The 72,089-nt window shown below is 37.5% G+C and overlaps 4 protein-coding genes and 1 pseudogene across 4 annotated transcripts; 3 read left to right on the top strand and 2 right to left on the bottom strand.

The window, feature by feature from the left end:
• Positions 1 to 8,579: 8,579 nt before the first annotated feature.
• On the top strand, positions 8,580 to 9,452 carry LOC114536236 (uncharacterized protein K02A2.6-like). Its single transcript, XM_028557564.1, has one exon. It carries the CDS (start codon positions 8,580 to 8,582, stop codon positions 9,450 to 9,452), a length of 873 nt encoding a protein of 290 aa, XP_028413365.1.
• Positions 9,453 to 42,494: 33,042 nt separating this feature from the next.
• LOC114536243 lies at positions 42,495 to 43,844 on the top strand (the record flags this gene model as incomplete). Its single annotated transcript, XM_028557570.1, has 2 exons — positions 42,495 to 42,973; positions 43,175 to 43,844. Coding segments are annotated over exons 1-2 (954 nt in total), but the record flags the coding sequence as incomplete, so codon positions are not given.
• A 2,037-nt stretch (positions 43,845 to 45,881) lies between these two features.
• LOC114536235 (ankyrin repeat domain-containing protein 50-like) lies at positions 45,882 to 48,494 on the top strand. The gene is made up of 3 exons (XM_028557563.1): positions 45,882 to 46,188; positions 47,057 to 47,464; positions 47,682 to 48,494. Exons 1-3 carry the CDS (start codon positions 45,889 to 45,891, stop codon positions 48,492 to 48,494), a joined length of 1,521 nt encoding a protein of 506 aa, XP_028413364.1. The 5' UTR covers positions 45,882 to 45,888.
• Positions 48,495 to 50,454: 1,960 nt separating this feature from the next.
• LOC114536242 lies at positions 50,455 to 64,088 on the bottom strand (annotated as a pseudogene).
• Positions 64,089 to 65,418: 1,330 nt separating this feature from the next.
• Positions 65,419 to 68,791, bottom strand: LOC114536253. The gene is made up of 2 exons (XM_028557579.1): positions 68,694 to 68,791; positions 65,419 to 66,105 (listed from the first exon to the last, which is right to left on the bottom strand). Exon 2 carries the CDS (start codon positions 66,096 to 66,098, stop codon positions 65,550 to 65,552), a length of 549 nt encoding a protein of 182 aa, XP_028413380.1. The 5' UTR covers positions 66,099 to 66,105; positions 68,694 to 68,791; the 3' UTR covers positions 65,419 to 65,549.
• Between the last annotated feature and the right edge of the window lie 3,298 nt (positions 68,792 to 72,089).

Here is a 72,089-nt window from a genome sequence, read left to right as displayed (position 1 = left end):
GCCAAATTACATATTGTTTGAACAAGTACTGCGCGACGAACAGCGACTGTGGCGATTCATCGTTATGTTGCCGCTTTAATAAATGTGTACACGATGGCTGCTTCGGCTGCGCTGTTAACTCGGATTGTGATTTCAATCGTGTGTGCTGTAAGAAAACCCACATTTCGAGTAAAACATTCTGTGCTGCGAATTGCGTTGGCCAATCTTGCATATCCAACGACGACTGTGCAGGAAGCGCGGAGTGTTGTCGATCAGGAAAGTGTGTTGACACAGCAAGCTGCCTCGCTCAATGTAAATCGAACTCTGAATGCAATGTCGGGAATTACTGCTGCAAGAAAAGAAGTGTTTGGTTTTGGCAAGATCGTTGTAGGGAAAATTGTGTTGGCGAGAAGTGTAGCTCAAATGATGATTGTGGACCCGCCGACGAATGTTGTAATGCAGCTGGAATATGTGCTAAGCGATGCCAGAAGCCAAACGGCGCGAAGCAAAACGACAAGGAGCAAAATTACAATGTCAATGAACAAAACAACAAGAAAAGCTTCAAGGTTAAAAATGACAAGGCGCAAAATGGCAAACAGCGAAACCACACGAAACAAAGCGAGAAGTCAAACAAAGCCTGGCTTATCCCTGTTATCGTCGTAGTTGGGTTACTGATAACTGTCGTAATTTTCATAGCAGTATTTCATTATTACAGAAAGAGGCGCGAAATGCAGAACTACACAACTCAAATAAATTGTGATACAATGTGAACAGTAAGGACAATTTACCAATTATTATCCGCCTACAAAGTTAATTATAACTCGTATGTGTCTGTCTTGAACTCCGAATGAACGCTAATGACTTCATACGGATTTTTTAAGGGTCATATTTAAGCCTGATTCACACTAGCTCCTAAGAATCGGGGATCCATTGTATTATTTTCCGATAGACAAAGGTTCTTGCACATCAGTGACCTCAGACAAAGGGAATCCCAGATTCTTATACGACAAGTGTGAACCAGGCTTTAGAAGCTCGTTGAACCAGTCTACATGCACATATAACTCAAATTACGAGAGACTGCGTTGTTTTAAACTTAGGATTAGTAGTAGCAGGGCCGAAACTAGAACGATAATTGTGTATATAATAAAACAGTTATTTTGCTCACTCTCGCCCTATACGATTATTCGTGGGCTATCAGCACATATACGATTCGAGTTAGCAGAATAACAGTAAAAAATTACCCCCAATGGAGCTACCTGTTCTGTTATTATATCTTTATATTTGCATGTATTGTATTTAAACAAGTGTTCTTGCATATTACTGTACAATTTTCACGAGGGGAAGTCAGGGATAATGTATAAGTTCTTACAAAATAGATGTAACATATATTGGGTAGAGATATTAATTTATAGTTTTTAAGGGTCAGTCCAATACTCAATCATTGACCTAGGCAATAAATAAATTGTTTAGAAACATACGTGTTCTGATGACTCTATATTTAAAATGCCCTCTGATTGAAATTCAACCTGCTACTAGTCTAAACTAAAAAGCTTTTGTTTGTTCAGCCATTCGAATATTGTTACGCAAGGCTTTATTACGTTCAAACGTGCATAAAAATGGTTGTAAAATGGGAAATATCATTTAGCAATGACGTGGATAATTAATTAATTTTTGCCACAAAATACATAATTATGAGTAAAAATAATTTTTGGCTATTCGCAATCATTAATTACTTTTCTTTCATGCATGACATTTCATGGGATGGAACAAATAGTAAGGCGAAAACATCAATCACCCTGTCAGAACGTGCGCAGGTGGATCAACAGTCGTATGTCATTGCCAAGTTTAACTGTCACATTTAAAAATATGCATGCTTTAGGCAGCTGCAAAGCTCTTATGTCAATCAATTGTGTTTTATATTCCGCGCAGTCGAGCACTTTAAGAAATACGTCAGAGAAAGCTTAATTCGATTAAAGTAGTAGAGTAAGTGGTTAAGTTGTAAAATAAGGTTCACAGAAGCAATGTTTGAAAATTTTAATAGTGGTTGATGATAAATATTTTAAGTTGTGAACATTTTTAGGTATTGATAGATTGAGATAAAGATCAACGCGACTAGTGCGTCAACGCCTTAAATAAACAAGATATGAGAGCTGGAGCGAGCTTCTAACGCTAACTCACACTTTACACTCACAACGCTGATTGGCTGGAAAAGAATCAGCCCACTCTGGTTGATGACGTGAGCAAGTTTCCCTCAACCTTTACCGTAAAAGAGCGTGCACAACACCCGAACCTTCAGTGGAGCAACGTATTGGACCAACGGAGTAAACCAGAATCGTCAGTGAATCAAGAAGTTCGGTGGACTAACGGAGTAAAAAACATGCATGTGGAACGTTAAGAAGCTCTACAGTACAGAACATACAAAGAAGACACGAATAAAACGACGAATATCCAAAAGAAGAGAAAAAGAGCATCCAGATGCAAACATATATTAAGATCATTAGTTAATAGCTTCATAGTAAAGATCTCCTACCTCGCGTATATAGAAATAAAAACCTACTTAACAATATCATTAATCGAAATGACTCGTCTTGGTCTTCGAAATATTGATATAGTGATCTTTACACTTAGCTTGCTGTAAGATCGATTTCGCGATGTTGATCCAGATCGTTCTTGCGGCAACAGAACTCTTTTCGCCAGCGTTCGCACTACAATTAAACAAACTTTGCGAAAATTACATTTTTCACTCAGTTGGTTCTGTGCATTCGTCAAGCACACTCGCACTTAAAATTCATGTCGTAAAGTACTAAAAAAAGGTGCTCGTTTATAAGTATTTCGTAGTCGCACCAATAGTGCATGGATATCGTGGTCTGCGCGTCGCCTCGACAAGCGGGACTGTTATGTAGCTAAGTTGATTTTTACAATTGTTTTAGTTTGTGTATACCTTCTTTGTTAACGTATAGTTTAGCAATTTTAATTACTAAAGTCGAACGATCGCCTAGTTTACAACGTCCATCTCTATAAATATTTAGCACTAGGAGTTCTTATCAGAAGGAAAAATTGCTGCTGGAAATCTTAAGCAAAGATCTTCACTTCTGCACATCTTTAATTCATTCATTTAAATAAGGATATAAACAGTTTAACTCGCATATTACTTCAATTTATATTTTATATGGAAGCAGCTGGGACATTCGAAAACGTGTCTTGCATAGATGAAATGCAGAAATATATCAATGGTATGAAAAAACTAAACTCGTGCATTACGAAAGAATAAAACAATCCACTTACTGCTGCTTGCTGACGCAACATGAAGTTTTTCACATTTACTCGTGCGCAGTCTCTTTGGCCGAGAAGTGTAAAGTCAACTGAAATCTCGACTTGCAAAAATTTTTTGTCTGTCGGCATTCTAGGAAACATACTGCATTTCCGGGGATCAGATTATTCTTAAAGCGGGGGGTTGTGCAAGAGAATGGTAGACATTTAATGGGAAATTGGAAATATTTATACTTGTATTTCGTCATTTCCAAGATGAGTACAACACAAGCAAGTATATTTGGTTTTTAATGCGGTAACTCAATGGCAAATTGGCAATATCTTATTGTTATTTAGTTTACGACAACTATAATCGACAACGTCTAATGATCCTCGAGTAAGCAGTGTTACTTGGTCAAGACAATTAATTTGTTGCCTGTAAAATATATAATTTTGTCTCTGCGTTTTGCATTTTGTTTCTTCGAACTTTACAACGCGTCGTGACGTAAGCAAAATCGTCATCGTTTTCAAATGTACATAGAACTTGCGCTGCGGCCGTTACACTGGCCTCAGGGAATTTACCATTCAAATAATTGGCAGGATGAAAAAAGTTCAAGTCGCTAGCGAGCAAGTAAAACAATTAAATGGCGAAACATACCAAACGCGAGTGAATGAGGCGGTGTTCGAATTACCGTTGCTTTAATTCGGTGTTCGAATTAGCGTTGCTTTAATTAGCGTTGCTTTAATTAGCGTTGCTTCAATTAGAGTTGCTTTAATTAGCGTTGCTTTAATTAGCGTTGCTTTAATTAGAGTTGCTTTAATTAGCGTCGCTTTAATTAGCATTGGTTTAATTAGCGTACAACCATGAGACACATGGTGTATATGCATGCCATGTCGATCATATATCAACATGGCATGATTGATTTATATTAAGTTTATATGCATGATGGTTGTATGATTATGTATCGTACAACCATCAGACACATGGTGTATATGCATGCCATGTATATACATATATACATGGTGTATATATGTATTTTCTCCTAGACATACCATTTTGTATGCCATGGTGTCAGCAATAGGACAGCTGGTCCTTCTGGTCTTGATGCACTTGGCTGGCGGCATATTTTAGTGTCTCGCAATTATGGGGACGCTGGAAGAGATCTGCGATCCGCGATTGCGTTAATGGCGAGAACACTTGCAACACGGAAGGTTGATATTGAACCAGATCAGACCACAAGTTTGGAGGCGTTTTTGGCGTGTCGCTTAATACCACTGGATAAGAACCCAGGTGTTCGTCCCATCGGAATTGGTGAGGTGCTTCGTAGGATCATCGGGAAGTCAATTATCTTTGCAATCAAGCCTCAAATCATGGAAAGTGCAGGTGATGTTCAGCTTTGTGCTGGACAACCAGCTGGCTGTGAGGCGGCAGTTCATGCCATGTCAGAAATCTTTGCAGAAGATGAAACGGATGCTGTGTTATTGGTGGATGCCACAAACGCATTCAACTCAATTAACCGGAGAATCATGTTGCACAACATTCAGTACATTTGTCCTGCCATGGCAATTTACACCTTCAACTGTTATGTCACAGCATCAAGATTGTTTTTCCAAGGAGGGAAAGAAATTACTTCTGCAGAAGGTACCACACAGGGTGATCCATTAGCCATGCCGCTGTATGCTGTTGCCATTACACCCTTGCTGCAGTTGATTAAATCTGATGAAGCTAGCGATGTTCGACATGTTGCCTTTGCTGATGACCTTAGTGGTGCTGGTACACTTGCTCATTTGCGTTCCTGGTGGAAGAACATTGATATTTCTGGTCCCCGTCTTGGTTACTATCCGCGTGCTGACAAATCCTGGTTGATTGTGAAGCCGCACCTGGAGCAGACCGCCAAAGAGATGTTCGCAGGAACTGGTGTTCGTATAACAACTGAAGGACATAAGTACCTTGGAGGATATCTTGGCTCTGAAGATGGGAAAGATAAGTACATCTCGTCTTTAGTTAGTAAATGGTGTCAGCAAATCTACATTTTAAGTGAAATTGCTAAATTTGAGCCCCAAGCTGCATATGCTGCATTTGTATCAGGGTTTCGGCACAGATTTATACTTACCATATACGCACTGTTCCAGGTATCAAGACTGCGATGCGAGTGGTAGATGATTCCATCAGCCTGAAGCTCCTGCCAGCGCTCCTAGACAACCGTAGTGTTTCCATCCATGAGAGGAAGTTACTGTCACTGCCGACGAGAATGGGGGGTCTTGGAATACCTATCTTCTCCGACCTGTGCGATGAAGAAAATGAGAACTCAAAGACCATCTGTCAAAATCTCTCAAGCAAGATCGTCCATCAGAATGATGACGCTCCAGCAAATGAAAATGGAGCATCCATCTACGATTTGCGCCGTGAGATAATTAATCATCGACATGCCCAAAACAAGCTGGTCTTGCAGAACTTGAGATCAAGTATGAGTGAAGAGCAAATTCGAGCAAATGATCTAGCCCAGTTGAAGGGATCCTCAGCTTGGTTGACAGCACTGCCACTTGCTAATGAAGGGTATGTCTTCACGAAACCAGAGTTCTTTGACGCAATCTATATGCGTTATCGGTGGCCATTGAAGCGCCTTCCATCCTTCTGCGCTTGTGGAAAATCTTTCACCGTGGACCATGCCTTGTCGTGCCTGAAAGGAGGTTTTATTCATCGACGACATGACGAAATCCGTGACCTTCTCGCTTCTGCCATAGACGACGTGGCCTATGACGTTTCTACTGAACCTGCTCTTGCTCCTTTAACTGGCGAAGTACTTCCATCCAGTGCTAATTCTGCCGATGATGCTAGAGTGGACATAGCTGCGAGAGGTTTCTGGCAGAGATGTGAAAAAGCATTTTTTGATGACAGGGTGTTTAATCCTTACGCTTCGACACATCGCCGCCAGACTCTTACCAGCTCGTTTAACGCCAACGAACGTGAGAAGAAACGTCATTATAATCAAAGAATTGTTGAAGTTGAACATGGCTCCTTCACCCCAGTCGTTTTTAGTGCCTATGGTGGATGTGGAAGGGAGACTTCTCACTTCCTCTCGTTCCTAGCAGGCAAACTGGCTGAGAAAAAGAACTTTAGTTCCTCCATAGTTCTCAACTGGTTACGTAAGAAGATAGCTTTCGCTCTTCTTCGCGCTAGGGTTGTGTGTGTTCGTGGTAGTCGTTCCTGGAGAACTTTAAACATTCCTTCATTAATGCAGAAGGGATGCCCAGGGACGGTGCTCTACAAAGAAGTGAGGTTATCTTAACTGCGTATGGGGGATATGAGATTACCCAATTTGGAAAAGTACTAATACCATGTCAGCACAAAAGGGGAAAATTTAATTGTGTTTTTTATGTAACTGATGCAGTAGGTCCAGCTATATTGGGAATAAAAGCGTGTAGAGCCCTTGGACTGGTTTCACTCCATTGTGCGCTGGAAACAAAAGTGGTACAAGGAAGAAACATCCCTCAAGGTGTTGCCCAGGGGCCTAGTGAAGAGAAAGTTAAGTCCACTAAGAGTATTAGATTTGCGGATCAAGCAAAGATAGTAAATCAGCAACAAAGTCGGTCTAGAAGTTATATTAAACCCTCTGTGCCAATCACAGACCGTCCTCGTATAAAGGATAAAGAGAATCTGATCGAGATGTATCCAGAATGTTTTGATGGGTCAGTTGGATGTTTTGAAGATTACACATACCATATAACCCTAGATCCTAAAGTTAAACCAGTTATTCATGCGCCTCGTAAAGTACCATTAGAGCTGGTAGATAAACTAAATTTCGAACTTGACGAGATGGAAAAGAGGGGTGTAATAGAAAAGGTAACAAAACCAACCGAGTGGGTAAATTCTATAGTTATAAGGGAGAAGCCTAATGGAAGGCTTCGGATATGTTTGGATCCCAAAGACCTGAACGAAGCAATTATGCGGGACCACTATCCAACACCCACCTTAGAGGAAATCACCCCAAAGTTAGCTGGAGCTAAGATATTCAGCAAATTAGACGCTCGTAATGGATACTGGAATGTTAAGTTAGATGATGAATCATCATATCTAACCACATTTAATACACCAAATGGTCGATATAGATTCCTAAGAATGCCGTTTGGTCTTCGAATGAGCCAGGATGTCTTCCAATTCAAGATTGATGAAGTCTATCGGAACTGTCTTGGTGCTGGGATTGCGGACGACATCACAGTCCATGGCCAAGATGAGTCAAATCACGATCTATATCTTCATGATGCAATGGAACGTACAAGAATGGCTGGCATCAAACTCAACCGAGAGAAATGCATCATCAAGACCGCTGAATGCAGTTTTTTTGGTATGGTATATACCGCGAATGGAGTCAAACCTGATCCAGAGAAGGTCATAGCCATACAGAACATGGAACCACCCAAAGATAAGAAAGAACTTCACACGTTCCTTGGAATGGTCAACTATTTAGCGCCATTTATGCCCAACTTGGCGAGTCACACGGCACCTTTGAGAGAGTTAATCCGGGATAACGTTGATTACCAATGGTCTCCGTCACATACAAGAGCTTTTAACATACTCAAGTGTCAAATAAGCACAGAAACTACACTTTCCTACTACGATAGAAGCAAGTCAGTTGTGCTACAAGTAGACGCATCAAGTAAAGGCTTGGGAGCCGTTCTATTACAAGAGAACAAGCCCATTGCGTTTGCATCGAAAGCCTTAACCCCTGCTGAGAGTAGGTACGCCAACATCGAGCGTGAGTTATTGGCAGTGATATATGGATGTGAGAAATTCCACACTTACTTATATGGGAGGCAATTCGTTGTGGAAAGTGATCATCGTCCTTTGGAACAGATCCAGAAGAAAAATCTCGACATGGCACCTCCTCGACTTCAAAGAATGCTTCTACGATTGCAACCATACGGTTGTATCATCAAATACAAGCCAGGCAGATACCCTATCGAGACTGTCACCAAGGAAGGGAGACGAAATCCCAGGAATGCGTGTGAAAATTCATCATCTAGTAGAATTTCCACCTGTCGAGCTCCAACAGATAAAAGAAGAAACTGCTAGAGATGGAACTCTTCAAATACTCAGCGAGCAAGTTATACAAGGGTGGCCTGATAGCATAAAGAAAATACAGCAAGCAGTAAAGCCTTACTGGAATAACCGAGATGACATTTCTATCCAAGAAGGACTTCTATTCTTAGGCAGTAGAATAATTTTTCCAGAATCACTCCGGCAGAAGATAATGCGAGAAATCCATAGTGGTCATCAAGGGATGGAGAAGTGCAAACTCCGTTCAAAATCCTGCGTTTATTGGCCCGGTATATATAAAGAGATTGAGAGTATGGTGGTGTCCTGTTGTGCCTGCAAGAAATTCCAGAATTCACAGCAAAAGGAACCCATGATTCCAAGCGAAGTACCGCCAAGACCATGGCATACTGTGAGCGCAGACCTGTTTAAGGTAAATAATTTCTGGTACATTGTTATTGCTGACTATTACTCGAAATTTCCATTTGTGAAGAAATTAAATAATTTAACAGCAACCACTGTAGTTAATGTGGTTAGATCGATATTTTCTGAGCAAGGCATACCAGAAACGCTCATTTGTGATAATGGATCTCAATTCACTTCTGCCCAATTTCAAGACCTAGCGAAGAGATATGGTTTTAAAGTAGTCACTTCGTCACCTCATTACCCAAAGGGGCATGGTTTCATTGAGAGACAGGTCCAAACTGTGAAGAAGATCCTGTTGAAATGCAAGGAATCAGGAGCTGATCCTAGTCTTGCATTACTGTCGTTGCGTTCTACCCCGTTAAGTACAACACTCAAATCTCCAGCAGAGCTACTAAATGGAAGAATGTTCAAGTCAACATTACCAGTAAAGATTCATCCACCAAGCGATCGGTACGAAACCAGAGACTTGTTATTAACACAACAAAAGAAACAAGTAAATCTATATAACAGGGATTCGAAGGAGAAGCCAAATCTCTTTCAAAATCAAGCGGTACAAGTTCAAGACCCTGTTAACAAAACGTGGAGTCCAGCGAGAGTAGTTGGTTTTGGACCAACTCCTCGTTCTTATATTACAGAGGATGGATCCGGAGTTCAGTTACGGAGGAATAGACAGTTAATCAAGCCTGATATACAGAAGACACCTGAACTGATAAATCGTGCAGCCTGTGGAGGCAACCAGGGTGATGTGAGACAGGTCGCATAGTAAAGAAGCCGGACAGAATAATATACAAGTAGATAATATCATTAAATAGAATTAAAATAAATTAGATAAAGTAGAACAATTGATAAAGACAATTTCAGCATAAGTATTTTAGATCATAAGTTTTTTAAAATTTAGGAAAAGAAAAAAAAAATATATATATATATATATATATATATCTTTTAAGAAAGGAGGATGTTGTATATCTCGCATCCGGCTAGTTACTTCCGGGTTTGTATGTATTATAAATAGCCTAGCTTCTCTTTGTAATATCAGAACTTATAGTAAAGATATACTTTGCAATCCGAATGAATCTAAGATTTAGATCAAGACAAGAAAACACAACACAAAGTGAGGATAAAACAGTTGAAAACGAAAAGGAAATTATGAGTCTCATTGAAACGAAAAACTGTCCATTTATAGTGAGCTATCGTTATTTTCACTCTGGCAATGAGTTCATGTATCTTATTGTTGATCTTTGCGAGGAAAACTTGAGGGAACTTGTTCATGCATGCAGTATTGAACATCTACAAGAGCATGGTCCACGAATGACTAGAGAAATTCTATCAGGACTTGAATTTCTTCATGGTGAAGGAATATTGCACAGAGATTTAAAACCTTCAAACGTCCTGGTTGATATCGAAGGTCACATGAAATTGGCAGACTTTGGAATAAGCCGTATTTTGAATGACGATGAAACAACAGTTGTAACATTCGCCAAAGGTACTCCTGGATGGATGCCATCGGAAGTAGCTCAAGCAATTGAGAAAGATGAAAAAAGTCGTTTCAAAACGAAATCAGATGTCCAGGTCGCGGGTATGATTGCTTTCTACGTCTTAACTAAAGGTGAACACCCTTTTGGTTCCAGGTTTGATCGAATGAGAAATATATCAAAAGGGAACTCTGTTAATTTGAAGAAACTTGGTGATCGCAAAGCTCAAAATTTTGTGTCGAGGCTGATCAATCACAAAATTCATGAGACCTTATGCTCACGAGGCGTTGAGGGATCCTTTCGTTGATGAACATTGACACAGTCGAACTTTTCTACGGAGATAAAACAACTATATCGAAATTAATTAGAAAGACGAGATTCGTGGAAAAATAAATCTTATCTGGACTTGAACATAGCATATTGTCAAAATCACAACATTGTTTTCCTTTGTTGTTGAACTTGGGGAATTGAAATGGTTTCATTTACTTTTTTTACATCATCAGACGCATCCAGTTTCACACAAAATGGTTCACGATGTTGAGATAATGAGATTAATTATTACATGCATTACCAGAAATTTGCGACATGATAATTTGCATTTATACTAATTTGCATTTAACTTTCAGCATAATGGCCTTCAACTTTTACTATTAAATACATATAGTAAATATACAAAACCCTAAAATGTCGTTGCCCTAGACCTTGCCCACTGTTTGCCGACCTCTGGGTCAATAGAACAGCCGTTTCCCAACGTTTTAATGATCGAATTACTTACCTTAGGTATTTCTACGTTCGGCCAACTGATTGTGAACAAATGTGTATATAGCCTTCGTATTGTTCAAGTTCCTGATAAGACTGATAATATTTTTTAAAGTGATTGCAGTGAAAATCCGAGCCGTACAGAAAAGTTTATACACAAATACGAAAGACAATATCTTTAACAACTTTTTTGGTATATTAAACGTCAATTCATCAACTACCTGAATCGAAATATTCGAATCAATGTGAGCGATTTTATAAGTTCGTTGACAGAACACGGACAAAACTTTGAGCAAATATTTTTAAATTTGGCAGATTACAGAAATGCCCAAGCAAAAAAATTCGGCCACCAAAACGTTTCTAAACAGCTGCTCGACCGATCTAGAGGTCGGCAAACAGTAGGCAAGGTCTAGGTCAACGGCATTTTTAAGTTTTGTATATTTACTATACATATTTTATAGTAAATGTTGAAGGCCATTATGCTGAAAGTTAAATGCAAATTAGTATACATGCAAATTATCATGTCACAAATTTCTGGTAATGGACAAAACAAAATGGCAGAAAGTTATATGCAAACAAACTAAATATCTCTAGGCATAGAGAATCTAAGAAAGGCAGAAAGCCAAAACTATAAAAATAATGGATAAAAGTCAGGAAGTCAAGCAAGGCTGTATTTTGACAAACGGTTGCATTAAAATGGAAATTTAGAGCTTTTCAAACTATTAGCAATTGGGATATTAAAGTACACTGTTTTTATGTTGTTGAAGCTTCCACTTCATTATATTCATTTTCCTTAATGTAGTGACGTAGCTACGATTTTAAGTCTGACCTGAATCAGTTCTGCTGGGTGAGATTGAAGTGAATCTAAGTGAATCTTTCACCTTACTTTTAAAATTAGTTGCATTTCACCTGAATATAAACCCTTCTTAAATTTTGATCTTATTCAGCACTTTGCAATCCAATTTGCATTCAAATAATGAAAGTAATTGGAGATCTACATTGTTTACATAGATGTTGTCTTCGTATGAATTTTTTTGCGGCGAGCCGGCGACTGATTTTTGCAGACCAATCGCTTCGTCGCGCGAATAAACTAGCCTTGTGCAGAAAAATCAATCATTTTTATCGACCTAGGAATTTAAAATTCAAATTAGGGCAATACAATTGTACCAACTACCAAGCTTTGCTCTTCATTCAGCCCATGTATAACATGAATAATATATGATATTAATAAATCAGTAAAATCGAAAGTAATCTCACTTTGGGGTTTCTCAGGTATCCACCAGTTGACGAGAAGCACAAAGAAACACAAGGGTATTATTGATCCCAAATGTCGTCCAGAAGTGCGTAGTAAACTGCCACTGCCATGTATGTATATGAAAGTTTAATGTGTAGCAAAGATCAGAAGGCCAGCGAAAGTTAATAAAAGGACAAGAATTTTATGTAGTAGATTGATCGCTTCTATGAATTGTTATTATTAGAGCTGTTGTCTTCATGTGTTATCCCTTGTAAATATTAGTGCGAATAAGCCTATAGACTGAGTATAGTGTTGTAGTATAGAGACCTCTGACCTTTGTGACAAGTTATGGCAACACTACCGGTAACATTATACTTGAGTAATAAGTAGCTAGATGTAGATATATATGGTATTGCTAAAGGCCGGCGCACACTAGAGCTATGTGCTTAGCAAAAAGTCATTCCTGGCATTAGCGTAAGCCAGTTGCTCTGTGTGGGGCGACTTTTCCAGTGACTTCGTCATTCGTAAAAATCGCCGGAAAGTCGCCCGCACACGAGAGCAACTGGCTTACGCCGATGGCCACGAATGACTTTTTGCTAAGCACATAGCTCTAGTGTGCGCCGGCCTTAAGACGTGTTTTGTCTTGGTTCGTAGTAAACGTGTGAAAATATGAAAAGGCTTTATAAATTGTTAGTGTTTTCATTGATATTATAGTATATTTACCAGCATTTTGTAAGAAAAATGCAGTTCAAACGTTGCCCTTCAGACGTCGTCCACGCTTCGTTTAAAACTAGGTATATGCATGTTCCAACATAACCAGGGAGCAGCGTGGCAGCGTCTTTAAACAACTTAGCATCAAATGTGGTATAACAACTGCCTAAATAGACAAAACCCTTCTCGACGTTTCGACCTGAGGACCTTCGTCAGGAGAGTTACTCTCGGTCGAAACGTCGTCCTCAGGTCGAAACGTCGAGAAGTGTTTTGTGTAATTTAGGCAGTTGTTATACCACATTTGATGCTAAGTTATATGCATGTTAGTATAAGCGTAGGTTCGATTCCTACCGGAGGATAGCCTACGTCGTGATGGATGGGTCTACGTAGGCTAACCGGAGAACCGATAGTTGACTAATTTTTCTCAACTGTTCCTGGCTTGAATTGAGTTGTGTATGATTTCACTTGAAATTAAGACACTTTAAAAACCTTTTGAATTTACCTACATCGAGTGAAATGCCACAAAATCGTAATTGATTTACCTATTTTCCCGGATGTGCGCGCTATTTCAATATTTCTATATTCGTAAACAACATTCCACGAGACTGTTTTGATGTGAAATATGACTTTGATCTATCACATGTGAATCTGCAGTGTTTGTTTAGTATTGTTTGTATAACAGCAAATATAAAAGAACCAGCGGTCTGCAATACGCTCACTGTAATGCATGCATGATCAAAGACAATGGTATATAGATCATGCAATATCTGTTGATGCAAAGTGTTATTAAGCTATTACTATATACAGTATTATTATAGTAGAATATTGCAAACAATGAACGGCTCAATTTCTATTTTGCAGCAGCATGGAAGGAGGAAAAGGAAAAAATGAAAATCAGCAAACGCATCTGGTTCAAACCACTCAATATCGGAAAATTCAAAGGAACCCCGAGAACACGTTGACGAAACTGGTATAGTGCAACGAAAATATTATCTACTGTACTTTTAACTAACTACCAAAGAATCTATTTTAGTCTGAAGCTGCAATGCTTCGAGTCAAGATAGACCTATGAGACAATTATCGCCGTGCAACATTAGCATACTCTGCCCTATTTAAAGGGGCTCTTTTGAATTCCAGTATACAGACAAGTATTTTCGAGTCTTCAGAAATTCCGGTTTCAAGTGTAAATAAAGTTATTTTATATCTGCCTGCCATGGAAAATGCAGTTTCACCGCTTTATTTTTGAACAAAAATACCCCATTTCTACTCAAAATTTGACCGCTTTTGGTCGCGTAAAGTGAAGGAATCTAAGGAATCTAAGGAATCACTGCGGTTATCAGTTGACTGACTCCATTTCAATCACTAAAGTACGGATTACCCCGCAAAAATTTGTATAATATTCCGATATTATATATATATTTTGCCTCACGTCACAAAACCACACTTTGTCGGTAGTATGTCTAAAAGCTAGATTGAAACACCTCATTTTCTCCTTTACTGCATTGTGCATGAAGTGTGGCGTTTGCACCAAGCTTTATTTTCTGATTGTAGCGCCAGCTGCAAACCTCTCTGGTAAAGAATGTCCTCCTGGTTCAAAAACAGGCAGGGATCAACCAGGCATCCAATCTAGAGATACCTTAACAACACCTGCTGAATCTGAGGCCACAAAAACACACGATACATGCTCAACCTCTAGCATTGCGCCTACTGAATCTGAGGCCACAAAAACACACGATACATGCTCAACCTCTAGCATTGCGCCTACTGAATCTGAAGCTACAAAAACACACGATACATGCTCAACCTCTAGCATTGCGCTTACTGAATCTGAGACCACAAAAACACACGATACATCCTCAACCTCTAGCATTGCGCCTACTGAATCTGAGACCACAAAAACACACGATACATCCTCAACCTCTAGCATTGCGCCTACTGAATCTGAGACCACAAAAACACACGATACATCCTCAACCTCTAGCATTGTGCCTACTGAATCTGAGGCTACAAAAACACACGATACATGCTCAACCTCTAGCATTGCGCCTACTGAATCTGAAACCACAAAAGCACACGATACATGCTCAACCTCTAGCTCTGCACTTTCAAAACTCCGGGCTGATCTTAATTTAAAACCTAAATATTCTTTAAAACAAGCACGAACAATCGATAACCGTACACTTACCGATGATCAATTAACCTGTTTAGATCAATATATTTTTAATAAACTTATGATAGCTGATCACAATGTTCTTGAATTACCTTTAAATAAATGTAAAACCAACAATAATTACGACTCTGATGACAGCGAGGATGAATTTGTTGATGCCGATGAAATTGTAGTCCATCCGATGGATGCATTGATTAGTATTTTTTATTGTTCCGATATTTCTTTACGACGTTATCTTGCTGTAAAATTGTCTGAATGTCAACTTAGTGTTCCATTTCTTCTGCCCGATCTTGAGGGGACATCGGAAAAAGTCACAATTTTGCTCTCAGCTCTAGAGAATATCACAAAGTCTTGGAGTAGTGGTTTAGATGACAACAAGAACGTACGACATGTATTTGCGACAGAACATCAATTTCCTGTGGTTTCTTTCATCCGTATTGACCAAACTACCATGTCAAAATCCTCCTTGATTAACAAAATAATGAGCGATGGAAGCACAGACCATAGATTTTTCTTCCACAAAGATATGAAAGGTGGCAATATCGAAAGAAAAGTTGTCGATGGTTTGGTCGAATTGAGCTGGTATCTCCCTGGTGAGAATCGTGAACAGATACTACAACAAGAAATTTGTTTTGCAAATCTTCGGGAGACGCTGGAAATTTCAAGATCCAGCTTAATGTAATATTGAAGATTTCGTCTGTTGTATGTGTAGTGCTACCCTCGGAGTGTCCTGTTGAAAATTTGACAGATATTATTGAAAAGGCTACCCTTAGTGGAGCAAAACTCGTTGTCATCTTTTGTGAGAAGGCGCATGCAAATGAAAAATCACAGATGCACATAAATGCAGAAGCACATAAAAAATACCTCAAAGAATTAAAAAATAAATACGGTAAAATGGTTTCCTTCATAACGAAAGCCAAAAAACCCAATGAATATGATTTTCTTCAAACTATTCGAAATAGCATTCAAAAGAATATAAAAAATGTGACGGCGAAGCCTCTGGTCGATCTTGCATCTTGGACAAGCGAATCTGGGATTCAACATGATGACAATCAAACAAACACACTATTTGCAAAACTTTCAGACAACTGGTTGAAAATGAAGATCGAAGATGCTAAAAACCTTCTTCGTTTGCAAAAGAACGTACCTGAATTCGCAAAATTGGAACGTGAGTTACATCGTCAAAAAACCGTGATGGCAAATCTGTTGAAGAATATCAAAACGAAATACAAGAAAGAATCGGGGAAAACGAGTTAGCTCGAAAAGAATCTTTCAGACATCTAGATAAAAAGATTATTAATTGTTTCAAATCTTTGGTAAATATGAATGAAACGGAGCGAAATCAAGCCTTGAATAAAGTAAAGCATCAGTTGGATAAGACGTCTTTGGAGGTCATTACAAAATTGCACCAAGAATATTGCGCTCTCTCACTTGATCTTCAACGACAGAAGACACGAAGAGACACAGGATTGGAAACAGTAAACAGACAAGCACCTGAAGAGAAACGTTTAAAAGAATTGGAGGAATCGATCTCAAAACACTCGTTTGGTTTAGAACACATCATCAGAGAACTTGCTCAGCTTTACGAGATTAAAGAAAGCAAAGACGACTATGCAGGTGTTGCAGCGGACATTTTGCTTTCAGGACAACCTCTCGAAATACTCGATGGAGATTCATTTTACATTCCACCGCGATGGCTCGATGCTGTGTTTAATAAGCTGGAGGATAAAACGAAAAATGCCAAAATATTTATCATTTCTGTCGTAGGAATCCAAAGTTCAGGTAAGTCAACGATGTTAAACACAATGTTTGGTTTAGAATTTCCAGTCAGTGCTGGAAGATGCACTCGTGACGTTTTTGCCAGTCTTATTCCTGTCAGTGATTCGTTGAAGACTGTGTCAGAGTTTGATTACGTTTTGGTCATTGATACTGAAGGTCTAAGGGGATCAGCAGATCCTCAGTTGCGAGTTCATGATAATGAGTTGGCAGCCTTTGCAATTGGCGTTGCAGATTTAACTATTGTGAATATATTTGGTGAGAATCACAATACAATGAAAGATTTCTTGGAAATTGCTGTGCATGCGTTTTTGAAAATGAAGCTTGTGGAGGAAAAAAAGAAAAAGTCTTGCAAATTTGTCCACCAAAATGTCACAGCCACTAATGCAACAGAGAAATTGGTTGGCAACCGTTTTAATCTCAGACAAGGTCTGGATGAAATGACGAAACTTGCTGCAACTCAAGAAAAATGTGATGACAAATACAACAAATTTAATGATATCATTTCATTCAATGAAAACGAAGACGTGTTCTATTTACCCTTCCTTCTGAAAGGAAATCCGCCAATGGCTCCAGTGAACCCTAAATACGGAGAAGCGGTTCAAAAAATAAAGAAAGAGGTGATTGCCGTGATGTGTTCAAAACGAAGCGCTTATCATAGTGTATTTCAATTTCGAAGGAGGGTCATCAACCTTTGGAAAGCGATTCTGAAGGAAGATTTCATATTTAGTCTCCGTAATACGATCGAAGTTAGAGCTCGCATGTCTTTAGACCGAAAATATTTCGAGAAATCCGTGGCTATTATGGTAGCAGGAATGGCCGAGCTTGAAAAAAGAATTATGGTAGCTCTAGAAAGATGTTCAGCGGCAGATGAGCGTGAAAAGCGATGGGCAGACAGTAGAACGAAAATAGATGAAGAAGCTGAAGATCTTGCAGGGAAAATGGCGCAAGAAATGAACGAGTTCTTCGAAACGGATGAAGATAAGACAACTGTTGAACAGTGGAAAGAACACATATTGACTAAAATTAAAGAAGAGAAAGAAATACACATCTTAGAAGTAAAGAAGAAATGCTTGTCAACTTTTAATCACTTGCAGAGAGTACAAGACATCAAAGATAAGGGACGCACCTATGAAGAAGAGCTTCTAGAAAATGCTAAGTCGTTCATTACTTCAGCCTATGATATTGAAGATGCGGAAAAAATGAATGAAGATTTCGAAGAACAATGGCAGAAGTGGATTGAGAAAGTTCCACCTTGTCAAGAAATAAAAATTGATATAAACAAAGAAATTGTAGATTATCTTTCCACGAAAGTCCCTGTCCTAAGTCAAGAAATCAGAGAAAAAATAAATAAACAAGGTCATTATATCAAAATATCTGGACAGCAAAGGCGATATTTTTGTTGATGACCTTACTTTTGAGATTAATTGGAAGGGATTTTTTAAAATGGCTCCATCAGTAGTGCAAAATGCAGAAAAATCAAGACATCTCCCTGACGCTAAACGCATAAGGAAATCTTCGATAGCGAAAGCACTTCATTTAGCGAGAAGTGCTTCTTCAGAATCGGGGAATAGGTTTAATTGCAATTACATCATACAAATGACCCAGATTGTGATTACCACCTTAGAGGAAGCAACCAAGGAATTCCCCTTCAAATTCAAGAATTCTTTACAATGTAATACTTTGCTTCACACTTTTGCCAAGGCTTACCCAATCTTTCACGAGATGGAAGAACGCTTTTGTCAAGAACGAGACATTAGGAGTCAGATGGAGAAGGACCTGCGTCCAAGATTGAAACAATACTTCCTTAATGTTTGCACAAAAATGGGAAAGGAAATGCTAGCAGCTACTTCGTTTTGCGACGTTCTTGAAAACCAAATTGAATCCGCGTTGGATTCGTCTATGGGCCCTCTTGTGACAAGAGAAATATCGAAGGAGAATAAGTTCCAGAATAAAAGTCAATTTCATGCCCGAGTCCTCATTCAGCTTGGAGAGGATGGTAAGTTTGAACCATACATTCCTTATCTTGAAAATCAGCTTGGATTTCTCAGAACAAAATTGAAGGAATCAATTGAAAAATTCTGTTTGGAAACAATTCCCGCCTCTATCGACTCACTTCTCAAGAACAAAGTCAAAAAGTTTGAAAACGAAGTTTTGTCTGCTATTTCAAAGGCCAGTGACGAAACAGAAAAGATGAATACACAAGCAACTGGGAGCAAAAAACTTGACTTTTGGATTCAACGCTTTGTGGAAGAGTGCTCTTCCTTGGCTATAAAGAAAGAAATGTTTAGTGTGGCTACAATGGAAAATCTGGAAAATATTGATCTGTTTAGGAATGAAGTTAATGAAAAAGTATCTAGTCATTTCGAATCTTTAAACAAGCTTGTGGTTGATCTCGAAATGTTTCGACAATGGAATCCTTCTCCAGTGGATTGTTTGTCAAACACCATGTTTTCTTGCCTATGTTCTTGCCCATTTTGCGAGACTTTATGTGATCATGCCACCCCAAATCACGATGTTCACTCTGCACTCTGTCATCGTCCACTGGGGATAATTGGTTACAAAGACGAAAACACACGAAAATTGGCTACTGATGATTGCACAAAGCGCGTTGCTGGAAAGGATAAATTTCGAAATCCAGATACAGTTTGGAAATGGCATCTTTACAAGGAGTATCGATCCGTGAATGATTACTATAAATCTTGGAATATTTGTAAAAAATCAAAGAATAAACAACGAATGTATTGGCAGTGGTTCATGGGAGAGTTTTCAAATGAATTGGCTCAATTTTACGAAGGCGAGGCGAACTTCCAAACGTCTTGGAAGCGTATTAAATTCGACAAGGTAAAACGACATCTTCAAGAGGATTATCTTCTGTAAATAATCTTTGGTATCATACGATGTTGTCATATATATTAAGATGAACAAAAAACATGTATTTTTTCTGTTGTTATAAAATAATGCACTTAATATGTCACTAATAAAGAAATGTCTTAATTTTTTCAACGGTTGCGTTAAGGAGCCGGCTTTAGGTCACAAATAATATACAAACAATAATATTGATACGTACTCCAAGTTTGATTTCCTGATCAAGAATCTCGAACTGAATTATATAATAATTTATGCTAAGCGCATTTAACTTTTAAAAATAATTTTAAAACATCAATTCAACATGATTCAGTTGTAGTCTAAATAATCCTGTATTGAATAATCCTGTAGCGTATATCCTATACGGTTAAGAAATACACTCAAAATTACCTAAGTTAATCACAGTACAGCCCGGTATAGTTCATACACTGCAGAAATTAGTGAGCAATGCATGCACAAATACTACAGTAATTTTCACATATACAAGCAGAAAAACAAGCGTAAACGTTTTTACTTTTCCAGCAAAAATTGCCAGGTCAAACGAGATTTATCAAACAGCATGCGCGAAATTGCATTTTATTTTATCAGTTCTATCACAACATTCTACGAAACACTTAACGTGGTCAATATTTTCGCTTTCACCCAAGTGTAATGCAGAAGTCTCAATCGCAGAAGAAACTATATATGTTCGTTAGAGCATCGTGAATACAGTGTTTACAGTGAAGTTAAAACGTAAATTTAAACAGTTATGGCTGTCGTGAAGAATATCGTCAACTTGTACCTCAAAACGTTTACAAAATCATCGAGTTATTTCATTGAAAAGAGTACGTACTGCAAGGTGTAGTTCTTATGAAGACCGTTGAGGAATGAAGAATCATTAACAGTAACGTTGGAATATATCGTGGTAGCTATCTCAAGAATTACGAATGAGTCATCAGATGCATTACATTAACTCATATAATGTGATTCACTCGTATAAACCGAAATATGATTTCTTTAACCGCCAAAGAAGAACGCCTAATGCTGTCAATGGAAAAAGCATACTTCAAAGTTCAATGGAACCAAGACAGATTGAAAACAAACTTCATTTTGCATACTATTCTATTAATGGGTCGAAAATCAATTCAGTCGAAATCGAAAAAAGCAAACTCCATATATTTCGAGCAGCAATGGATATATATGTTGAAGACGGTGTTTAACTGATGTACATGGCAATGAGGCCGAACAACAAACTTATGATCAAACGTGTGCCAAGGACTGATCTCATCCATACAAATGGAAGAGATAAAGTGAAAATGAAAAAGAACGAAAATGTTGACCAAAACAGTGATAATTTATGGATGTTGTGGTAGCCGACTTCACAAATTCGTATTCTTTTTTTGTCTGTTTTTCTATTTCATTCAACGCCTGGTAGTTTGTGCAGGAAGAGTTTCCAAAATTGTTGTTTAGTCTGCAAATTACCCCTCATTTATTAATATGAAATTTTGAAAAAGTCGTAGCGTTAAATAATTATTTTCGATACAAAAAATTCCGTTCAATGTATTATATTTAACATACCATAAATACCGCTTCCTTTTGGATTGAATATTATAGGGTAATATTAAATAGTATTTGTCAGTATAATCTTATTAGTTATGATAGATAAATATCAATTGCATGCAATATAGTCGTAGATGAGTTTTCGTGTATCAGTCGATAAAAAGTAATATTAAAAACATGATTAGTTCTATTGGTGTCTTCTTTTTAAACTCTCTTAAAAGTGTCAGTCATGATCACAAAGAACACGGTTAAATGTCCGATAAATGTCCGATCCTCGACTCTTCCCGAAGTGACACTCGACGTTATACCCACGACACTCGAGAGATGACACTGATCTGAATATTGCAACTGATTGTTGTCTGAAGATGCCCGAAAATTTACAGTTCAACCTGTGTCTTGCTTGATTCATATTTTGATTCTCAAGATGTCTTGTTTATTAGGAATTTGTTTTTTACTCTACTTTTTTAAATTGTCGGCTGGTCATGGTTTTTGATTGTTGAATGTTTTCTAACATTTACTCCAGTTACTCCAGCTACGTACAAAGATCATACTGCGTGAAAATATTGAACGCACATCGAACCATTTCAAAATGTTACTTTTTTGTCAAATTAAAGCCCCATTTTCCCGCCATATTCGTGTGTTTTTCCCGCGTGCGTGATCCTTAAAAAATTTGTGTTATTGACGGTGTACATCAAAAATCTGCAATCCGCGAAAAATACGTGCCGAAACCTAGGCACGAATGCTAAAGGATCTCGACGAGGCACTCCAAATATTTTTTCGGTTTTATCATGCTAATATGCATGCGTTTTGCTCGTAAATATGCCAAATCCGACTCACCCGGTATCGTTAGGCTAATCCCGAATTGTATTCGCCATCGCATGAGTAATTAAAGTAACACTTATTCACCGTCGACAGAAGGAAAAATTATGTTTGGGGAACCTGAGATCGGTCGATATTTCACGAGGCGAAGCCGAGGCCCTCACTTAGCTGCATGGTTTTCCACCAGCGTTATTTTTCGAGCGAAGCGACTTTATTCTTTTGTATTTGGGCAATTTGTTCCAGATGATTGCAGTTGAGAACTCTGAAACAAAAGTAGAATGTCGCTTCGCGCAAAATATATCGCTAGTGGGAAACCGGCTTTAGAGGGAGAGGCGACGTTCGCCATTTTGATTTTGCAATAAAGATATTTAAGACTTTATGTAAGCCTAAATACACAGCACAAGTAAGTATACAACCAAATAAAAAATCGACAATAATGTACTTATTAAATCTGTTTATCTTGTTGTTTTTTCTCTTGTTAACTGGTCTCTCGTTAACTGGTCTATGTGTGAGGAGTTATAAGAGATAACTATTTGTAACTATACGTGTATGGCCAGCGTTGTATGAATGCCACAGATGGAATGCTTATGTGTTCGGGGCCTGGCGGTTGTCAGTCATGCACGCCATTAATAAAATATATATTTGTACATATTGTGATATGGATGTTGTGATGTCACCATCACCCAGAAATTCAGTAAAATAACGAATTGCGCAAGCGAGCGGAAAGCCCTTATAAATAATACACAGACGCGTGCATTTCATTTATATTTAATCATTTCTGTAGGAATTAAGGCATAACAGATTTCAGGAAACTAAACAAATCTTATCAAAGATATTTTTTCATAAGTTCATAACCCTAAATGTCAACTTAATTTATACTGAATACACTTAACGAAGGGCAGTCGGATCAACATGGCTTTACCTGGGTATAATATATTCACAATTAGGAATTCAAGCACTGTTAGTGTTGATATGACAACCATATTCTATTGCATTTTTTTCCCAAATTTGGAAATTAAGCGACAATGTACATATTTGTTCACGTACATTGACAATCAGTGAAATTTTCTCATATCTATTATGGAAGCATAACGATTTCGAGATATTCATAAAGGACCCTTATCGCGTACCATAATGCAGAATTTCGTGAAAGTTCAATGACATTTATTCCTTGCTATGCGGAGTAAATGTTTAAAGTTTCAAATTCAAAAGAGAAGAAAGACGCGCGAGAAAAACAGGTCTAACAGTTTAAAGGCAAATTTGCAAACTGCTGACGTGACACAAGAAATAATTCCACTCGTGGATCACGGGGATGACTTAGGGGCTGTTTACATGAGCCCGGTTACCCGATATTCAACGAAGCATGAGAGGCCTTTTAGGTATTGAAATAAGTCTTTAAGACACCAAACAAGCAGATGCTATTGTTGTGGTGATTATATGACTGCCAGGATCATATTATCTCCTCATTTCAATACCTCAAAATCATCTCACGCTTCGTTGAGTCTCGGGTAACCGGGTGCATGTAAACAGCCCCTTAGGGAGTCTAACTGTAGGGAGTCACCTTAACCCATATGCTTACCTTCTTAATCTCCATGACATTGAGGAATTTCCTTAGCTGTTTTTGGTCCTCATCACCTGACTTGACATAGTTTAGCCTTATGACTCTTCCATGCATGGGTTCTGCGAAACTATTTACTTATATAATATATCTGTTTACCTCTAACTGGATTACTTTAAAAAGTTTTGAATTACAACTTGAAATAAATTACGAAATAAGAGATTACCGTGGCAATTCAGGGGAGTTGGATGAAACAAGGTTCTGTTCCTCTTGTTACGCTCATTCCTTCCTTGTTGGACCTGGCCATTAGCCGTCCCTGCGCCTGAAGGAGAAACTCGCAGAAAGACTTGGTGATTTCATCAGGATCGTCAATTATCACCACTCCTGTAGGTTTGGACATACTCTCGTGGATTTTTTTCCATTTTAACAACAAATGATTGAGAAGCCCTGTTGAAGAGGTAGAAAATAAGGCAATGAACGCCTTATAAGTCCAGGCATTATACTTTTTATAGTTTTAAATTTGATAATTATAGAAAACTGGCTCATCCAAGTGTAATAATCGAATATGCCCTTTGGTAAATAATCTTTTGCAAAAACTTCAAAATCACTAACACAGACAGCGTCGTGTTTCAACTTTACGTTGTTCATTATTCTTTGGTCATTAATATATAGAAATGTTTGGTGAATTTAAGGCTGAATTCAAACACACTGGCAATGCCCCAATTGACTGCCTCGGAAGCTGATTTAATGAGCAATATTCATATACTTCAAAACAGAGTGCACGTGGTCAGTTCAAAACCTATCCCTTTTATTTCGACGAATTAACTCGGTAGACTCAAGCCAGTTCGACCAATTCATTGACCAAAATGTTAATTTCTAACCTTACAAAACATGTTTTTTGTGGCAGCGGACTGAACACATAACACGGGGAGATGATAACTACCGCTCATTGAATCGCCTCGGTCGGGTAAACAATAGAATTAAGTAATTATAATAACTTGTAGGTACACCACGTAAGTATTAAATACTGCAAAGCTTTCGGTCCGTTAACCCGGACCTTCATCAGTGCAATTACTTGAATACACGTTTGCGCGTCACTTAAATATCATGTTAGTCGTGATTAGTTTGCTCGCGCTATTAATTAAACGCATTAGTTAGAACTTAATTAAATGAAACCGTTTAATTAATAGCGCGAGCAAACTAATCACGACTAACATGATATTTAAGTGACGCGCAAACGTGTATTCAAGTAATTGCACTGATGAAGGTCCGGGTTAACGGACCGAAAGCTTTGCAGTATTTAATACTTACGTGGTGTACCTACAAGTTATTATAATTACTAAAGTCGCCATGCAATCATACAAGAAAATTAATAGAATTAAGTGTTAAACGGTCGCATAAAGATGACAAACAGAAGTATCATTCCCAACTGCAAACGGCAAACTGAATCAGCGACTGAACAAAAACAAAGAAATAGCAGTACTTGTAAGGATATTTACGTTCATGAAATTGAGAAAGTGACAACGGGCAGTGCCATTAAACCGAACGCTTTGTAGGTTCACAAAATCGGGCAACTCAGTTTTTCTGTAACAGATATAGCACCATAGCAAATAGCCAATAAACTGATGTACAATGGCTTCTCCACCAAAGTATAGGGCCATCACGTTAATGCTCGTGAATTACACGCACTGAGCTATATAATAATTCCTGGAGGACCGGCTCGTCACCAAAAAGCGTAACAAAAAAGATGGCGGATTTTCAGCTTTGCTGACGCCACATGGTCCCCTTTGCCCATGGTAATTACCACTGACATACCGCGATACAAAGTAAAAAACGTGTCCATCACCCTCCCGATTTTTATGAAAATATTTTCGATTTTCGGTATTGTTTTTGGCATATATTTTCTCCGCATTTCATCTAAAAAGACCCTTTTTCCCTGTTCAACAAGTTAAATGGAGAAGTGATTTCTTGCTCTACATATTATGATGCTGTGAATGGCTTAATTCACCTATCGGGATATTAATTTTTACCTCAGGTAAGCCGGTTTTCATATTTTCGTTTTTCGCCTTTGGTATAGACAACTACCAAAGCGTCTGTTGCAGTTATTTCTTTTAAAATTAATGTTAAAAACGGCAAATATGCTGCAGAGTGCAGCCTTTTTGATCAATGGTATATGACTTAGTTACGCTATGAAAAACTATATTTTATGAAAAAGGATCAATAACTGATCTTTTGAGTTTTGGCTATGTTTTGGCTTTTGAATAGAACTCTTATGGGATTTGCACTGGAGCTTTCACTCATATTTAATGCTAATTCATGAGTATTTTCAGTTAAACAATTAATTCATGAGAATTTTCAGTTAATTTCGGACGTTAGAGTCCGACTTTTTTAAAATTCCAATAGCTCTGCGAATGCGCGAGCAAAAAACACATAGATACCGCCAAAATATAGCTCGAGAAAAATACTATAACCCAATCGCTTCTGTTTTAATCCGGAAATTAATAAATATTTCTGTTAACCTGACACCGCAGTACAGCTGTCAAAATCATATCAAATTACAAGGTGATGACAACCGGAAATATAACTCGCCTTTGGAATTTCGTTATTTTCTTCGTTATTTTTCATCCTTTTGTATTTTAACCGTTATATATAAACTAGAAATGCTTTAGTTATCTTTTCTAATAGTTTTTGAGTCAGGATGGGCAGAAAAACTCGAAAAATATCGATTTTTCTGATTTGTTATTGTTTGTAGCGAGACCCGTTAATTAGCGCACGCACATGCGGTTGTCGCGTGAGGTTAGAGGTGTCAAAAACTCAACGTTGCCTACCCCCTAGGGGTAAAATAAGCCCGGAAATCGATTCCTGGGGTAAAAATGTCCCTAGAAGTCATATATTCGGCCTTTTTGGAGCGAAAATTTTCCGATTTTTTGTCAAATTTTCGCCAATATGGTGATAACTATATGCAAATTTTCGGATTTTCCGTTTGTAAACACGTTTGTTGGAAATATCACTACAAATCGCCAAAACGACTGTATTTCAAGCAAAATAGATGGAAATATTTATCACAATGTAAGCTACAAACATTTGGAGGTTTTTAGGCGAGATTTCTGGAAGGCTTTGCGTATTTTCGCTTCTCTAAAATTCAATTTCAAAAGTACAAGATCGGCAATAAATATCTTGGCTTATAGGAAAGCTCTTGAAATGAACTAAACTTACACAAATAGATAAATGTTTTAGCTTTAAGATAATACAATTTCTAGTTGATTTGGTAAAATACTTGCAGATAAAATCGAAATTTTTTGCGTGCGTCGTTTACGACCGGACGGCAATGAGTTAAGATGAATCAATATTCAATCATCCCAGTGAATCTACTAGTCTCTCTATTGATCCTTTCTAGTCTATTTTAGATGAATTTAAAACATTAAACATGATGACTGTGTGATTGCTGATACAAAATATTTTACGTAATTACTGTCAGATTTCAACAGTGGTTGTTAAAAGTCTAGTATGTTATCTTGTTTGCCTTGTCAAATGCAAAGTCAATAATCATGGCTTAATAGACTTCTTGGCATCTTGCACCTTGTTGATCAAGCTACAAGCTTGATTCAAGCTACAAGCTTGATTGTTAATTTGCAATGGTTTTTACTCCCCTCTGGCTCTGTCCTCTGGGTGGACTCTATTGAGTACAGTTAAACTTGGCCTGATCTCTCTTTTTTAGGATGAAGATGCTATTGAATTTGGGGATGGCTTTTTTGCAAATTACTGGAACATTAAACTGTTAATTTTACCATGTTGACTTTGTTAGTTATAATTACAATAGTTATTTAAATGGTAAATAAATTTATACAGACATGCATTGACTGAGCAGTTTGTTTTCAATTTGCAGCAACTTTTATAATTTTCTGGACAGTTTTACCCTCCCCACCATTCAAAGGAATGTTATCATGGGGCTAATCAGGAATTGAAGGTTAATAGATTATAGACTAATGGAGGAATGAATAGGCTCAGTTGCATTTTCATTAATTCATAAGACATTTGTTGATAGCACAACTAGTACCATAATCTTCTTGGTACCATATATATAATCAAATTTTTGTTATTTACCATAGCCTTTCCTTGCATTATCTGGAATATGATTCCATATCAAATCCTTGAGTCAAGCGGGGAACCATTTGAAAGTGCATTACTTGGGATACAGTAAGATAGGGGTAACTTATAGCTATAATGACCTAAATTAAAATATATTCCTACGGCGAATATGACTTGAACTACTATTACTAATCAGCCGCCCAGCATCTTGCATGAGGTTTGGCCTTTGTTTCCTTGAGTTATGCATGGGCTGAGCATGCATGCATAAGCATGACGTTCTAAGGAAAACATCACATAACCACATATTTTCTGCCGGTAACCTTTAGTCGGCGATTGATATCCGAAAGATAATCCAAATTTCCGACAAGACTCGAAAAATATTCAAGTATTTTCAAAAAATTTTATACAGAAATGTATGAAGAATGAAAATAAATATAAAATAAATAAAATAACCTGTCAGCTAATCGTATAAAAATCCTTCGTCCACATTTTTTTTTACGTTTTAATATTTATTATTTCTGGCATTGGCAAAACAGCGTCAACGACTTGTATATAACTGAAATAAACGCCTTATTGCAAGCCTTTGTAGCAGAAAAATAAATTGAAAAATACAAAACAACAAGGTTTCACGGCAAAAACAAAAGTATTCATACAAAACCAGGGGGGAAATACTTGTTGTTTAAATAAACCAGGGGGGAGCAATTCTTGTAGCGGGCTCAGATTTGAGCCTGGTCAGTGGTAATTACCCTGGGCAAAAGGGGACCATATGGCGTCAGCAAAACTTCTGCGCAGTGCGCAGAAGGCAAAATCCGCCATGTTTTTTTGTGCAAAAAAATGGCGGCGAAGTTACCAAAAAATGACGAGCCGGTCCTCCAGGAATTATTATATAGTTCAGTGATTACACGGCCTTATAATACTTTCCATTTCCTATAGACCAATTGCGAAACTTAGTAACCGTGCCTTTCCGCAACATGGAAACGAGGCTTATTATGCAAAAAAGAATATTTGTATTTTTTGCAGTACAAAGCTATTCGCCGGGTTATATCCTGGTTTTCGCCTTGGGTTTATATATTTCTCAATAACTTTTAGCTTGGTTTCATCGTTAGTCTCATAGTTTTTCAGGTGAGGGAGTTTTGCTTTTCAATTGAGGCGTTTTTGTGGTGTTTTCATTAATCTTTTCGGCTGCTTTCGTCGGGGAAATATGGAAAAGGCCGACACAAACTCAGGTAAAAATTTAGTTTGAAAATGCATTTCATTTTTCTTCCTCCTATTTGTGCAAAATTTGGCGATGCATATTTGGCTCAAAATCTATGTTTTTGTGACAAAAATTATTGAAAAGTGACAGTCAGATTATATAACTTTCACACCTGATGACTGAAATGGTCTAATTTATTCAAATTTATTCACAAATATCACTGTATTTTTTTATCTTTATACCACAGTAATACTGTAAAAATGGTCAAAAGTAACTGACTGAGATATTTTTGTTTATTTTTGTTTTAATAAAGTGCAGACCATGCATAGCTTGCATGCCGACCTGAGGGCCGAATTTAATTTAAAAGTCGAATTCGAATGCATCTGAGTTCTGCATTTGTGTCAGTACAAAACACTATTGTTTCTATCTACTACCATGCAATATATGTTTAATAAGGGTTAACCAGGAATACTTAACCAGGAAAAAGGAAAGGATTCCGTTCACCATCGTAAACGAAAAAATACTTGCGAACTTCGATCCGCTTTAAATCTTTTTCGCCTTCGGCTTTGCCATCATGTAAAGGTATATCTTAAAAAACGCTGCAGCTCGCATCGAGGCTACCTTTATAGTATAATATCGCGGGAAAAGAAATATTTAAATGGCAATTCAAAATAGACAATGATATTATGTCTTGGTTATAAGTATTTTACTATCCATGTCATGCATGTGTTTCAAGTTAAAGAGTTGTTTTGCTTTTCAGTCGGCATCACATCACATGTGCTGTAGTCTATATACACTGGAAAAATAAACCAAAAAACTCCGTTGCTTATTTTATCTTTTATAGTTTTCAACAGATTTCTGCTAATTTTTTTGCTGAGCTGTAAAATTGGTATAAAATTACAGCTTATCGCTCGATAAAATTGGTATAAAAAAATTTTTAATGAGAAATGTGAGCATGGTGGTTTGTTCGACCGTCACTTTTCCATAATTTTTGTCACAAAAACATAGATTTTGAGCCAAATATATATCGCCAAATTTTGCACAAATAAGAGGAAGAAAAATGAAATACATTTTCAAAACTTTTGACGAAATAGTTGGGAGAAAACTAAATTTTTACCTGAGGTTGTCTCGGCCTTTTCCATATTTCCCCGACGAAAGCAGCCGAAAAGATTAATGAAAGAACCACAAAAACGCCTCAATTGAAGGGCAAAACTCCCTCACCTGAAAGCTAATGAGAACAACGATGAAACCAAGCTTAAAGGCATCGAAAAATATGTAAAACAAAAACGAAAACCGGGATATAACTCGGCGAATAGCTTTGTGCTGCAAAAAAATACACAAAAATTCTTTTTTGCATAATAAGCCTCGTTTCCATGTTGCGCAAAGGCGCGGTTACTAAGTTTCGCAATTGGTCTATATCAAACACAAGCTAACAATAATGAATAGCAATTCCCTCATGCATAGCTAATGTATGCATGCGTCGACAAAACAGCGTTATTTCATTTGTCGGAATATCTCACGTGACAGCCGTTCACCCTGCTTTGTCCTTAGTGATCAGTTTTGTTGTTCCTTCTTTCTGATTTCGAGATGGCCAGCCGTCATATTATTTTCATTGCCTTTTGGGTTTCAGTTAGGATTGAAGTACCTCTGGCTGAAGCTGCCCAGACGTGCCAGACCGATGCAAACTGTGCTAACAACTATATTTACAAGCATTGCTGTGGTAATAATCCAAAAAGCTTCGACCGAACGAAACGAACTTGCCAAATTACATATTGTTTGAACAAGTACTGCGCGACGAACAGCGACTGTGGCGATTCATCGTTATGTTGCCGCTTTAATAAATGTGTACACGATGGCTGCTTCGGCTGCGCTGTTAACTCGGATTGTGATTTCAATCGTGTGTGCTGTAAGAAAACCCACATTTCGAGTAAAACATTCTGTGCTGCGAATTGCGTTGGCCAATCTTGCATATCCAACGACGACTGTGCAGGAAGCGGGGAATGTTGTCGATCAGGAAAGTGTGTTGACACAGCAAGCTGTCTCGCTCAATGTAAATCGAACTCTGAATGCAATGTCGGGAATTACTGCTGCAAGAAAAGAAGTGTTTGGTTTTGGCAAGATCGTTGTAGGGAAACCTGTGTTGGCGAGAAGTGTAGCTCAAATGATGATTGTGGGCCCGCCGATGAATGTTGTAATGCAGCTGGAATATGTGCTAAGCGATGCCAGAAGCAAAACGGCGCGAAGCAAAACGACAAGGAGCAAAATTACAATGTCAATGAACAAAACAACAAGAAAAGTTTCAAGGTGAAAAATGACAAGGGGCAAAATGGCAAACAGCGAAACCACACGAAACAAAGCGAGAAGTCAAACAAAGCCTGGCTTATCCCTGTTATCGTCGTAGTTGGGTTACTGATAACTGTCGTAATTTTCATAGCGGTATTTCGCTATTACAGAAAGAGGCGCGAAATGCAGAACTACACAACTCAAATAAATTGTGATACAATGTGAACAGTAAGGACGATTTACCAATTATTATCCGCCTACAAAGTTAATTATAACTCGTATGTGTCTGTCTTGAACTCCGAATGAACGCTAATGACTTCATACGGATTTTTTAAGGGTCATATTTAGAAGCTCGTTGAACCAGTCTACACATATAACTCAAATTACGAGAGACTGCGTTGTTTTAAACTTAGGATTAGTAGTAGCAGGGCCGAAACTAGAACGATAATTGTGTGTATAATAAAACAGTTATTTTGCTCACTCTCGCCCTATACGACTATTCGTGGGCTATCAGCACATATACGATTCGAGTTTGCAGAATAACAGTAAAAAATTACCCCCAACGGAGCTACCAGCTGAGTTCTGTTATTATATCTTTATATTTGCATGTATTGTATTTAAACAAGTGTTCTTGCATATTACCGTACAATTTTCAGGAGAGGCAGTCAGAGAAACTGTATAAGTTCTTACAAAATAGATGTAACATATATTGGGTAGAGATATTAATTTATAGTTTTTAAGGGTCAGTCCAATACTCAATCATTGACCTAGGCAATAAATAAATTATAATAACTTGTAGGTACACCACGTAAGTATTAAATACTGCAAAGCTTTCGGTCCGTTAACCCGGACCTTCATCAGTGCAATTACTTGAATACACGTTTGCGCGTCACTTAAATATCATGTTAGTCGTGATTAGTTTGCTCGCGCTATTAATTAAACGGTTTCATTTAATTAAGTTCTAACTAATGCGCGCGCCCTAGACAAGTATTTGACTAAGAGACACCGAAAAGAGCACGCGGTGCTCTTAGTCAAATACTTGTCTAGGGCGCGCGCATTAGTTAGAACTTAATTAAATGAAACCGTTTAATTAATAGCGCGAGCAAACTAATCACGACTAACATGATATTTAAGTGACGCGCAAACGTGTATTCAAGTAATTGCACTGATGAAGGTCCGGGTTAACGGACCGAAAGCTTTGCAGTATTTAATACTTACGTGGTGTACCTACAAGTTATTATAATTACTAAAGTCGCCATGCAATCATACAAGAAAATTAATAAATAAATTGTTTAGAAACATACGTGTTCTGATGACTCTATATTTAAAATACCCTCTGATTGAAATTCAACCTGCTACTAGTCTAAACTAATAAAAGCTTTTGTTTGTTCAGCCATTCGAATATTGTTGCAAGGCTTTATTACGTTCAGACGTGCATAAAAATGGTTGTGAAATAAGAAATATCATTTAGCAATGACGTGGATAAATAATACACACACACAAAATACATAATTTTGAGTAAAAATAATCTTCGGCTATAATCATTAATTACTTTTCCTTTCATGCATGACATTTCATGGGATCGAACAAATAGTAAGGCGAAAACATCAATCACCCTGTCAAAACGTGCGCAGGTGGATCAACGGTCGTATGTCATTGCCAAGTTTAACTGTCACATTTAAAAAATTAATATGCATGCTTTAGGCAGCTGCAAAGCTCTTATGTCAATCAATTCTGTTTTATATTCCGCGCGGTCGAGCATTTTAAGCATTACGTCAGAGAAAGCTTAATTCGGCTAAAATAGTGGAGTAAGTAGTTAACTTGTAAAATAAGGTTCACAGAAGCAATGTTTAAAAATTTTAATAGCTGTTGATGATAAATATTTTAAGTTGTTAACTTTTTTAAGTATTGATCGATTGGATAAAGCCCAACTCGACTAGTGCGTCAACGCCTTAAACAAACAAGATAGGGGAGCTGGAGCGAGCTTCTAACACCAACCCACAGTTCACATGCACTCTCAACGCTGATTGGCTGGAAAAGGATCAGCCCACTCTGGTTGATGACGTGTGCATGTTTCCCCAAACCTTTACCATAAAAGGGCGTGTACAAAACCCGAATCTTCAATGGAGCAACGTATTGGACCGGGCCAGAATCGTCAGTGAACCAAGAAACTCAGTGGACTAACGGAGTAAAAAGCATGTGAAACGTTAAGAAACTCAACAATACAGAACGTACAAAGAAGACACAATAAAACGACTAATATCCAAAAGAAGAGAAAAAGAGCACCCATTAGCAAACATTAAGATCATTAGTTAATACATAGTAAAGATATCATTAATCGAAATGACTCGTCTTGGTCCTCGAAATATTGATATAGTGACTTTCAACACTTAGCTTGATGTAAGATCAATATCGCGAGGTTGATCGAGATCGATCTTGTGGCAGACAGAATTCTTTTTGCCAGCGTTCGCACTACAATTAAGCAAATTGCAAAAGGATTTAGGTTTCCAGACAATAGACATAGGCCGCCCCAATGGCGAATGGTTTTATTTGATGTAAAATGCACACTTTGCTGAACTTCACATGCACAATATTTCATTTATTTACATGCTAATTGTATACTTAAATCCTCTTTCTTACAACGGGCGACTTGCCATATAATAAAGTACCTAAGTTAGCCAAATAATAAAGTGGGCTATAATATATATCCTGAGGTATAGAACTTCGATCACAATAAAATTATCGACATGTAAACATTCAAATATTTAAAAAATACGTCAAATATCCCAGCAATTCAGCTAAAAATAATAACAACAGAAATAAAATCAACGATAATTTTACTATATACTAACTAGTTAGTACTATACTAACTAACTTTTTTTTCTGTCGGCATTCCAGGGGGTCTTGGGGGTGTCTCATCTAAGAAACGTACTGCATTTCCGGGGATCAGATTATTCTTAGAGTGAGGGGGTTGTACAAGAGAATGGTAGACATTTAATGGGAAACTGGAAATATTTATATTTGTATTTCGTCATTTCCAAGATGAGTACTACACAAGCAAGTATATTTGGTTTTTAATGCGGTAATTCAATGGCAAATTGGCAATATCTTATTGTTATTTAGTTTACGACAACTATAATCGACAACTCTAGTGATCCTCGAGTAAGCAGTGTTACTTGGTCAAGACAATTAATTTGTTCCCTGTAAAATATATAATTTTGTTTCTGCGTTTTGCATTTTGTTTCTTCGAACTTTACAACGCGTCGTGACGTTTCAAATATACATAGAGCTTGCGTTGCGGCCGTTACAATGGCCTCAGGGTATTTACCATCCTAATAATTGGCAGGATGAAAAAAGTTCAAGTCGCGAGCAAGCAAGTAAAACAATTAAACGGCGAAACATACCAAACGCGAGCGAATGAGGCGGTGTTCGAATTACCGTTGCTTTAATTCGGTGTTTTAATTAGCGTTGCTTTAATTAGCGTTGCTTTAATTAGCGTTGCTTTAATTGAGAGTTGCTTTAATTAGCGTTGCTTTAATCGGCGTTGCTTTAATTAGCGTTGCTTTAATTAGCGTTGCTTTAATTAGCGTTGCTTTAATTAGCGTTGCTTTAATTAGCGTTGCTTTAATTAGCGTTGCAGTGTTCGAGCATTTCATCTTCGAAAAATCAGTAAATTTACATGTTTCGCAATACATCGACGCCATTTTGATTCAGGAAATGTCGAGGATATTTACGACGTATATATAGCAGATTCAGCAGTTTTATTTGTAAACATGGCGTCTTCCGACTCATGTTTAATTCAATTTGACGGGAAAAAAGGCCCACTAGCAACTTTTAGTGACGTGTCTTCTCCAAAATTTTTGGATTGTCGTAGCATTTAGCTAACGCTAGATGGAGAACATCGTGATATTGCACGGAGAAGTTTAGATCTTGTCAGCGAAAACGTGTTAAAACTGACGGTATCGAATATGCAAATTTCTCGTATCACAGAGCTTGTTATTTGGCATTGACAAATAATGTTCATATCAAACGAGCTCAAGTGCGGTGTCAGGAAAAAGAATAACGTGAAGCAGTTCAACTTTCGTCTTCTTTTGGTGAAATTGACAAAACAGAACCAGAAGAAGTTCAACCTGCGAAAACGATGCTGCGAAAAATATTACCTGAATTTCCTGAGTTAGTTGAGTGCTTTTAAATGCTTGGAAGAAACTTCTCTCCTTCAAAAGATCTTGTCAATGAGCTGTACAAATTTACGTGTTTATTGTATTCAGACAAAGCGTCAACAAGTGTGGATGACTCTAGATATGCCCTTTTTAAGACAGGAAAATGTTCCGATGACGTCTTGTCTCCAACTTACGATAACCCTGTCCAACATATATATAGAGCAAATTTTTAAGCAGCATCATGGTATCAGTGTTTAAGTGCAAAAATCTATCTCCCATCACCGGCTGGCAATGGCTGGACGCTTGGCAATAAAGAGCTGGAGAGTGGAGATAACTTTGATGACACGCCCACCCGCTCCGCGATCTTTAATTGTGTTGAGTGCAAGTGCAAGACTGGATGCTCGACCATGCGTTCGTTGTTCCTGCAAAAGGCTGCCTTAATTAAAGTGTACCGACCTATATTCGTGTGGTGATTGCCAGAATGCAGTAGTTGAAGATGGTAATGACGATGATAGCAGTTATTCCCTGGCTCCATCTGATGACGAATGAACTTGAAGGATCTAATCTGGATTTCAGAGATGACGACGATGATGAGTTGTGGTACTCTAAGAGATGTAATCCGATTATCTTTTTAGTGGGTTGACGATAAGATAAAGGCGTTGGTAATTAAATTTGTCAAAAAACTGAGATGTTGTAAATGGTTTTGTTGAGTAAACGTGTGTATTATACTTGTAGTTAGTATAAAACAAAGGTTATGTGGAAAAGGATTGTGTAGCAAATATTTTGTATAAATTGACTAGAAGCAAAACACTCGTGGATGATTTTGTTGCGTGTAAAAAAAATTTGTTCTAATTTATTTGTAAATTCCAAGAGCAGAATGCTATAAAAAATCACAAATTGTCGGAAGTCTTCTCTGACTAATTTAGTTTTAAAAAATCTATGAAAATTTTCGAAAAACCTCGTAAAACTCCTCGCAAAGCTTCCTTGTTGAAGCCTGCTTGCACAGCAAAAATGTTGGAAACTTCATTTAAATACCGGTGTAAAACTTCTGAATCAGCCATATATTTCGTATATTATACACCAAGTATCTTGAACATTTCCTGAATCAAAATGGCGTTGCGAAACATGTAAATTCACTGATTTTTTGAAGCTGAAATGCTCGAAAACTGCAGGTTTGTGAAGGTGAAAACACGCGAATTTAGACTTTCTATAATTTATCCTAATTTTCTATCGTGTTTTCAAGTAGTGCCCGAAGGGGGGCTTCGAAACTGAACGACAATCGGCCACAGAATACGGCCTAATTATCATACGAGGGGGCCCGAATCCGCGAGAAGAATATAATCCAAATCTCCGGGCGAAATTGTACCCCCGTAGGTTTATATCCGCTAGCGGATCTCCGGGTTCAAATATGGATTTGGACCGGGGGGTCCATTTTCAGCCAGGTCCAAATCCGCTGTGACAACTGTACACAGGGCCCTAGCAAAAAGTGTAATTAGGGGGTGCCAGTTTATATCAATATATTGTTTGTGTATTGTACCTTTGATATGTAAAAATGATTATATGATGCAAGATACAAGATGACTGCCGGTTAGCGTTCTCAACGTTAACTATCATATCCAATAGAAGAGGACACTTTTGGCCTGCAAGAAGCAGTGTGTGTTCAAGTAAAATAACTGGTGGCATTTTACCAAAATAAAAAAATTTGTTCAATTTGACTGCTCTCAGTTCCAAAGAAAATATGCAAATATTTCGCTGGCAAATAAATCTCTCTGCAGGAGAAAACCCATTAGGTCAGGGTTTCCACAACTTGGCTGTCCTCATAGGGGGTAGCAACAATGAAAAAAAGAGAGACAAAGAATTTTTGAAAAGAAGGCATAATATATCCTATTAACACAGATCCCTCTTACCCTTGTGGTTTTCAAAGGAAATTTCCTTGCATTGTGGAAACCCTTATTGTAGCTAATTCCTATAATTGCAAGATAATATTCAAAGAATTCTTTCCTTTATAGTTAAATAATGTTGCGAAATTTCATAATAAATAAGGTTTTTTCCTCGTTTTAAATGAGCATCACAGCAGCACGCTAGAACGCTAATGACGAATATACACCACTGACGGCAGCGGAGATAGTCAGCGATGAAGGTAGGTTTGCTGGAATGTAGACTACAAAGATCTTTATTTAACATATCTTTAATGTTGTTGGGTATAAACCATTGAAGCCAGGAAATTGATAAATAACCTTGGGTAATAATATAACAATAATTTGTTTCAGTATTACCGTACTCAGAATCCATCAGAAATTTTGTGAAATGCAGTGCATTTGCGCAAGGATTGTGGTCTAATGGTCTAATTACTTAAAAATCAAAACAGACTTTATCGATTGCCACGTTAGACGAATTTTACTCATGAGTGACTTAGGCTATGTTCACGCTAAACTCAGAGACCACGATCTATCTCACCTAGAATCAACCGGCAAAGCGGTTATCCTGAGGTAGGGGCCCTAAATTTAGGGTTTCATATTCGCAAATTCGTAGCCGTGTGACTGCCGGATGTCATTCGAAAGCGAATGTTGTGACGGTGATTGGAAATTCTTGAATATACGACCGCAATTAAGGCTGGTTTCCATTTAATCATCTCCATTCAATGTGTCGTGAACAGTAATTTAAACCCGTGACAAATAGTTCAAATATAAATTGATCTTCATTATTTCAGAATTTAAATCGGCAATTGTTGACTGCACAGACATAGAAATTTTCTATCACATCAGCCAAGGAATCAAGGAACGGGGAACGAGGAACGAGGAACGGGGAACCGGAAATGAGAATCTCCGGAATCTTTAAAACCCGGAACGAGAATCTCCAGAATCTTTAAAACCCGGAACGAGAATCTCCGGAATCTTTAACTGAACCCGGAATGAGAATCTCTGGAATCTTTAAAACCCAGAGTGAGAATTACCGGAATCTTTAAAACCCGGAACGAGAAACATGTAAACAGAAGGCGCAATACGATAAATCCCGTCCTAAACAACTTGTGTCATTCGATATCAACTTTTTTTTCCATAAAAACAGTTAATTCATGATAAAATGAGCCTGTCTCTTGAATTCTTTCGTTGGAATTTTCCAGATTTGGCCTAAAACGTGAAAGAATTATATTTGAATAGCCATGCTACTTCGCACACAATTTGTTAAATCAATGTCAAGTCTAAAATATCGTGAAAATCAAGCGTTATCGGAATGCTGCTTATCCAGGCGAAATATTGGACCATCACCGAAGCCCTATTTTCTCTAACAAATGCCTTTTCGCAACGGTCCTCCCCAAGCACCCCTGCGCGATCGCACATCTTAGGCTCTTAGCCACAGATCTCTATATTACGCTGAATGCAGCCTTTATGTTTTCCAATAAAGCGCCAGGGAACGAGGCTGTCTCATTGGTTAGACAGCGAGGACAAGGACGACGATGAGGCGAAGGAAAAGGCATTTGTTAGAGGAAATACGGCTTCGGTGATGGTCCAATATTTCGCCTGGATAAGCAGCATTCTGATAACGCTTGATTTTCACGATATTTTAGACTTGACATTGATTTAACAAATTGTGTGCGAAGTAGCATGGCTATTCAAATATAATTATTTCACGTTTTTGGCCGAATCTGGAAAATTCCAACGAAAGAATTCAAGAGACAGGCTCATTTTTTCATAAATCGACTGTTTTTATGGAAAAAAAGTTGACATCGAATGACACAACTTGTTCAGAACGGAATTTATCTTATTGCTCCTTCTGTTTACATGTTTCTCGTTCCGGGTTTTAAAGATTGCGGAAATTCTCATTCCGGGTTTTAAAGATTCCGGAGTTTCTCATTCTGGCTTTTAAAGATTCCGGCGTTTCTCATTCCGGCTTTTAAAGATTCCGGAGATTCTCCTTCCGGCTTTTCAAGATTCCGGAGATTCTCAATCCGGGTTTTAAAGATTCCGGTGATTCTCACCCCCCGTCCCCCCTTCCTGGTTCCTCGTTCCTGGTTTTAAAGATGGCCGCCACCATGACATGCTCGCCACACTTTTTAAATGGCAACCAGGTATCAAATTCATATTGCCTGTAGTTTCTGCCCTGCGGTGTTGTAGCTAAACTATTCTTCAAAGACAGTTTCGATGCTGTCTCGTTACTTTTATTTTAGAATATTGTATGGTATGATTTTTTTAAAGGCAGTTAATGGGTCAATCTCGTTCGGTGCGCTCACTCGTGAGAAATTGTTTTTGACAAGAGAACATAAATTCCATATCCTCGAGCGAACCGTGTAATGTTTTCATTGTTTTGTTTATTATATGGATTAGATCATGAGTGATTATACAGAAATAAATAAATAAGCCTAAACATTAAAGTAGAATAAATTTTACGTATTTAAAGATGTCTTTCAATTGTTTTTGTTTGTATATATCCAACGTTAATTCCGTTTTATATGACGAGCCAAAGACCATTTGTATTTTCACAACAACAGCAATGGATACAAGAAATTTTACAATTTCTAGCGCACATTGTGTAATTTATAGTGGCGAGTTCTACGAGTGTTTTAGTTCTAATTTATATAAATTATTTAATACCCCCATCCATATAATAAAAGAGGATAATTTCCTCTTCAGAGCCCAGCTTAAGTTAATTTCATTTAATGTAGTAATTGTTGTGAACATGTCAAGATGGTTGATCTGTTAAAATATTGCTGTGTGTTTGCAGTTAACAATGACAATATACATAAGGACTAAATTGCTTGGCAAAGCTTAATGCTGTGGGAAAACGGGCGATGTTTACTTCACTTTTATGACTGTATTGGTTTCTGCAAAATAGAAACATTTATGAGCTTTCGACTCATTCGAGTCATTTCATAAATCATTAGCTTTGCTTGAGTTCTGGCTTAGGAAATATTTCTCTTCGTTTGAAATAACGAGGGGTTGTTTCATGTATGTATTTCTAGTAAAATTCTATTATGGGTTTTAAAAATTAAATAATATAGAAGTTTGCTTTTTAGATAAAGATGCACATGCAACGTGCCATTTTCATATGAAGTCTGAATTGTTTTAGGCATAGCCGTTATGCTCAAAGATGAGAATAACTGAATCCACGGAAAATGATAATGTTATCATATCCCGGCGTGAGGAGAGTGACATAACTTTAACTTTGACAAAAAAGAATCGTACAGCAACTTCAGGAAATTAGATTATATATCTGCGTTGGGAAATAAACAATCCAAGCTTGTTGTTAATGAACAAAAGGTAGAACCTCGTGGAGAGAGCATTGAAAACGAAAAATGTCATAATGGTATGAAATTTTATATAATGGAGAGATTTATAATTAGTTTGACTTTTGTCCTCAACCGCTAACAACAAATCGTGGCTTGAGGTTGAAATTTTGCCGTTTCACGTTTGCGGTTCACGTTTTAAACCGCTGGACATGTATTTTCACGTAGTTTATTTAATAACACGACTGGCAATATATGGCGGTTTACCATGCATGATATCGTTGTTCCGCCTTTAGTCGATAGTCAGTTATTAAAATGGAGTTTCTTCTCAACTTTTCCAGGTGTAAACGACTTTTGATTTTAAAAAAATTGAGGCATTAGAAATAGCTAGCTGCAATTTAACTGCGAAACTGTCTACCGCATGCTAATTTTGAATCGTTGTAACATAAGGTGTAGGTAAATGACTGCTAACTAAATGTCAAATTTGCAACAACGGCAACGTGAAACCGCTAACGTGAAACCACGTTTGCGGCTTGCCGTAAACGTCTAACTAAAACTCTCTAATAAGGAAACGCGCAATTTCATTGGTTACACTAGGCGTACAAGATGAGCCAATCCTGCACGAAAAGTTTTATCGTAGTTATTTTATAAAGGAAATACTAAATGCTTCCTCGACTTTCGAAAAGCGTAACGGCTCGGACTTTTTCACGCTTTCCAAAAGTCTCGCAATATCCTGCGTGGAGTATCACGCTATCCTGCACGGAGACCATTTATAGCACTCCTTTATTATAGAACATTTATCTAAGAACCGACCTGGTTTGAATTAATTGACTACACAAGGAAAAATAAACAAAACCGCGACGTTTCAAGCAAAGAATTCGAAGCAAGGTGAAAAACTTCCCTTGCTCGAAACGTGGAAGTTATCTCTGCATTCTTCAAATATTCGGCTTATCGTCTTAATATTAACATGACAAAATTTCTGGACGTTAATTGGTCAAGATGAGTACAGTAATTTCACCAATTACAGTACTGTGCAAAAGTTTTAGGCCCCCAGTCAAATTGTCACTTGTTAGTAAAATTTATGGTATTGCAAGACATGCTTGGTAGAAAGACTTGTAGTGGTCTTGCACTCGGTACAGCCACCATGAGAGACCATTATTGCGGCACAGTGCCCACTCATTGACCTAACAAGCTTGTTTGTTACATCTGGATCAACAGCCTCACGTGATGCGAAAATGGTCTCTTTCATTCTGGATGGAAAGCCCTTGTAGATTTCGTAACTAGAGGTGAGGCAATTTTAGACAATGTACTTACAAATCGATCGGATCTGTTCGGTAAATGCGTCCCATATAACATGTCAATAAAGACTGATCATACGGCTGTCATCCTGCCTGCAGGAACTAAACTGAAACCGGTTCGAAAAAACGTCCGTATTCGTGATTGCAGAAAACATAGGAAAAATGATTTTTATCAAGCGCTGGCTCGAGAAAATTGGGATAACATCCTAAATGCATCTAATGTTCAATTGGCAGTGAAGGAGTTAGAAAGAACGATTCACATGCATATGGATAAGAGTATGCCATTTAAAACGGTTCGCATGTCATCGCGCGACCCAGTATGGATGACACCCTTAATAAAATCATTAATGAGAATAAAATCGAGAGTATCCTCCAAGAATGTAGATCGAATAAGTGAAATCAACCAGAGAATATCGGAAATTATTAGCCGAAACAGAAGAACACTTTTGTGTGATCCCATCGGATCAGGCGAATGGTGGAAAAATGTGGATTACATCTCACAGCGTCGACGAACATCAGTTAATGTAAATCTCGATAGACACTCGCTTATGGAATTGAATGATTATTTTGCTAATCTGTGTCAAGACACAGCATATGTGGAGCCGGCTCCAATGGTGATTTGTGAGGAGGAGAATGTTCCAGAGATCTCGGAAATAGAAGTGTGGAATAATTTAAGGCATTTGAAGAAAACTGCTACTGGTCCAGACCTAATACCATACTGGGTGTGGAAGGAACATGCGGAAATAATAACACCTATTATTCATAAAATCTGGAATTTATCCTTGAAATCTAGTACGTGGCCTTCTTCGTGGAAAAGGGCAAACATTAATCCGTTACCCAAAGTTGATATGCCTAAAGACAAGACTGAATATCGAGGAATTAACATTACATCAGTTATTGCGCGTGCTTTCGAGAAATCTGTGTATAACATACATACTCGTGATATTGTTGAACAGTCTTTAAGTTCTACCCAGTTTGCTTATCGGAAAGGAGGAAGTTGTGAAGATGCATTGTTGAGTATGCAACATGAGATTTACAGTTATCTGGATAGTCCAAATTGCAAAGCTGTTAGATTTTTCACGATGGATTTTAGCAAAGCATTCGACAGTGTAAGACATGAACTCCTGGTCCTGTAACTCAAACGCTTACCGTTAAATCCATATATCATTAATTGGTATTTAAGTTTCTTAAAAGACCGACAACAACGAGTTGTTTACAATAACTTCAACGGAGAATGGAAACTTGTTAACAAGGGCACAACCCAGGGAAGTGTCAGCGGACCGTATCTTTACAATGTCTTTATGAATGATCTGGAATTAGATTTGGATGGCAGACCCGCTCTCTTCAAATATGCGGACGATTCCAACACAATTGTTCCAGTGTGGAAAAATAAAGAATGTCGAACTGATTTGGTGGGGAAATTTTTAACTTGGTCTCGAGATAATGACATGAACTGTAATCTAGAAAAATGTAAAGAACTGATATTTCGAAAGAAGGGATTCAATCAAGTTATTTCATCGGTTTACAACATTCCACAATGTTCAGATATTTCCGTTTTAGGAATGACACTTCAAGAAAATTGTAAATATAGTTTACATATAAAAGCTAAACTACTCAAAGCAAATAGATGCTTGTATGTTATAAGATCTTTGCGTAAAGAAGGTGCATGTCAGGAAGAAGTAGATAAGATTTTTAACAGCTTGGTATTACCCATTTTCACCTATTGTCTTTCAGTATATGGTGCGTCTGATTCGGACTTGACTGTTGTACAAAAGTTTTTAGATAGATGTTTCAAAAGACGCTATGTCTCCCATTGTATCAATTTACGCGAACTTTTGGAAGCTAATGATAAAAAACTTTACAATAAATATACTTCAATGATTGAACATCCTTTAAGTAAGATTTTACCTAAGAAAAAGAAAACGAATTATCACCTTAGAAAACAGAGCATTATTCATCCCAAGATTAATACAAATAGATTTAAAAACACTTTTGTAAATAGACTCATTTTAAATTATAATTATAGTAAAGGAATTATTGTAACTTAAGATATGTACCTTTTATCTTAAGACCATTAAAAGATTGATTGATTGATTGATTGATTGATTGATTCTTTCAGATGTCGAGATGGGCTTCTATCTGACCTCTTTTTGACTTATTCCCAAAAATGTTCAATGAGGTCTACGTCAGCAATCTCTTATAACCCTGGGCTGGTCAATATCACTCTCTTTCAGGCTCTTTTCTAAATGACATGGTGCCCCCATCTTACTGGAAGATATAATCTCCACCACAAAGCCATCTCATCTATTAGGAAAGTTCTAGATACAAGCCAAACATACCATTTTCCGTATCTAGTCGAAAATTTACGATCTTGGGACTTTCTAAAAGGTGGAGAGAGCTTTGCGGTTGAGACTTTATCTTTGAACAAGATAGGGCACTATGGGACAGAGAAAAAAGCCCCACCGAAAGAAATATCAATCAGTTCAGGGCAACGACAGAATTCTGACCTAAACCTGTTCGAATATCTCTGGAAATAAGTGAAGAAGAGGTCAGATAGAAGACCATCTCGACATCTGGAAGAATGAAAGAGACCATTTTCACAACACGTGAGGCTGTTCATCCAGATGTAACAAACAAGCTTGTTAGGTCAATGACTGGGCATTGTGCCGTAATAATGGTCCCTCATGGTGGCTGTACCAAGTGCAAGACCACTACAAGTCTTTCTATCTAGCATGTCTTGCAATACCATGAATTTTACTAACAAGTGACAATTTGACTGGGGGCCTAAAACGTTTGCACAGTACTGTATATATCTTTTGTAATGTTTGGAAAATGCCGCAAGTTTATTGGCAACCCTTTCAAGTTGTAATTGCACTTTGGCTCATAGCCAATAAAAATCACTCTAGTATATACAACTGGGCAATCAGCATTCAGGAAACATGCAAAAATAATATGAATTTGTACCAAATTGTACCATTTACCAAGCATTGTTCTGATAAATAGGCAAGTGGGGAGACAGGGCTGCATTCTGCAGTTATTGAAGGTACGCTAGAAATGGTAAAAGATCTTGTTGAAAATGGTGCTCATGTAAATGGAAAGGACACTAACGGGTGGACAGTGCTGCACTATGCTGTTACTAAAGATAAACTAGAAATCATAAAATATCTTGTTGAAAATGGCGCTGATGTAAATGGCAAGTCTACTATTGGTGGATGGACAGTCTTACACTATGCTGTTAGTAAAGGTACACTAGAAATTGTAAAATATCTTGCTGAAAAGGGCGCTGATGTGAAAGGCAAAAACACTGAAGGTAGGACGGTTCTACAGACTGCTGTTACTGAAGGTACACTGGAAATGGTAAAATACCTAGTTGAAAAAGGTGCTGATGTAAATGGCAGAAATACTAGCGGGCGGACTGTGCTGCACAGTAGTGTTACTAAAGGTACGCTAGATATAGTGAAATACCTTGTTGAAAATGGAGCAGAAGTAAATATCAGGGATACGTACGGGTGGACAGTACTGCACAGTGCTGTCACTAAAAACACGCTGGATATAGTAAAATACCTTGTGGAAAAAAACGCTCATGTAAGTGGCAAAAACATTGATGGGTGGACAGTCCTGCACAGTGCTGTTACCAATGGTAAGCTAGAAATAGTAAAATACCTTGTTGAAAACGGCGCTGATGTTAATTGCGAGGATAGTGATGGAAGGACAGTGCTCTACTTTGCTGTTACTGAAGGTGCGCTGGAAATGGTAAAATATCTTGTTGACAGCGGCGCTGATGTAAACGGAAAGAATACTAACGGGAGGACAATGCTGCACAGTGCTATTGAAAAAGGTACGCTAGAAATAATAAAATACCTTACCGTAAACGGAGCTAATGTAAATGGCAAGGATGATGACGGATGGACTGTGCTGCACAATGCTGTTACTAAATGTCCGCTAGAAATTGTAAAATTTCTTGTTGAAAACGGCGCTGATGTAAATGGCAAGTATACTGACGGATGGACAGTATTGCACTATGCTGTTAACAGGGGAACGCTAGAAATGGCAAAATATCTTTTGAAAAAGGGTGCTAATGTAAATGGTGAGAATACTAACGGGAGGGCTGTCTTGCACAGTGCTGTCGCTAAAGGTGCGCTAGATATAGTGAAATACCTTGTTGAAAACGGCGCTGATGTAAATAGCACGGATATTGACGGGAGGTCAGTTCTACACAGTGCTGTTACTGAACGTAAGCTAGACATGATAAAATACCTTGTTGAACATGGGGCTAATGTAAATGGCAAGGATTCTGATGGGGAGACAGTGCTGCATTTTGCAGTTAGTGAAGGTACGCTAGAAATGGTAAAATATCGTTGGCGCTGATGTAAATGGAATAGATACTAACGGATGGACAGTGTTGCACAATGCTGTTACTGAAGGTAAGCTAGAAATCATAAAATATCTTGTTGAAAATGGCGCCAATGTAAATGGCGAGTATACTGATGGATGGACAGTATTGCACTATGCTGTTTCCAATGGTACACTAGAAATGGTAAAATATCTTGTTGAAAAGGGAGCTGATGTAAAAGGTAAAAATACTGACGGGTTGACAGTCCTGCACAGTGCCGTTACTAATGGTGCGCTAGATATAGTGAAATATCTTGCTGAAAAGGGCGCTGAAGTAAATATCAGAGATATTTATGGGTGGACAGTGCTGCACAGTGCTGTTAATGAAGGTGTGCTAGAAGTAGTAAAATACCTCGTTGCAAAGGGCGCTGAAGTAAATATCAGGGATATTTATGGGTGGACAGTGCTGCACAGCGCTGTTACTAAAGGTATGCAAGATATAGTAAAATACCTCGTTAAAAACGGCGCTGATGTGAATGGCGAGAATACTAACGGGTGGACAGTCCTGCACAGTGCTATTACTAATGGTTGGCCAGAAATGGTAAAATATCTTGTTGAAAATGGTGCTAATGTAAATGGCAAGAAGGCTAATGGGTGGACAGTGCTGCACAGCGCGGTTACTAAAGGTGAGCTAGAAATGATAAAATATCTTGTTGAACATGGTGCTGATGTAAATGGCAGGGATACTGACGGGTGGACAGTGCTGTACACTGCTGTTACGGCTGGTGCCTTAGACCTCGAATGTTCAGTTGAACAGGTTGCGAAGGATACTGCTGAGTGGAGGGATCTGCATCGTGTTTTCCATTTTTGTAAATTAGAAATTGTGAAATATATACTTGAACATGGCGCTGACATAAATTGCAAGGATGCTGATGGATGGACCGCCCTCCACGCTTCTGTCGATACAGGTGCATTAGAAATTGTCGAGTATTTAGTTGAGCAGGGTGCTGATATAGCACTTGAAAGTAAAATCAGCGCTCATACTCTTGGCACTGACATCATGAGAATGGCTGTTGTAAACAATTCAGTTGCTTTGGTCAATCTCCTGTTGCAAAGAAAAATCGTTGTGTGGAGAGCTGGAAAATTGCTTGTCGAAGGAAGGCAAATGAATCTTCTTGAATGGAGTATTTTCCTTGGGCATGATGAAATTCCGACTATTCTCAAAAGGTCCGTAAAACATCGTGAAAAAATTCAGGTGTTGAAAACAACGAACTGCAACCAGTTAGAAAAGGTAATTTCTCAATCACATATGAAGTTGTTATAATGAGTTTTGCATCATAAAGTTTAAAAGAAAGTTTACAGTCGGCAGCACCTTTTATATTCGTTTGCACAGTATAACTTAATAATTGTAACCAGATTCCGACTACGCAATTAGATTTTGTCGCCTAGGCCCCATTTCCTAATAGGTTTAGGTTATTCCATCTAATAACCATCTTCTACTCCAATAGATGGAAATACCGATGCAGGCTTTTCTCGCAAAGAGTCAATTCAAAATTGGCGACGGTTGTGGTGGTTCACGTGTCTATGTTGGTCTCATGAAGGATGGAAGTGAAGTTGCTGTTAAGAGAATCTTGGTGCAAAGTGAGGACAAAACAGTTGAAAACGAAAAGGAAATCATGAGTCTCATTGAGACGGAAAACTGTCCATTTATAGTGAGCTATCGTTATTTTCATTCTGACGATGACTTCATGTATCTTATTGTTGATCTTTGCGAGGAAAACTTGAGGGAACTTGTTCATGCATGCAGTATTAAGCATCTACAAGAGCATGGTCCACGAATGATTAGGGAAATTCTATCAGGACTTGAATTTCTTCATGGTAAAGGAGTATTGCACCGAGATTTAAAACCTTCAAACGTCCTGGTTGATATCGAAGGTCGCATGAAGTTGGCAGACTTTGGAATAAGCCGTGTCCTAGAAGACGATCAAACGACAGTTCAAACATTCGTGAGAGGCACTCCTGGATGGATGCCATCGGAAGTAACTCAAGCCATTGAGAAAAATGAGAAATGTCGTTTCAAAAGGAAATCAGATGTCCAGGTCGCGGGCATGATTGCTTTCTACGTCTTAACTAAAGGTGAACACCCTTTTGGTTCTTCCTTTGATCGAATGAGAAATATTTCGGAAGGGAACTCTGTCAGTTTGAAGAAACTTGGTGATCGCAAAGCTCAAAATTTTGTGTCGTGGCTGATCAATCATAAAATTGATGAGAGACCTTATGCTCACGAGGCGTTGAGGGATCCTTTCGTTGATGAACATTGACACAGTCGAAATACAGAACTTTTCTACGGAGATGAGACAATTATCGTCGAAATTAATTACGAAGGAGTTTCGTGGACTTGAACATATGATATTTGTCAAGAACATTGTATTCTGTTTTTAAACTTTGAAAAAATGAACGATTAAGGTTCAGGAGCCGGGGGGTGACACTTTTCACACAAAGAAAAAAAATCTGAATGCAAAAACAAAGGCCTATAATAACTGTAATTAAACAAAGACTGGAAACGAATTTAATAATGAAGTTATATCTTGAAATAAACTGTTAAATACCGGATAGTGCCAGAGCAATCATTGTTGTGCGACGATATTCACCCCCCTGTCAGAGCCCTGTCCCGTTACTCGCGCGAAATCTTTACGGATTGTTTTGAAAGACGCGTGTGCAAATTTTACAATTTGGTAAAATGCTGTATTTCTCATATTTTATCATCAACTTTACCATGTTGACCGCTGTGGTCAACTTACACTAAAACAGTTTACCTGTCCTAGTGTCCTAAATGAAATGCATACAAACTCATATACATGCAGGTCCTTGACTTATCAGGCGCATCAGCTTCAGTTGAGTGATATAAAAGGATCTCAAAATTGTTCAAATCGCTGGGATTATGAGATTAATTATTAACATGATAAATATACTGGATGCTGATTGGTCATGAGCAGTACAGTTATTATAAACAAAATGGCTGGATGTTATTTTGCAAACAAACTGAACAGCCCTAGAGGAAGAAAGGACAGAAAGCAAAAAGTAAAAAATAATGGATGAAAGTCAGGATGTCAAGCAGGCCTGTATTTTGACAAACGCTTGCATTAAAAACAAGGAGCCATTGACATTTAGAGCTTTTTAAACTATTAACAATAGGGATTTTAAAGTACACATTTTTGCTGTCGTTGAAGCTTTTACTTGAATATATTCATACATACTCAATATCTTGACGTAGTTAGATCCGCGAAAAAAACGTGCCGAAACCTAGAGTTGCTGGTCACCGGTGCCCCAGCGACTAATTACGTATACTAAAGGATCTCGACGGGGCGTTTCAAATGATATTTTATGTTAATAATAAGCAAATATGCATGCGGGATTATTAGGGATGTTTGAAAATTTTGCCAAATCCGACCCGCCCCGGCTTCGCCAGGCAAAGAATACGTATTACTAGAGATTATTTTTGTCCTCAAATTCTCCCAAAATGTACACGTCATGCATACGCCACCATACTTGCTGGAAACATGGCTGCCTGTGATTTCTTACTATTTCTGCCGTTTTAGCAGTAATTTGTTGGTTTTTAATTGATATAACTTAGTAAATTTATTTTCAAATTAATTTTTACCTCGCGAATGCCAAAACATTAGTGAAATAGGTCGCACGGCAGATAGCATAAAAGAAATGACGTAATGACAAATGACGAATATCACGCAATAAACATTCGCCAGCAAGTTACCACTGAGACGGACAATGTCCACCTTATTCATCTATGGCCTGGCTGATCCCGAAATGTACTCGCCATCGCATGATTGATTATCGTTAACAATTTTTATTGGCCAAAAGAAACTTCTAGGACGAACATGCGTTAAGTTGAAGTTAATTTACAAATCAATACAGAGTTAAAAAGTAAATTATATCGTCTGTAGTCTAAACGAAAAGTCTGAAAATGATGTAACTGCAGCAATTGTGTTGACATCGGAAATCTGTGTCCAACAATATACATATTTTCTTTCAATTTCAAACTAAAAATTTTAGGAACACAACATTCTCTGGCTCGTATGACCAAAAAAACCCGAAACCAGCCTACATAATAATTATAGGTATTAGAAATGGTTGTTATATGTGGTTAATTTTGCTTTCACTTACACCGTTACAGTACAAAATATATGAAATCCCAGAGACACAGAAATGTCAAGTTTATTAAACTTGCCTCAATATTCAATCTGATTACAGTAAATAATATTTCCAACGATATACACAGCTACTATTAACGCGGGTTCCTTTTTTTAAGGGAATCCTTGTAGATCTTTGATTAATGCGGCACTGATCTTGGCCGAACTTACAGAAGAGGAAATTGCACCACGCGGGGATGTTAAATTTTTATGGGGATTTTATTTGACTTGTCTGTATAAAAACACAGTTTATCACAAACTTTTGTACAGAGGATGTCTAAAGAATTCAAACTATAGTATACCTACATATACCAAAAAAATTCTTAAAGACGCGCTAGAAGACATATACCACGTGTGGATTTTTTTTACATCATGTATAGAAGAATGAAACAAAGAAACGAGATGCGTGAGCGTCACAGACGGCTCTTTCTACAAGGATAAAATGCTAAAAAATTAATATAAAAAAGACTATCAAGCAACTAATTCTGGCTTCCTATGATTCATGGCATAACATTTTCTCTTTTATTATATTCATTTTGAACTCTATGGTGTTTCTTGCAATCTGATTATTGACTTTTGATTTCACACCAAATTGCACTCCACTCAGTGCAATTACCATTATTTATTTTCTTTAATCGTCTTCACTATTAAATTCAGCTTTCCGTACAACCTTTCTCATTATTTCCCTAAAAAGGTACAATAACTGACTTGGAAATAAATCCGGGTAACACTACGAAAAAGCTCTACGAAACGACTATTTATCCATAATTATGAGAGGTTAAGATGCGGGGAGTTAATACTGAGTTGTTCACAGGTTTGCACAGACAAAATGTTATTTAATAATTTATAAACTGCTTTCCACTGTCACGTTTTTTATACGCATACGTATCTAATAAATTTATACGTACCTAATAAATTGAAAGAACTTAGTTTTGCGCATATTTTAGTATGCATTAATTTCTTGTCCCAATTTGTGAAATAATAACAATTTGGAAGCATTTAAAATTTTCCGCACGACAGTCAAAAGCAGCCCTAAGTCACGAGTTTGCTACAATTCGACAATTATGTAAAACGGTCTCACTCACCTAACCGAGATGAGCGTTTTTTCCTCGCTGTATTCCAACATCTCTGCAATGTAATGAACACAAACAATTAAACTAATAGAAAAGCTTTTAAGGTGGTTCGTAAATATAACGCGGCTCCCCACATTTTGCCCAAAAAATTTCCATGCACGAAACTCACTCCTGAGTGATATGAGGAGGAAATTTTCGTCAAATATGCGTGATATACTGTTATTATATTGTGGCTGGACAAACATGGTGGATTTCGTTTTAAAATAATACTTCTTGTAAAATGGTGAATAATGCGTCGCTTTACTGGAAGAAGTCAAAATTTTGGCATTCTTTTTGTTACCGAAAATGTAAACAAACTCGCTGATTGGTCTAAAACGAAATTTGCCCGGTTGGCTGGACAGAGTACACAAGTGGCACTGAAAATCTTTACTTATAGAACTTCTGACATTCATTGGGCGAATAGTAAAAATCGATCGAGAATGATTTTCAACTCGAATTAACTTTTACATCTTAGATGCTAGCGGAGAGAATCAATTTAAAAAAGTTCAATGACACAAATAATGAAAGGTAACTCAGTTAATTACGTCAGTGTTTTTTTACAATCTGTAAAAAGTACCAAGTACTAAATATACTAACTATACTAACATCTAAGCTCTTCATTTGCCCAAACCAAACACTGATTTTAGTCACAGTCACATTTTGTAATCAATTAATCCCGAGTCGGTACGTAGCGCCGTGCGAGGGTACTAATTCCGGTGGGCGATATAGTACACCAGGGTCCAGGGTATTTCGACAGACCATAGTCGACGGTGACGGTCAACGACGGAAAAACACGTAAAATTAATATCTAAGTATTCTACGAAATTCTGAGCGCGCAATGCGTGACGGTAGTTGATTAATAAGCAACTTTGAGTTGCGATATCGCTCTGCTTAGAAACGATTTTGTTTGTAAGAAAACATTGCCGATTCTTTTTACTTCTTTATTAAACTAAATCGCTCCTGAACATGGCGAAATCACAACTAAAATTGGCCTTGATAATCCACACTACGGTCACGCATTGCGCGCTTGAAAGCTATAAGGGTAAAGGTCTATTAGGTTGGAATTCCATTGGAGACAGTACTTAGCTATGTGAAATGTTTATGTTATACTAACCCTCGATAAGTTCAACCTCGCTCACTTGTTGCTCGCCCTCATGGAAATATCTCATTCGAAAGTTCTAAAGAGATGAGATGAGTATATGAGCTGAAGAACCAGCGAGAACGAATGATATAATTGTCTCACAATATCTATTGAGTTTTTTGAGATATATATTGTCGGATTTCACGAAGTACGTTATCAACAGTTCGGTTTTAAATTGTTTATCTTTGACAAGATCGGAGACAAAAGACTGGAGTATCCGTTGTCGTTCTTTCAAAATACTTTTTTCCCACACGTACCTATTTCAGTGAGCACGGATGGCAAAATTGCTATCTTAGATCCAGAAAGCGGAACTTTATATACTGGAGACAGATATGCCGAGTTTAACAACTCTAGTTTCAATACGAGTTTTCAAATAAAGAAGCTGTCAAATTTTTCGTCAAGCAAGACAACAGTCAGACTGGTGCGCGCACGGTACTTAAACAATAAGATCATCCTCGCAAGTGCTTCCAGAACTCTTTACATCTGCGCGGAAGATGGACGAGTGGATCACAAGTTTAAGATACCAGAACGCAACGCGGTCATTGATTCGATCGCAATCAATTACGTCACGGAACGCATTCTTGTTAAAGTGTCTAACAAAGAACAAGTTTACCGTTTCTCGGAAACTGGACAGTTCATAGACAGTTTATGTTTGGGAAGCAACGAGTGGATTCATGATGCTGTTTTGGCTTCACATCCAAATGGCGCGGTTGCCTTAATTGGTAAAACAGAAGCAACCTTTCATCATTAGTTGCATATAAAAATTTTTGATAAACATATAGCTATCTCTTTTCCCAATTGCGAAAAAATCTTGCGGGCATTTATTTTTCAGTCTCGTTATTTACCCTAAAGGAGTAATGAAAAGAAAAATAGCCCACATATATTGAAACGCTGCAAAAAAGGTTAACATACAGGGGGTGATTGTATAATGAAGGCTGGGTAGCGCTATCCACCTGATAGTGCTATTTTCAACCGTTCTAGAAAATACATGAAAAGCAAAAAAATTAGCTTTGCAACGAAAATAAAGAATCCTCAATTTAGTAATACTAAATAACGGGCAAGTGAAAAAACACTATTCGGTGCATGGACAGCGCTATCCACTGAACGTTTGTACAATCGGCCCCAGGAAACGTCGTTGATACATTACTTAGTCGTTAAGTTGAATTATTGTGTTGATATATTGCGTATTTTTTAGTTTAATTTTATTCCTTATTGCAAACAACGAAACAATTAATATATTTTTTCTTGGTTATTATATCTTGATCTTGGTAATCATAGCGGTCTCTCAGGCTGCCTTTAATCGGTCATAATGGTCGAAACGGTCGTGTTTTAAATTGAAATAAGAAAAAAATCGGCAAAACCGCCTTTCACGTGCTAGGCAGATGCATATGTCAATACTTGAATGCTAATTTAGGAAAAATTCTAAAATACCATGTAATCTGTCTGCACTGAAATATAACACGACCAGTCTGGCCGTTTTACCTTATAAAGGATAGCGCACAAAGAAACACAGAACTCATTATTTCCCGAGGAGAAATACATTCTACATCATCTTATACATGTACATGGATTGATGGACACTTACAAATGGCCATGGCCACTGTTCAAGACGAGCGATGATCGACATTCTATCGACGGAATATTGGAACTTTGCATTATTCTTAGCCTCACTGTACGTGTCACTCAACTGCGCTATCAGCACATTGAGCAAAACCACGACTACCAGACCCGTGTAGACGAGAAGGAGAATGATGGTCAACCAGCTAGAAATGGAGAAACACAAACATAATCTTAATTAGTAAACAGAGTTAACTAGCAGAACACGAAATCCCTACTAGTAAATTTCCATACAATCATTTTATATAGGCTTTCTAGCTGTGGCGTACCTGGTTGTTATCCTTGACAGAAATCGCTGACTAATTTCCAGCAGAATTTGCCACTGGGAACGGACTACATGAACCTCGCAAGCCAAGTAAGAAAAGCCTGACTTGCGAGGTTGCGGATTACGTGAACATTGTGTAATTACCTGAATATTGTGTAGTCTTCTTCAACTACTTGTTGTTGCTCTGTGAGAACTCGTACAGCAGCCAACATTAATTTACCGTAATTACTAAAACATAAGGCAGGGAAATAAGCGACAGCATATCAAAAGAACTTATGTGGCGTCTAGAAGTTAGAATGTCACATCTTGTAACGACTTGTTTTATTGTGACTTTTTAATTGTGTTTTCAAGATTCGCACTATTTATTTCTAACTAGTGACAAGTTTTGATCACGTCGTTTTTAACTGGTATCAACGGGGCGATTGTTCAAAAGCCCCGTACCTTAATCCTGGGTTGCCGCAAATCTTTAGGTCAATTTTTTAATCGCTTCTTTATAAAAAGTTTAATACGTTTTCCAACAAATATTTTAGGCACCAACAGAAAGGTTATTTTGGAAAGTTTACAGGAAACGGATGAAAACGTAACCCAGGTTTAGCACGGCCCCTCGCGGACGAGCAGTTGTGTTTCACCCCTTCCACCCTTGCACTTTAGTTAAGGGTTGCTATGTGTATAGGTATTACCTGAAAGTATCTTGTTTTCCTGTGGCTGTCAACGCCATAAAGAGAGCACCGCAGAAACCAACGCAAACAACAACAAACAAGACTAAGAACCGACTTATGTCCCGATAAATGATTTTCGCCAAAGTCTTCGTGTACAGTCCAGTCGTCCTAAAGAGAAAATAATACATTGTTCAGTGTATTAGCAAAATTAATTTATTCGAAAATTTCCAGTTTTCAAAATCCATGTTTTTGAAATAGTATGGCCGATACTTAAAATAGTATGGAAGTTTACAATATCCATGCTAATTGCCGTTTCCATAGTATGGCTGTATATAGTAGGGAAAAAATTATACAATATCCATACTAATTGCCATTCCATAGTATGGCTATATATAGTATGGAAAAAATTATACAATATCCAGACTAATTGCCATTCCATAGTATGGCTATATATAGTATGGAAAAAATTATACAATATCCAGACTAATTGCCATTCCATAGTATGGCTATAAATAGTATGGAAAAAATTATACAATATCCATACTAATTGCCATTCCATAGTATGCCTATATATAGTATGGAAAAAATTATACAATATCCAGACTAATTGCTATTCCATAGTATGGCTATATATAGTATGGAAAAAATTATACAATATCCATACTAATTGCCATTCCATAGTATGGCTATATATAGTATGGAAAAAATTATACAATATCCATACTAATTGCCATTCCATAGTATGGCTATATATAGTATGGAAAATATTATACAATATCCATACTAATTGCCTTTTCCATAGTATGGCTATATATAGTATGGAAAAAATTATACAATATCCATACTAATTGCTTTTCCATAGTATGGCTATATATAGTATGGAAAAAATTATACAATATCCATACTAATTGCCTTTTCCATAGTATGCATTTAAAAAAAATTCTAGTGTAATAAGAGACGCCTTGCAAAACTAAAGACAATCGATAGTGCAAATTTTAGGTCACACTATTCAACTCACAAGCAAACAGACGTCTGTCCCAACGCAAGATGTAGGGACAGGATTTTAAATTCTGTCAGTAAAAATCTAAGCTATCAGGTTAATCATAATCCTGATTCAAGCGGTAAGTTTATTGCTAATATTTTACTGGTTAAAAAGTTTGATGAGGAAATGTTGGTTTCAGTACAGCAGACGTTCTGTAAGACGTTTTGTAAAATTACAACTGTATAATTACTTGGTAACACAGGAAAACTTGAAAATTCTGAGAAAATTGAACAAATATCCAAGACTTGCGATGCTCCATTGCGAACTTGAATCGGCGCAACGAAGTGGAATGATAATCAATGTCAGAAGCAGACCACACCAATCACAATAGTTGTAAAATTCTTTGAAATAGGTATCGTATTCCCTGAAATAAAAATTACGGTAATTCAATCGTGCATGTCTTGTATCATTCACACATGTCCTGCTTATATTATTTGCGTCAACCGGATTTTAAACAACCAGCTAAGAAGAAATCATCATTCAGTGAAAACCATCCACAGCAGGTTCTGAACCCTGCCCAGTATGATGTCTTGACTGAGTCATGATTGGGTGCTTTTAACATCCTGGGGCTGGTTGTATAAAATAATTCAACTACATTTTGAAAAGTTGAATCCTAGTTAACTCAGAAATACACGACTATGATTGGCCAATTCCGTCCTTAACTACAGTAAAAAGTTAACCAGTCTTTTGTACAGCGCGTCCCAATAAAACTGTAACCCAAATTAATTATGCCTTCGCTAAAATTAATTCACACTGATGTCGTTATTTTTCACAGAAGTTTAAAACTTAACATAGCTTTGTCTCTGGGAGTTCAAGATTCATGAAGTCGACATGTACGCAAACGTACCTATTTTTTAAAATTGTCGGCTGCTCAAGGTTTTTTTAAAATGTGTGTTGCCATAGTGGTATGCAATAGCTAGAAAAACACGGGGAAATTTCGTTTTTAAACTAATCGGCAAGTTTGTTTACATTTTTTAGGGAAAGCCAATCAAAATGACTAAATTTTGAATACTTCATGTACAATAGTACTCCAAGTAAATAATGTACCTTTTTACCGGAAATTGTCAAAATTTATACATTCTGATTGGGTTACTGAAAATGTAAACAAACTTCCTGATAGTTCTAAAACGAAATCCCCCCTTGTTAGCAAGGTTAACTAGAAACATAATTAGGTAATTTCAATTAACTTTAGCAAGTTGGCTTTAGGCAATGTTATAGAGATCTTGTAAGACTTTTTCACTACAAACACTTACCGAACAATTTGAAAAATTTCTTCAAAGATGTAGAGCATGACGAAAATAATGCTAAGAACTTCACAAAATAGTCTAAAGTTGTCAGCTGGTCCGTCGTACTGGCTCGGGTCGTCCCGGGTCGCTCCGTAGATCAATGCATAGGACAACAGCGCAAGAAATATCACGTAACCGATCGCCTGCAAGCTGAAATTTATTAAAAAATTGAGACAGAAAAAACACCCAGTGATGTTAAACTAACTTATTTATGCTGTTTAAATTCTAAAGAAAATACGCAAATATTTCGCTATATTTCTCTGCAAGTGGAAATGAAAAAAAAAATCTCCACTTGCACGTACGTACACGCCAAAATCGCGCGTGCGTACGGCTTGCGGGCCTGTTTTGTTGTTCGTAAAAAAATTAGCTGCGACTGCCGGCTTAACGAACAGTTTCGAGTCACCGAGCATGCGCCAAAAAGGCCGCACTGACCGTACGTGCAAGTGGAGGCCGGTCTTTAGGGCTGCTTTCCACTGTCGCTATTCAATCGTTGATAACTTTTACGTGCGTATACCTATGCAGAAACGTCTGCACGGGGTTTCTGTCAGTCGTAAAATAGGAATGGAAAATACTGATTAGCAGGGCCGTAGCTGGAGGCAAAATTCCAGTGGGGGAGTGTATTAATATATCCTCACTGATTTCATCTGTACGCTATTGTTCCTATGATATGTAAATGTTAATATATAAACATAACCCCTCCCCTCAATTTACGGTCCTGCACATTGGTGTTTCATGGAGTTTTTGCGACATATGGTATACGTATTGGATACGGTATGCCTATCCAAATTTCACTGATATTTGCAATGCTAATCTGATTCACAAACTTTTTTAAGAAAAAGTGACGTTGCTATATGGTAAATTGCTATAATGTTTTATTGTTAGCCACCTATACTTGAATGACAGTAATTCTCTGAATGATAATATAACCAGGGAGTCTTGCTTTAATATCTCCCCTGAGGAAGACCCTTATAGTCGAAAAGATTTTTCGTCCATTTTTGACTCAAGTAGGAGTATCAGGGAATCATTGCTAACGGTCTCGCATTCTTTAGTGCCATTAACTCGACCAACCTGCTTTGCGCACTCAGTATTAAAAACTTGTTTAATTGGTTAGTCTACTAGCCAACAAATAATCGGCTATTTGTATAACCGTGAGTCGTCTCATTGAGACCTTCGATTAAGCAGTTGTTTGTTATACCATCGATGAATGCTAAATTTCGGATAACCACACACAAAACCAAAAATAAACTTGAACAACATGTACAAAATGTACACAATCGAGCTATGAGAAATCCTTACGGGAATATTCAAAGAATATAGGCAGCTATACCTAAACCATAAATGAGCAAATTCCTTCCACTTTCTCCTTACATACATTCTGATCACAGGATGCTGAATCGCCTCCTGCAAAGAAAAACGAGATGGCAAATTATGCCCAAGAAGAAATACATTGACGAGCTTTAATCTTAATTAAATTAATGGACATCAGCTATACACGACGAGAGATTTATACATTTTTCATATATCTATTCGAAGCTTTTCTAGGAAAAAAGACCACATGGAGACCACATAAAACTACAATACAACTCATTAACTATGTTGAGGTAGATTTATGCAAAAAATTGTTCCTTTCTCATCACATGTCTATTGTATTTTACACGTCTTAGTATTGTATCTCGTCACATGTCTATTGTATTTTGATGAGCTTAGCAAGACGAATGCCATTGGTAAATTTGGCTAAAATACGATAGACACGTGACGAGAAAGGAACCATTTTTTGCATAAACCTGGACAATAACATAGTTAATAACTTGTATTGTACTTTTATTTAGTATCCAAACCATGCATTATCTATTAACTGTGGGTAAACCAATTACGACAGCCTTCAGTCATACCTTATTGTTACTTTTGGTTAAACGGCGTAGACAGGACTTAGATTTCGCATTAAATGCATTGTTTTCTTCCCCATTAACTCTGGGCTCCAGGCCCTTATCATCTCTCTCCAACAGGTGATAAAAAAAGTCGTAGTCCAATGGATCATCCGGAAGACTTGACCAAGCTCGTTCTATGCGTTCATCCCCCTTCTCCAGGTCTGGCCAACGTGGGTTGACCAGGCTACTCAACACGGCCACGACAGTTTTCTATATTTATTATAATTAAGTGCGTAGTCAGATAGCGGAAAAAATAAACAGTAATATCTTACTCTCATTTTATGTTTTGTATCTTACTCTTATTTACTATTAACGCAACAAATGGACAGCTTGTAACAAGCTTGACAGGTTTGTAAAACCTGTTGTACCAAGATTGTGTGAATTTGTCAAGCTGTGATTCAATTAAGATGCGACTCACAACTTGTGCCGGCAACTTGTATTCCGACAGGTTAACTGACAGAACTTTGGCAAGTTGTTGCAAAAACTTGTAACAAGACTGTTGTGTTTATCAGGTTTGTAGAAAATCTGAGGCAGGTTTGTTACAAGGTGAGCGTCTTTACGTTTGTACGGTGAAGATGACGTGTTTGTTCCTGGCGTCGGCTGGCGTAACTCACCGGGCATTTCGCGACATTTAAAGGATTATAAATTTTTGGTAATATCCGAATTTTTAATCAGAACACTTTAAAACAAAAAAATGTACGTGTATACATTAACTTTTGATTACGTTTTCATATCACTTATATACTCGGGCCAGCGAATATGCGAATGAGATAATACGATTATCTACGTTGATTATCCGATATACATATGCAGGGTATCGGATTTGTCTTGATTACATGATAACGGATTGATTAAAAATACAAACAGATTGGCATAAAAACAAATGTGAAAACGTTAGAAAACGTTACCGTGTGCGCACAGCCTACGCCCCGTTTCAGACGTCGAACTTTTCATGTGCTGAACATAATGTTATTGAGGTAATGTGTGCATGTGATGGCTAATGCGTGCTGATATGCTAATAAGAATATCCCTCCCCAAGTTTTGTTAGCGCCGTATGTTTCATCAATTGAAAGAGCAGGTCTCCTTTGGGACACCAGGGTCCGGTTGTTCAAAAGCCGGTTAACTTATATTTCGCCTGAGTTATATTCATAAAGCAAATCTTTACATCGATATTTTTAATCCCTTGTTTACAAGATGAATATATTTTCCATAAATATTTTTTGGACTGACAAAAGCCATGTTTTATAAAGGTTTTAAAAAACGAACAGCGACTCAGAAACACTTAAACCAAAAGAGTGGGTTAAAACATATCCCAGAGTTAGCGCTAACCCAGTTTGGAACAACTGGCCCCTGGTGTATTGTACTCATAATAACACTTACTTTCATACTTGGTGTAGGTTTATTCGTAGCAGGATTCCTCTCGCTGATATAATCGCCTAAACTGTACTTCGCTGCTCCTAGGTTTTCGTTATATTTAAAGAGGTTGTGAACCCTACAAAAACAATAGAATAGTCACATACCGCTGAAAACCGTTTCTCAAAGCTTCCAACTAAATTATGAAGAAGGTTTGTTGCGGTTCTTTACCGGTCTTGCTTCATCTGTGAAATGAGAAAGGCCGCAGTTTCATCGTGAAAATCCATCAGCGCCATTTCTACAGGAAGGTATCGTTTGTGTGGGCTTCATCTTAATATCTTGATGAACTAGACCAGGGTATTTCTTCACAAGATGTTTAGCAACATGAATGAAATCCTGTTTGGCAGCGATATGTAGCAAGGTGGGTTTGCCGGCTTGTCGTTTTTGTCACGAAAGCCCCTGTACGTGTCCGTCGTGTCTTTTTCCAAAATAATCTTTGTGAAGCGACCTATCTATAGAAATTAGGTAACATAAATGCATATTGTAATTATTTTCCACGTGCTTGAAATGATACCGCAATAGAAAATTGCTGTTTAAGACTTAGCTGATCTATTGTATATGAAGTTGTTCCTGTGCACCCAGGCACCCCGCGCGCTCATTTGTTTTCTCAGCTGACCTCTATATAATAGGAAGTTGACGTTTCACGACGCCCTTGCAAAACAATGAAAAACCACACGCGAGACAAAAGCTATGCATATAACTTGTGATCCCACGACACTGTCGTCATTCTTACAACGCCTTCAAATTGAAATATATGTCATATGAATAGAAGAACAAATTATTTGTTTAGTCGAAATGATTTTTCATTGACCGAGGTAAATTTCCTCCATGTGAACGGCCCTAAAGATAACCACCAGATTGGATCTAAACACGCCTGCATCTAAACAGGCCCTTCTAAAGGCCTGTTTACGCTTTCATTTTACGTACGGTTTTCTCCTTTTGATGGATGTGAACGAGTGAATTAATTACTGATGCTCAAAGAAGACCTCTTATAAATGAGAGCATTCGTAACTAATTACTCGTTCACATCTATCAAAAGAAGAAAATCGCAGAATAAATCGCAAGTGTTAATACGCCTTAAGAATGTTAGAATTACTAGTTTCTTCGAAATGACTACCTACCATTTTTTCCAAGCTCTTTAAAACATCCGGTTTACCCTTGAACTTTTTCGGCCAATCTCGTATAATGACAAGCAGACAATCTGTACCCAATTTATTCATCAACCTTTCAACACGAACTTCGTCCATTGCCTCGCTCCATGTTATGCCTTTTGATTCAAACTTCTTTTGAACCTAAATGTATTTATTTTGACAACAAATAAATCCCAGTCAATAGAAGGGTTTCATTTAATTCATTTATATATTATAAGTGCTGTGTAGAACTAAATTTATCAGAGGAGGAGGGGCTCTATTGACGAGGGTGGAGCCGGGTGACGTCATTGTGTGACACCATATATGTTCAGAACTCGTCACTGAGATGACTCTTATATTAAAGGTCATAACTCATATATTAATTAAGTCACATGTCTCACATTAAGTCATTTAATATAAAAAAAAATAAAATATTAGCTGGCTGGCTGTGCCTGGAGCCCCCAAAGCAACTCCCCAAGACTGACAATGGAAGTACTTAGTGTAAATTTGAACCTAGCTAAGATGAACATGAGGGCATGAAAAGATATTGATTCTACTTAATTAAAAAGTAGCCAAGTTTTATTCTGTAATAGTTCAATTTATAAATTATTAATTTCCTATATTAGCTAAATAGAAGGGGGGGGGGGCTTAGCACCACCAGAGATTTAAGAAAGGGGTCTCCATTCTCATTCTCATTTATACATCTCGAAATTATTTGCATTAACACAGTTTAATAAATATTCGGTACAGTTGATATGGTTCCACCCCCACCTAGCAAAGTCCTGGCCTGGACCCTCCCCCCCTTCTCCAAGAAAACCGACTTGTATCCACCCATGTGTCACATGCAGGCAGAAACTTTACCCTTTAATGTGTGATGAAGGGTAAACCATGAAATTGCTTAACATATAGCATATTTAGGAGAAAGATCAATCCAATATATGGTATATGACACTTGATTCAAATGATATAACCATATGGCATAGTTGTAACAAGTTTTATATGCATGATTCCAAGATTGCAGGACATGAACCCTCTGAGTGACAGCATTCTTCCATTAGCAAGTAAAATTATGCTAAGATTGTTTTTTCATATTTAGCATATGAACACACTAGCTGTCTCTACAGGTTTTAGCCTTTTTAGCACAATGAGAGCCTGCTCAGACTCAGACAAAGAAAGGTTTCACTAATGATGAATTGAAGAGGTTTCACTAATTATTTATTGGTTTAACATGAAAATTTATTTCGCCCTAAGCTTATATGGTACTTTATACAAACACCGGGTGGAATGTAGCAAAACAAAGACAGCCCCAATGGGTGTCAGTCACACAGCTGACTTCTAAATGAATACATGTAGGGATCGAGTGATGATCCATACTGTACAAGCAATATTCATCCAAATTGGTGACATTGGTGAAAATTGGCGAGAATTGGTCAAAGCAGTTGCATATAATGTATGGTACAGTTAACATTTATCTCTTACTTGTACATATTGTACACCCTTGGATGTAATTTGATATCTGGCAAAGTCAAGCAATTTGATAGTCGTAATTTGCTATGTTGATCAAGGTAATAACAGCCGGTTGACTGTGGTGTGAGATGAGAATAGATTTATTAGTATAATAGAATTCTTATACAATCTGTCGAAATCACGAACAGTTATTCAAAGTTATTTATGCAGAACACTCTGGATGTATGATTTATTGTTATTAAATCAATGCAATTTAGTCAATACCCGATACATTCTGTGACTGTATTTAAACTTTTAATCTCCTTTTAGCCATGATAAATAAGTGCAAGGTCACGGGCAATGGCAGCTTGTTGAAGTTGGTTACCTTTACCAGACATTTGATTCGTGCGAGAACGGCTCACATGATCAAAGATTATTCGATATTAACTACAGTCAATACCGTGGTTAAATTAACAATAACAAAAGCAAACCTCATCCCAAAACTCTTGATCAAACGGATCTTCTAGTTTCCCACTGTCCTCTTCGGATTTCCTTTCCTCCAGCAGCATAGCCGCGTATCTACTTCCAGACATTTTCACTCCTATTAATCTTTATCCAAACAATTTTTGCAACGTAAAACGTAAACACAGGGATGTATTACCCAAAGTCACAAGCGCAACGCCCAACTCCTATGAAATATCGGGCATACAGCCCGCAGCTCATCGCATTTTCTGGAGTTTTCTCTGGAGTTAATAATTTTGTGTTCGTTTAATAATAATGAGCATCGTCCGTAGGCCATAGTGATGAATTTTCTGTAATTCCGTTATAAATGAAAATCAAAGATTCCTGATATTCACATAATGTGGATATACATGTAGCGTCAAATGGGCTTCATTTGATCGTCTATGTCCATGTCACAACTCGGGTTTTTTTAAAAAACTTTTGGTGCTCTTCGGCAATTGGTACGGTTTAACATGCATCTTTTAAATCAACAGATGCCATGCACCTGTTTTTTCCCCTACCCACAAAACATTCAACGTTCTCAACTATAACTTCTTCATTACCCGCACGAGCAAAGCTGAAAGCGCTATAATTGTTTTTAACCCCGTCACGGCCGTTAGAGCAGATTATAAAGGCAGCTTTGCCCACGGGGACAAAGGAAAACAGTATTTAGGCCAAGTTTCGAATTTTCGATTTAGAAATTAGATCACTATTCCGGTGCCGAGGAGACGGAGTAAATGGTCAGCAATCAAGAAGGCCTGACTTGGCAATGGGTACTTCTACTTCCGAAAAGGCCGAGAACATATTGTCCTTACACTAAAATTTTGAGGAGGCACCTCGTCTCAATGCCCCACCAGTACCGCGCTCGAGTGCTGCACACAACCAGCACTACCTCCTCCGCAGGCGCTAGGAAGCATTTCGGAAATTTCTACGCAAAATATCACCGCCCGCAAAATATAAAAGGCCTGCGGAGGAGGTAGCAACCAGGACACAACAGATAAAGCTTCAGCAAAACTTCGTTTCAGGATATTAGGTAAATTAGTTGCAAGAGATGCAATAAATCATAAATGAGATTGCCGAAGGATCGGAACGCAGGTGAAATGATGACTGATGAGTGATGAAAAACCGCTTATTTAAAGCCGAAATGAATATAACAGTTTCGCAATCGGCACTAATTGGTAGAGAGGAGTCTTTGGCACATAGGGCCCCCCAGATTCAAAAAGTAAGCCCCGTTCAAACTACACTACACTCAATTTATTGGCACGGCACGGCTAAAATTGGTACCCGTTGCCATTTTACTAGTGCTCAGTCTACCAAAACAAAGGCCGGGCACGGATTTAGCAGTGCCGTGCCAATAAACTGAGTGTAGTGTAAACGGGCCTCTAATCATGGCCAAACAAATTTTAGTTTTAATTTACTCACCCAGTTTAGTCCAACTCCAGAAAGCCTTCTAGTATCAAAACTTTATTTGGTGGATGTCACCTGTACAACTAATTACACCCTTCAGTTAAAAGACTCGTCAATACTTGTTATTTTTCAATCAATTTTTCAACAGCGTCTTGTGAACGTCATAATTCCTGGAATTACACTACAGACAATGTTGCTTAAAAAAGGTCCATCAGAAGTCATTATACACTATGAATAGCTCCAATTAAGCCTTTAATTTTGCCAGAGTTCACAAAATCGCTAAAGGTGATGTTTTCAACGTCTTCAAACTCAAACGCAAAGTGTCGTGCATCTTCAGCGGCGTTTAAAACGCCTTGCGGAGGCCACTGGGAATCCAAACTTGGCCCAAACGAGACTGTGAACACCTTTTTATGTACCACGCCATCATTTACATAACCTCTTTCTTCACATGTTCTTTTTATTGCGGGAATTGCCTCAGATGTCAAGCTTATCAAGACGACGTTGTTGGTTTTGTCTAGCCAAAAAGCATCTTTCAATTTGCTTTTGTAATTTTCTTTATTAATATTCACATTCTCGACGAACTCTACAGACCCTTTCGCTTTGTCCTGGATAGCATCTTGAAAGTTTTCAACTATTTCCTCTTTTTTTTCGGTATCCGATTTGTGAATAAGAAGAACATACTTCGTGTCTTCCATAAGATTTGCTCGTGGGGCCTGAATAGGAGGTTCTTCATTCTTTTCCTTGTTTTCCTTTGAAGAATTTCCACCCATCCTCAATCTATATGGTGAAGAAATAGTAGTAGCTATAGGATCAAACGTTTCCTGGGTTCTAGTGCTGGCCAACAATTATTAGTACAAAACAATTATTTACTTTATTGTCCGTAAATAGTGCGCTCCATATACTGCGCGGAATAAGCCCGAATATATAATTTTAGGTCAACTCATTTTGCTCCACATTATGAAGTGCATTGGAGTGATAGGACTGTAAGCTTGTTCGAAAAACAGGAAATGACTACTATGCATGTTAAAGATGATTTTCATACGTATTGTGAAGAAACTAGAAGACGAACTATCTTTCGCTTGCCCAAGTTCGTCCAGACGGATGATCCGTCTCTAGTATAAATCGGATTTACCACATTCACTTGGAAATTGTGACAAAGTTTCTATAATAGAACTTACTTCTTACGACGTTTTTGAGGTTAGATGATAAGGATGGGTTGATTGATAACATTTTAAAGTTGTAATTTGCAAGTGACTGCCTAACTGTTTTATTTGAAAAGACCGTAATTCGTAAGCAGAAGTGAGCTCCCTTAATATTTTTTGTGATAGCGCTGTGCAGCTGGCATGGTGGGCGCACGACAGGAAATTTCATTTCAATATACGCTTGACAATACGAAATGTAAAGGTCTGTTGGAAAATCATTAAGTTTTTTAAGTTAAACATTCTATTTTGTGGGATATTTTCAGTTTAATCGAAAGAGAAAGTATTGTTTTATCGAAGATATGTTCTGTTTGGCTTTTCGTTCGTGTTACACGTCATATTTAAAATTGTGTTTATCCCAAAAGCAGTTTTGACTCTCGTGAGAAGATTGGGGGAATCTGATGACGGTGTTCTTTCATATAGGTAAGATCTTCATGCAGTTCATAAACCATCCATTAAGTCCATTAAGTTATAGTAGCTGGCTCATTTAATTGTCTACGTAGCTAATACATTTGATTGCTCAGAATGTTATATGATTCATTCAAAATATAATTTGATATTTAACTATCAGCTCTAATACTTTATATACACTGTACATTGCACCACGCCCTGATACGCCTAAGTTTGGCAGTGCCATTAGCCTTGGACACCACTGGGCAACATTCCTTATGCCATTGCGTTCATATAGTATGGACATATAAACTTGGGATTATATTGAGGGTTTTTGTTGAAGAATTTAAAATTGTATGTTTTATAATCCATTTCAGTACACATTGTTAAGACATGTGGTACTGTATATAAATGATCAAGTTGCAGTATTTTCGGATGAAATTACCCTTCAATGTCCGAGGAGGATTAATTTGTTGATAATGTCGGAATTAATTACGCAAACGAGATGCTGAGTATTTTGATAAAATATAAAACAATAGAAACTCCCCAAAAAGTGAACATTTTGAAAAATGATTTTCAATTTTGACTGTCAACCTATCCATTTTTAACCTTTTATGTGTAATCTATAGTAATTCAGAGAGTGCTGGTAGTATAGATGGCACCTGGTAACTAGATGCAATATTTGTGAAGGGTGCATATTCATAGATTTAGGGGGTGAAAACAAATTTTTCATAAGTATCACCCCTGCCTCAATTACATGTGTTGTTGTGACAGTGGTGGTATGTATGCATCGTTTGGTTATAGCATGGTCCCTTCTTGGTTAACATTGAATTTACCAGGTATTAAAGTTGTGCCCACCCTTACCTTTGTGGTACTAACTGCACAAAGAATAGCCTTTTGAATGCTTCTTTGAGTAATTGTTTAACTTAAATTAGTATTTATACACTTGATGTAATCAACAGGGGAATGTTATTGCTGGCCCGAGTAGGTTATTCAACAAATCACCTTAACATGTTTGGTAATAATGCTGTATTCACTAATATGCTTTAATGTACTGAATCATTCTAATCAGTTTATCATCACTTGATTTCTTAATTAAAATTCTCAGTACCACTAACTTAACAGTACAACTGACCTAACAGTACCACTGAAATAAAAGGCCATGTTACACTGACGACAATAGTCAGCTTAATTATTGTCATCTTTAACCCATTAAAGTTTTTCATGGTAATTATTTTCTTAATGGGAGAATATATACACTCTTGTGGGCTATCAGTATCTGTTTGGTTGAGTGTATGAATCATAGTTTCTTTTTCATCTTTATGTACAGGTTCATGCTGTGAACACTCATTCTCAAAGAGTGACTTTGGAAAGAACAAATTTGAGGATGTAGTGTGATTTTTTTAAGAGTACAGTTGAATTATCAGTACTCCTGTCCTAAAGTTACGACGTACGTATCGCGGGCCCAGGTTTAGGCTGAAACTTTTGACAGCTAGGATGGAAACTTCTCGATTGAAAGCTTAAAAGCATCTAATTTGATGACAATGCATATTGCTTCATGATAATGCAAAGTAACACCAATTTATTCGATAAATATACCCACAAACAGGACAGAATTCGGTATTTAGTGGAAACCTAAAAGTTCAATCCTTATAAAGGAACATTGAGTGAAAGTTTAAAGCTATTGTGAGCTTTGAAAGTGATCAAAAATGCTCTCTTTGGGTCTTCCTTGTAAGGCATAACGTAAAACGCAATTGAAATTGCACATTCACTTACGTGTGTTTTGATCACTAGGTCAGCCCAATACGAGGTCGTTTTGGATTTACACCAGCTTTCCAAATCTTACTGGCACTGTTAGAGTAATTGTTAATAAAGATTTGAGTTCAGTTCGCTTCTGAGAGCGTAAATTAGACTTGCTTCTTTAAGGTCTTGCTGTTTAATGCCTTGACACGTCACTAGAAATATAGGGAGGGGAACCAAAACATCGCTGAACTGATCAGGTCAGCGGTCATTCCATGAAACATTATGCATTAGCCTTTCTCACGATGACGTTTTTGGGTACTTTCAACTTTCTCAAATGGTTTAAAAAATTATAACAACATGAAAAGCATTTTGTTAGAAAGAACAGACCATTTGAAGAATAAATTCCGTGACAATGTCTTACGCTCACGGTTTTGAGAATAAGTACCCCAAAAATGGCGGCATAATCGTGAGAAAGGCTAATTGATGCTTTGATTGAATACTTCGACATATTTTCCAAGCATCTACGCTGAATAAGGGAGTCTTGGAACTTGAGATAAAAATTTCAAACAACCACTCTGTTTTAATATAGTAGCTATAACAGTAGGAGCTCCGGAGATTCATAAAAGGTAGATTATTTGGAAACACAGTACACACGTAAAAACGATCAGATTTTTGCAGTGTTGAAGTTTGATTCAAGGTTTTTTGAGCTATGTACTATCAGTGAAAAGGAAAAACTGTGCAGTTTGTTGTACGGTAGCAATAATAAAAAAATTTGCACTATCCTTGGATCCCTATAATTTTAGAAGCTGTTTGCCTGTAGGGATGTTTTTCACCTCTTTTTAAATGCAAAATTTTAGCCCCACCTCTAGGGCGAAGTGGACGCCGCGTTTTGGCGCAAAAAACAAAATGGCTGCCAAAAAACCCAACAAAACTGTTATTTCCATTATTTCAATGAAAATATATTTACTTTTCCTAATGATCAAATAGCGTCATTGCTGACGTTGAAATCTTTAGCCTTACAGGGAGGGCTAGCCGTTTATAGACGAAAATTTCCAGCCCTACCAGGCGAGATCTCGGATAGTCAATAGCGAGATCTCGCCTGATAGGGCTGGCTCTCCTCCCACGTAAACGAAATTGTTCTTTAGTACGACCTTATAGTAGCACACGCGATCTCGCTTGGTAGGGCTAGCCCTTCCTGTAGGGTGTTGAGATATGCTCTAAATATCCAAAATAAGATTAATTAACATAACTGAACCGCAATGTCATGTATGAAGGAATGTAATCTCTGGCTACCAGAAATACCAACATAAAAATAGTTGTTGCATGTTTCGAAATTGTAAACCTTGTATGGTAATGTAATGTAATATATCAAATAGTTAAATACCATAGATATAATTCTGTATATATATGAGTGATTTGTATGATTAAAATATATTCCTTGTAAAACTCCTAAATTGAATGTTGTGCTTTGTATATTCATAAAAGAGCGATGGTAACGGTACAAACCTCAACATAGGGCTCGTGTAAACAGCCCCTTAGTAGTGGGTCCCCTTAACTGAATACTTTGAACGGTACCTATTCTCTCTTGGCATAATTTGTTTCAAAGTACTTCCTGTCTCTTTACTAGTAACAAAAATATCTAAAATGAATCATTCATTCATGAATATACTTTCTAATTATGTTTTCCATTTTTCTATAAGATCTACCTGTCTGAGTAAAAACCCGTCTGAATATGAATCGGGATGGATAAATTTATACGTATGATGGATCGGGTAATGCGTAATCGTTATGATAATATTTTTGTTTATTTTCCCTTAACCTTGTTCCGTCCTTGACTGTGCTGATATTTCAAATACTCGTCTGATTTATCCGTCTAAATGCAAATTTAAAACGAGTTTCTCGACGGGAAAGTTGGACGGAAAAATTCGGACCAGAAACCCGTCTGACCTGATTCATATCAGACGAGTTTCCGGTCTTCAATGAGTTTCCCGCGTTTAGGACGAGTTTCCCGCCTCTATAAATTTATCCAATCGTATTCATTTTTACCATCAACTTTCCCGTCTAAGATGATGATTGAATAATGTTGCTCACATTGTTCACACCACTGTTGTCAACATTGAACAATATTGACTATTGATGAAACAGAATTGAGTGTAAAGGCGATTCAAAATGGAAAGCAAAACTATTTATTTATTGAACAACTGAGCTGAAATATTTCGATGTAAATAGCTTAATTGTCAATGGAAGTACATGTTTAATGCATAAGATGCAGATTTAGTCATTCACAAGATGCATGAGAGTAATTTTAAACTTTGGCTTATCCACCGTTTAAGCTAAACGCCTTTCGAAGAACCGGCCCCTGGGAACAATATGGGCAACAGAATATTGTTTATTTCATTTCATATCAACATTGCAACAATCTGATCGTTTTTACTTTTAGACCTGTACTAAGTTTCCAAATTTTCTACACCATTATGACCTCCCGAAGCTGCTACTGTTACTATTAAAACACTTAGAGATTTTGGTTTATATGATTAACTAATTTAGTTACACGCTTCCGCTGTAATACAAAAGTATATACAAGGTGCATCGCCGAGGTAAGAAATTAAATAAATTAAAACGCAAGTCGTCCATTAAGGTCCTCCACGACCCTTGTAGTTAAGGTATATTTTTCTTTACTTGCTGCGTGCAATAGAAGGCCAATATTTCCCAGGTCGTGTGGTTGTCTCACTTGTCTGGCATTAATTCTGCGAAATGTCCCGTGATGAAAAACAAAAACACAGCCATAGGTACCAATATATTCATCAGTAAACATTTTTAAATTATTTAGCCTCTTAATAAAAAAATTGTCAAAGTTCTTGATAAGAAAATATATCTTTCAAAAGAATGAAAGCTATAACAGAAAGGCTGTTCCCGAATAGATCATTTTGCATATTATTTATAATTTACCGAATGAAATAGTTTGAAACAAGATATGCCTGGGTAGAATTATTAAGATTTTGACCTTGCTATGAGTTAAGGCATCCAGATGTTCCAATTAACGTCAACTTGCGATGTTTTTGCTTTTAATGTAACAACCACCAGAGAAACGGAGATAACCCTGGCTGTCAGAAAACAGGATCTGTTAACAATGCAAGAGATGATATGAGGGAGAGGTGCCAAAACAAAAATAGTAGCTAATAACATTTCATTAGTTTAAAACTGATGTCCTCTCGTAATGTTAACAAACGCTCTGTTTACATTTTGAGCTGTTATTCTTTGAAATACGACAACAACTGCCTGCGAATCTTTCTTATGTCAGCAATGTTCCCTATGGTTTTAATTGAATAGAAGCTAGGGTCTGTGTCCAGAAGAATCCGAAGCATTCAAATTTTAACAAAAGGTGCTTTCAATAGTTTGGGGTTTGGGGGAACACCCGGAAGACTGCTT

This window comes from Dendronephthya gigantea, unplaced genomic scaffold (assembly GCF_004324835.1).
Source record: "Dendronephthya gigantea isolate DGI-Jeju-01 unplaced genomic scaffold, DenGig_1.0 000132F, whole genome shotgun sequence".
NCBI classification, from domain to species: Eukaryota; Metazoa; Cnidaria; class Anthozoa; order Malacalcyonacea; family Nephtheidae; genus Dendronephthya; species Dendronephthya gigantea.
Note: the sequence above shows the minus strand (reverse complement) of the source record. Positions and strands in the feature narration are given on the sequence as shown.

Bases quoted from the DNA above. Each gene is read 5' to 3' on its own strand.
- LOC114536236 (XM_028557564.1), top strand. From the start codon at position 8,580: ATGGTGGTGTCCTGTTGTGCCTGCAAGAAATTCCAGAATTCACAGCAA.
- LOC114536235 (XM_028557563.1), top strand. From the start codon at position 45,889: ATGGCAAAATATCTTTTGAAAAAGGGTGCTAATGTAAATGGTGAGAAT. The intron at 46,189-47,056 runs GTAAAATATCGT...AAATTAGAAATT, and splicing joins GTGAAGGTACGCTAGAAATG to GTGAAATATATACTTGAACA. The intron at 47,465-47,681 runs GTAATTTCTCAA...CTACTCCAATAG, and splicing joins ACTGCAACCAGTTAGAAAAG to ATGGAAATACCGATGCAGGC.
- LOC114536253 (XM_028557579.1), bottom strand. From the start codon at position 66,098: ATGGGTGGAAATTCTTCAAAGGAAAACAAGGAAAAGAATGAAGAACCT.